A 72,089-nucleotide genomic window follows, 5' to 3' on the forward strand; every position below is an offset into this window, starting at 1 on the left:
TTATTGACGTCAGGATAGACGAAGGTTAAAATACGTGAATTCAGCAAGGCCACAACATCTGTTAAAAGCGTGTTGAGTTCAGTATAGCCCACGAGTCTTCTTCTTGGCGTATTTCGCAAGTAGTGCTCCACAGAACGTACTAGTATGTCTTCCTTTGAAGGCGCATTGCCACCTTGGTCGGAGCGCTTGTTGGGTGACGCGCTATTCTACATTGAAAACCGGAAGTGTCACCCCATGAAAACACATCTGAGTCTAACAGAATTGCGGAAATGGCCACCGACCGGTTTCCCACGAACCATCTTTTTTGGCGCAGCACAATTTACTGTAGCCATTCGCTTTGTGTTCACATGGCTGGTCCAGAGTGGCTTTTTTGTGTTGCGCCGACAAAAAAGCGCTGCAAAGCTGAATATGTTGTGAACAGAAGTCTGCGATCACCACGCGCGAGGGCCGGGGTAACAGGGTTTCATTAAAGCAGCCGCAGGGAGCAAACGTAACTGGTGAACGTGCAGTCACTTCGTTGCTTACATTATGGGGCAGAACGATAGAGCTGCGGAACCACAGCACGCAGTCTCCTTCCCGGGTTTTCTTAATCTTTAATTTAGGCTTCTTTAATCAGCTCAAGTATCGTGGATACTAGAGCGAGCTCTCCCGACTTCATGATCGCGTTGATATGCTTGTACCAACCACTGTCGAATTCTTAAGCTCGCAGCAAGCTACACGATGATGTGCACATAAAAACCTACCTCAGCACTATGTTTTCGCATTATGTCTCTTGCCAAAACTGGGAGAGCAAGCATGAGTGTGTGTGGTACAGCGCGAAGCAGGCACAAGAGAGGTAAGAAAAACGAGGACAAACAAGGGCAACGAACTAAGCCAAACCACCACCCTTCTAAGCAAACATGAGCGCAACAGGCACGTTGATCGTCCAACCGCCCTTCCATGGATGCAGATGTACGCTCCAGCTGATATGCTCAAGTAAAACTCTTAATTGGGCTGGTTGGTACATGCTTGAATTAGTAAAGGCAAGGCGCAGAAGGCCAGCACTCAAGAAGAACACAAACGACAGGACCGGCGCCAATCTGGCGACAGGCACCGGTCCTGTCGTTTGTGTTCTTCTTGAGTCCTGGTCTTCTGCGCCTTGACTTTACTAATTCCAGCTGACCTCGGGCTGTTCAGTTTTTTTTCTCCTTCAGCTTTTCGTTCTTACTTAATGTCCTCGTCCCTACAAAGTCCTTCAGCTGGCGGCGGTAGAATCGGCGAAGCTTGTACCTGCTCCCTCCGTCGCTTCCCGAGTCTGCAACAAGATAATGCGACCTCAAGAGCCGTCGGAGGGATTTGTATCGTTTTCTTTATGGACCAGTTCCTCAAGAGCAGGTCGTTCATGTTTTTATTGTCCTCAATATAGGCGCCACGAGGGCCTCCGCTGGTACACCTGCGCGGCGATCTGCTGTAGATCATGACAGTGCCGCATCCGTTACACAGTTGCCGTCAACTTCAAGTCGTCTAACGTGGAGTCGTTGGGCATCTGTGGCGGTAGCGGACTCTGGAGTGTAGTTGGAGGGAATAACTCTGCCGCTTGATGAAGGTGAGCTTTTCGGTCGAAGAAATCGGTGCAGTCGCATACTGCCGGGTAGGGGTTGTGAGGTCCTCGACGGAGTCGTAGCGTCGCGTGGCACTGTTCTAAGCTGGGGGATGGTGGGGAGGGAGGGCTGCACCTAGCGGTATTTTTCAAAGGTGACGTAGTCGTTCGTGTGCCAGTTGCTGTGGCAGCTCCTGTCCTTTTTGTCGTTGTAGAAGGTGATAGGAGGCCTCGACTCTGTAGTCGAAATGTTGTACTCATGGTTATGGTTCTGCGCACTGCTTCGCCGGTGGTGTTGCTTCTCCTCGCTGAGGTGGTGGTGGTGGGAGGGGCTAGAGTGGTAGCGATTTTATCGCTGGTGTTTTCGATGGTAGCGGGATAGGCTACGATTCTGCGGCATCGTGCGCGCAATGTAGCGCGAGTGGGCAGGTGTGCACATATCGTCGTCCAACGAGGTTTGCACCATTCGGCTGATCGCTGAAGTCTGTTACCCGCACGTTGCGTGGCGACTGATTTGGCCTAGACAATTGTAAAATAATGCCGTGAGTTGCGCAAATGGCAGCTCGGCTTGCTCTCTGTTCTAGCCGTGATCTGGGGTTCGGTGTCGGCGATCACCATTTGTTAGTTCAGGATTGGCGGTCACCTTAAGTTGTTGCACGCACGGCGTCGGTGGTATCGCGCTTGCACTGACGTTCACCTGCTTACAAGTTGTACAGACTGAATGCACTGCCTGCTGTCATGGCAAAGTGCTAGTGGCTGGCGGTAATGATCCAATGTCGGCGCAGGAATCAAGACTTAAACGAACCCAGCAGACGGCGTTACAGAGCTTCTCGGGATAACTAAGCGCCTCGGGGAATTCGGCTTCGTATTCGTCTTCGTAGGTGACGAGATCTTCGAATGTGGCGTTAAATTCAGTGAGGCTTATCCTTATCATCGAGTTTGGTTAAAACCACATGAAAGGCCGGTAGGCATCGGTTGGATTTGCGACAAGGCTTCGGTTGCCACGTCGATGGCTTGAGTAGCAGCGCTTCAAGTGGCGTTGCGCTGAGGGCGTGTCGGTCCGTGATCGATTTTGCGGGCAGCTGTCTACTTCCCGGGTTTCGGTACCATAATGTAAGGAACGAAGCGACTGCGCGTCCATCAGTTACGATTGTTCGGTGCGACCGCTTCATTCGAGCGCCGCGCTTCCCCTGACCCGGCACAAAAAAAGGGGATACATGTATAAAGATATAGGTTCTAGCTAAGGCTGTGCAAATTCACTCAGAAGCTTTACGATAGCTTGCGAACTTTTCTTAGTGCGTGTGCCCCCTTAGCACACAGGTAAACTTATCCATAGTGGTTGCACGCCACTGCGAATTAACCGTGCAGACGGTGAAAATCAGTACTCATTTCATATAACGTGCTACCAATAAGTGCAATCTATTTAGCTTGCTCACAGCAATGCTGCAATTTGGGACAGATAGCTAAACGCAACACCTGCATAAACCGCAAATGCCATTTACACGTGGCCAATAAAGCTACGAGGCAGCGCGTTTGCAAAGTGAAGTTTTTACTTATTTCGAGCTCCTAGCATTCAATATACAACTTACGGGTTCATTTTCCTTTTGAATGTAGATCCCATTAGGTGTATTCGTACCGGGCGTGTAGGCGAAAAAATATGATGTTGCTGCTTAGAAAATTTAGAAAATCTATATCCGCAAGCGCAAGTAAGAATACTTTCTTGGATATTAGTTGTGACGTATTAGGAGCAGATAGCCTTCTCCAAAGAGAACAAGTGATGCCCATACAGGGCTTTAAAATACTAACCATTGATACGTTTAGGTGCCTTTACCTGCTCGATAATCCGTGGCACGGAACGAATATTAGGACAGTGACGGTAAATAAGGACACCTTACACAGCAAAACGTTTCTCCTAAATTGTGCGAAGAAAAAATTTGGCAACCACTGATCATTGCTCTAGCAGTTGAGAAGGGATCTCGCTTGTAAATTACAAGGGGGATTCGTTCCTCGTTTTTTTGTGTATTTTGTAAATGTCCTAGCTACAAACTCAATATTCCCCGATTTGTATTTTACGAATTGTGGCATATTACTACACCAACGAAAGTGCTCTCCTAGAATAGTGCATGAATGAAAAAAAATCATTTTCATTACCTGAGCTTTATGTTAATTGTGCAATAAAAGCACCACCTAGTGTATAAGAAAAAGAAATAGATATCTGACATGCAAGATATTATTACATAAACAAAATGGCGATTTAGTATGGGTGCCATATATCGGGGTCCCATATATCGAGGTCTATCCTATTTATGCTCTATTCATTGTAGAATAAAATGAAACCAATTGGGGCTTGTGTTTTATTACATAACCTGTAGCTTTGCTCAGCAATTTTATTACCTAATACAGATATAAGTAAACAGAAATTATTGACTGAAACGTTTTGACATGCAACCAACCAACACCACATATTGAAAAAAAAATCTGTTCTGAATTTGCTAAAGTGGAACTCTTGGTATGTTCAGGTTTAAATCGTCGATTGTTGTGGATCATCAAATGTAGCAATAATGGCGCTTTTTATGGCAGGTAAATTCCTGAACGCGGTATATTTGTGATGTAGAGCTGTCTGGAGACATGTTTTCGGAGTACACCACTCCGCCGTACTCTCTTACGTCTAATGCTTCGAGATTACGCCGATAGTCTCCACAGGACAAGGGGTTATCGAGGTTCAAAAAAAAAGACCGTAAATATGAGCTTTTACGCGCCGAAACCGCGATTCGATTACGAGGCACGAGGTAGTGAGGGACTCCAGACTATTTGGACCAGCTGCTTTTTTTTTTAATAGGCATCTTATGCACGGTCAGCGGACGCTCTTACATTTCATCCCTGCGGCCAGTAGTTGATCCGGCACCGTTAGGTTTAGCGGCGCAACGCCAGAGCCACTACACTACCACTGTTGTTAGAGGTTCAGCCAGCATGGTGACGATGGGTGCTACGTAGGTTTGCCTAAACTTGATCATTTCGAAGAAAATGTTGTGGTATAAGTGCGCCAAAAATGGATTGATCACGCATGTCACAGCGACTGTTTTGCGATCACGAAAAACAATTATTCATCGGAAATTTCGAATGGTAGCACTGAATAAATAATGTCGCAGCAACATCTCAGGAGTAAAGGCAGAACGCTAGGCAAACGTCTGTATTGGACATGACTCCCATAATACCTGAAACGACTGCACCACCGGGTTTTTTTTTTCTCCTCGAGCAAATTTTATTGGAGGCACTATGGCGCTGACAACCTCTTCCGTTTACATCGGTCAGTCTTACTTTTTTCGCCCATTTCTCCTTCTTAGAGCGAAATGCGGAGCACGGCGTCTTTCGCTCGTACAGTGACAGATGGCGTTGGCGTTCCGCTTCAGAAAATTCTAGAGTTTGTCGCAGTCGTTGCCGACGTTTACTTATGATTTCCATTCGTTCTGGACGACAGGGTCAAGTGGTGCGCTGAGACATGGCATTACATTTCATCCCACCACGAAATGTCTCACCTGTTCGATATTTCAGCTCGAACAAATCATCGCGCCGAGTGGAGGCAACGAAGCGGGGTATGGACGCGAGCGAGCGGCCGTTCGCGGGTCGCGCTTAACTGTGCCCCCACTCGCGTTGGCCATGCAGGAACACGGGCATCTTCATAACGATGCCATTCTACACGCTACTACTTCTCCACACGATAACGCTACTGCTCTGCACGACTGCCAGTCGGCCCACTTTCGATGGGAGCTCGGTGCTAATAGCGTTGACTGCGCGTGCTACTCGATTCAACCTGCTTTCTCTATTTTTGGTGCTTTCGTAATTGTCACGGTTAGCTTATTCGCCTAGGCATTGTGTGGTCGTTTGACTGATTTACGGCTCACCGAAAGTATAAAAACCGAAAGTATACCAGCCAAAGGGGCGAGAGTATTAGGCTTGTGTTTCTCGACATTAGACTGTGTTTCGCCGATTAGATCTCTAGGAAGTACAATGCTAGGTAAAACAAAGCTTTTTTTTTTTACTTTTCATCGCGTTTCTGATCACGCCAGGATTGTGACAGTGAGTGTTTCCCTGTCATCCAGTGCGATCTGCTTCATCTCTGTGCACGCGCGACTCCATGTATCAAATTTATTTATTATGTATATTTTTGGTGTCATTTAGACGGCTGATTAAACTACGATTGCAATACTTCACGTTTGCTACCGACATTATTACTTCCGAACATTATTGCCCACATTATTATCTGAACGTGCAGTCTTCCTAGAGAAAACGAGCTCATTGAACGTTGTTTCTTGAATGCAATTACACTTATTACCCCGTAGCTTTTAATTCCGCTTCTGTAACCACGTCGCTACCCTATGACGTGCTCAAGGCAGGGCAATCAATCTGATAAAAACGCCGTCGGTTGCACGTTAGGTAAACAGATCAGGCTTGATTCTTTTGCCGGCTATCTTTTCATATTCCTAACTCGCTTGTAGTCGCTCCGCTGCTTTTATTGCAAGATTTATTTCAATCGAGAAGAAAAAAAGGGGGAGGGGAAATGTTGAAAAGTTGGACCCAAGTCAACTTTGCCACAAAGCAGTTCGCATGCAACAGCCACGTATTATGGCATCCATTTAGATTTGCAACTCTTTGAATCTATGAGAACAAGCCCAAAGCTAGTATCATTGTGCCATGGTGCCATTTCCATAGATAAAAACGACTGTTTTCAACAAATCACTTTCTTTCTTGTACGAGCCACCTTTGCAATTGCACACGAAAATATCTTGCGCTAATGATATCTTCAACGTAATATACATGAACAGCAAGGTTCTTAGTGGCGGATGTTTCTCTGTTTTATGAATAATTTAAGATACCACATGCCGTTAATGGCTAACCATTATAAAAGGCTATGCGTTCGCTAGCTGAAAAGCATTTAGACACTCCGCTGCTAAGTGGCTGTTACGGGTGGGTCTTGCAGAAATTCACCCAGATGGGCCACTTTTTCAATACAACAACAAAAAGAAAGTGGGGCGTAACAGAGGTCATACGTGCGTAGTTAGTTAGCCACGATTAATGTGACACGGGTAAGTTGCCTCGAACCATGACGGAAAATATACTGATGTTCACTTGCAACCCTTCATGGGACTCAAATTTCTTCTTTCTTGGTTCTTTGCCTATGGTGTATACATTAGGAGGCCAGCGCTTCATAGCGTTCTGCCGTTGTGTGACACAATCTCCGCTGGGCATAATAAAATAAAACATAGAGAGATGAGCAAAAAGCCCGCGGAGAGAAGTTCTCGTGCAAGTCAAATAGGCAGATTGCTATTCTTGCACTTTTAATTTATTCTACTTGGCTGTGAGTGTATGCTTTCGTTTCAGCCCGTGTCCCTTTACGTGCATGGTGCCACCCAATTTAAGTGATTAATCTGCAACATAAAACACCCTCCGTTTTTATGTGCCCTTTTATCTGTACTTGTTTATTTGCTTGAAATGGTGAATCGCTGTATATTTTTTTTTTCTGTGGAGAGTAACGTTCGCACTCACTGACGGAACGAGAATGAGACGAAACGGATGAAACAACAAAGATTTGCGACAAAACAGGCATGTCAGGGCTCACATGGATGAACACAGTAGGCGCCATAGAGCTTCAGATACGGAATGAGATACTAGTCGACCTTCACCCAGTTTTCCTTTAACATTATTCGCATGGTGCTTCATTGGTTGTCCATATTCAAGGCCGCTGTCTTGGACCTGTGATTCCATCTTGTGAGTTTCCCGGAGATCTTTCTTTCTTTAATAGATTCCACCAATAATCAACAGGTTAAAAGCCAAATGTAGCTGTTTTTTCAACCGTTCAAACAGAATAACTCATTGGAAAAGTTGTCGTTAGTATTTTGCAATTGCTAAATCAAACATGTCTCTTCCTTGACTGCTACAGCCCGGCCAGTGTATTGTTGCTGATGGTGGGATTGAAAGTCTTCAGAGTAGCACTACAGTGAAAGAATATTCAAGCTGCAATAGCAAATTACCCTTCTGCAATGTCAAAGAAATGCCACTCTTAGCGTCAATAGAGACACGTAAGCCTGAAAAGGTGGCAAAAGGGAAATGCGAGTGGCGAAGACGCCTTGAAGTCAACAACTAAATCCTTTGGCTTTACGCGCCGAAACCCTGATATAATAAGGAGGCAGGCCCTAGTGGGACACACCGTAATAATATGTGGCGTCTAATATATTATAATATATAACGTAATGGCGTCTATCCAATAGTATTGATCCCCTGGAGTTCTTTCACGCGTGCACAATGCGTGGTACGCGGTCGTGTTTTGTAATTCGGCCCTGTCCAAATTCGGCCGCGATGGCCCTGCTTTGATACGGCGCCCTCGGGATTAGCATTGCGTGTCACCACCACACTACGTGACCACGTAAAATCGCTCGAAGCTCCTGCACCAGTTCGCCATGACGTCATGGATTATGACCAGGTTCGCTAGGTAATGATGTTAAATTACCGTAAATTTAATGCCGTTAAAAACCACGAGAGCTTTTTTTTTATTTTGGACAGACTGAAAAAAAAAAGAAATCCTAGCCTCTCTTAGCTCGCGGAAGTCTGTTGAACTGCAGAAAAGGGTACACGCAAATACGTGTTTATAAATATTTTGGCACTATAAAGAATTTATATGCAACCTAGCACGCTTTTTTTTATTCGCTTGGTGATTCTTGGTAGCCTTCCGAATTATCGACTGCTGCCCAGCATAGCTGTGAACTTTTATGTTATTGCGGAGGCGAGACTGTGTGTACTGAGCATATTTGCGGTTCTTTAGTTTTTTTTAGATTGCGGACGGAGTGTGTTCGCCACGGGGTCAATTACCATATCCCGCAATGCTACAAACAAGGTCAAACACGTGCTCGCCTTTAGAGGTACGGAAAGCGGGAAAGCAATCGTAAATATACTGTCTTTTGTTACCCGCTTGGCACTTTGGTAAACAATTGAAGAAGTGAAGACCACAAATTATCACTTCAAATTTATCATTGAAACTCGACTGCCGTCACGTAAGTGTGTCGCTATGAATTTTTTTCTTGTATTTAGGAAGGTTTGGCGCCAGATAAGTTCTTATAAGTTGATAGGTTGAGTGCTTGTTTCTTTCAGAACGCTGCCTTTAATAAAAAAAAACAGTTAACTATAGGTCCAAGCAAATGCTCTCAAAATCCACGACACCCGTATAAACGAGTGCAGGTAGCGTTGCCATCCGGATTTGCTTTTCCGTCTTTTTTGCCTTTCGCAGCTTGCGATCCAACGTAAGACGAGCTTTTCGCCACGTGGGATTCGAAGCGTATTGCACTAATACTGTTCATTCAGTTGTTTTTTTAGTGTCCCTCTCAAAGTAGAATCACGTTTCTTATATCTAATCTAATGCATAAAGTTATTCGTTACCAGCAAGCCCTTCAAAATCTAGCGCTAGAAATGCGTCAGTTCAATTTGTGTAAGAGTGCAGCCCAGCACTTTGAAAATGGCAGCATAAAGGCTCGCTTCGAGATTTGGAACGAATAGAAACAAGGAACTTCAATGGAGGCTTTCATTGTTAGAAAGAGACGGAAAGCCAAGCCAAGCTGCTGCTTTGCAGTGAACAGCTGCTGGGAGAGCAGTTCCTAAAGGTTCAACGAGGGAAGAGAGCGTGGGTGGGGGTGTAAATGCTGCACAGAACTCTCAACATCTATCCCGCCTCAGCAGCACGTTACAACACAGGTGAAGGCAGTGCTAAGGAATGAAGACATGGATTGAAGACATGGAATGATTGCGTCCGTCTTTTAATGCTTTTTGGGCAGTTCTCGAACCATGGTAAGATTCTTCAATTCTTCTAAATCACTACGAATCATTAACCAGAGCTTCTTCTATATGCCACCATTTTAAAACAAGCAACAAGTGCTGCACGAGTTTGGTCGTTAAAAATGACATTAATCTTGTCACCGAAAGTATAGAGCTGGAGGTTACGCGGTATCACAAACAACTAAGTGGTGTACCAGTCAGTCAGGTGCGTTGTTTGAAGGCTTTGCAATGATTATATCGCCGAAAACTGCCATATTTCTATTTCCATTTGTGCGCTTCTGTTGGACGCACAGGGGCATCCCCTTTCCTGTCTTCTGGCATCTAGCGCTGGTAGACTGAGCTTCCGTCAGTATGATCACAGTGTCCGTGCGCGCTTCAGTAGTGTCTGGTACCACGAGGCCGCCATATGAGGTTTCGGTGACGTAAGCACCCTACTTTTCCACATCCGAAACCACGCCTCGCTTTTCTATTGGAATTATTCTATTCGCATTAGACGCATTTAATTATTTATTCCGCTCCCGGGAAATAGACGATCGCCTACGCAAATCATGGTTGACAGCAATCCACTAAATAAATAAGACAGAACTTTTCTGTCAGTACTGGTTTAACATGGACGAATGATTTTGTACGTAACTACCCAGACGTTCATGAACTGGCTAGGCAGCGCCTCTCAGAAGCTTCCACAGCCGTTTCTTTTTTTTTAGTTAATGTGAATGAGCAAATTTCCAGGAGTATCCCGCCTTTTATTTTTATAGCGAAAAAGGCTGAATCCTGTTTTTCGCCATAAGTGACGCGAGTAGGAGCTGCCGCTGTCAACTACAGACGTTGAAGGCGCAGCACATCGTCATCATCAAAAAACTTTACACAAACTGGATGAAAAATACATCGCCAAAATATTTGCACTCACAAAGCGACACGTTTCTAACTTTCGCGTACTTTATACGCCCGCACTCGATTTCGTTGGCTGAAATTAGGCTGTTTGTTTTCAGGAGCGTTTTCTATCCCCTCGCGAAAAAAAAGAAAAGAAAGCTACAAAAGACACTTTTCAACAAAACTCTGTTAATTGCTGATCAGCAAAAATGGACTACATTGTGTTCTCAAGATGACAAAGACATGACGTAGGAAAGTCGAGAACATAGTCAACTCAAGAAACCCTTTGGCTCTCGCCGTTAAAAGAATCAAGAATACTGGTACGGTGATCATCGCCTTTGATGGACACAAGGTTCCGAATTTCGTCAGATATGGCCCGGTCCTTGTAAGGTGTTCACTATACAAGAAACAAGTCGACGTATGCTACGCTTGCGGTCGGCTCGGTCACAGAGCTGATGTGTGCCCGTCTCCGCAAGAGAGAATATGCCGAGGCTGTGGTGCAGTGAATCCGACTGACAAACATCAGTGCCAACCCAGGTGTGAACTGTGTGGTGGCCCACACCCAACTGCGGACAAAGTGTGTAAGCAGCGCTATACAACTCCATACGTGGTCAGAAAACGGAGAAACGAAAGAGCACTAGCAACCAACTTCAACAAGGACAATAACGACACGCAGCCAAGCTCAAGGTCCCGCGGCAGGTCCAGGTCCCGCAGTCGCTCACGCTCCAGGGGAAGAAGCGTGTCCAGATCCCGACCCAGATCCAGATCCCAATCCAGGACGCGATCCGGATCAAGAGATCGGAGCCAACAGGCTGCATCGAAACCCGGGGAAGGAATCAACGGATCCACATGGGCCGACAAAGTCAAGGGAACGGCCATAGCGGACAAGACGCCTCCTCACCGGGACAACAATAAAACAAGACTTATCTGGGCCGACGACGCGCGTACCGATCCGGTAAGTGCCATGCTTTGTGACCCACCCCCAGAGCAAAGTAAGGATCGTGAAATAGAAAGACTTAAGAAAGAGAATGCAGAACTAAGGGAAATGAATCAGAACATGATTAGAGAGATGACGGCAATAAGGAAACTCTTAAGCGAGGCTAAACAAGCAGAAAACAAAGATAGCACTAATACACGCAAAGAAGCCCCAGTCCCGGCGCCTGCTGGTGAAGGCCCAATGTCAGCCAAGCGTAGGGCTGTTGAAAGTAAACTCAAGAACACTGAAACACAGATGGAGGAAGTCAAACAAGCGCTGGCGTCTTTTAAAGACAACATGCAGATGCTTATGGACAGTGTCTCACAGTTGACAATGAATGTAGGCCATATACAGACGGCACTGAATGACCCTAAGGAGGGACTGAAGGCTTTTGGCGAAAGAATTAAAACCCTGGAAATGATGACTATGTCAATGGACGTAAGGGAACAATGCGGGTCGTCATTCCTCAGAGCTACACTAACTCCCCAGGCGGGGGAGATGAATATGCAATATGGCTCACAATAAGAGGGAATTTCGAATATGGCAGTGGAATTGCGGGGGGTACAATAACAAACGTTCCATCATCCAGCAATACCTTAGGTCACTTCAGTCTAAACCGGATATTATCGCACTTCAAGAGACAGGATATGGATATGTCACACTCACTGGATACAGAGCCATAGAGTGTCAAACGTTCGGTAGGGGCCTGTACGTGCTTGTAAATAAGCAGCTTACACACATCCCACATGAATTAGGCGTCATAGACAAAAACCTAGAGTACCTCATGGTTGAGGTTGTAGTACCAACTTCACACAAAAATCAAAGGAACAATAGCTTATTCGTACTCAACATTTACAGTAATCCGAAACACCAGAAACAACACTTCAAGAGATTATTCGAAAAGGCTACTAATTTAGCTGGAAGTAGACCTCTGATTATATTAGGAGACTTCAATGCAGCCCACGAGCTATGGGGCTACGTTAGGACGAATGCCAAGGGCAGGAATCTGTGGAATCACGCGGATGAGCTAGACCTGGTCTTAGTCACGGATAAGACACATCCTACAAGGCTTGGCAATTCTGTCTGCAGAGACACCACACCTGACCTTACGTTCATTAAGAACACAGAGCATGTTTCATGGACTAATACAAACATGAATTTTGGCAGCGATCATTACGTAATAGAAGTCACACTGGAAGTTGAGAAAGGCCGAACTCGAGAATTCGAGGTCGTAGATTGGGACCTTTTTCGTAAATTAAGAGCCCAAAGCGGAAAAGAAACCACCAAACTCAATCTCAGAGACTGGTGTGAGGGCATCAGAAGGGACATCAAAATAGCGTCCAAAAGAATTGTTACAGATACTAATGTAGAGGCAATGGACTCGAAACTTGCCCACTTAATAGAAGCCAAGGAAGCCATAACCCGAAGGTGGCGGGCACAAAGGCTAAATCGTAGGCTCAGAAAAAGAATCGCAGAACTTAACAAACAAATCGAACAATACTGTAACACCCTCTGCCAGCAACAGTGGGACGAGTTTTGTGAGTCAATCGATGGGCAAATCAGGAACGGCAAGGCGTGGAAATTGATCAAGCATCTGCTGGATGAAAAAGGCACTAAAGCCAACCAAAGACACAGCCTTGCCCGAGCCATACACGTAGCCCTTAGGGATCAGCCCATCGAAACAGTTACCAAACAACTAATTGACAAATACCTACCAGTTAGAAATGAGCAGGACCAGCCACTTCCATCAGAATACAGGGGAGCCGCTCAACCGGAACTCGACCAACCCTTCACCATATCCGAAATCCGGAGGGTGTTAAGTGAACTAAATCGAAATTCAGCCCCCGGTCCTGATGGAGTAACAAACAGATCACTTAGAAATCTCGATGAGCCGTCCATTGAATCGCTGACAGACTTCATTAATGAAGCATGGATCTCAGGCGAAGTCCCAGAAGAATGGAAAACTTCACAGGTTATACTAATACCCAAACCGGGTAAACCTCCAAGCTTGGACAACTTAAGGCCAATATCACTTACATCATGCGTGGGGAAGGTCGCTGAACACGCAATCCTTAACAGGCTAAAAGACCACTTAGAAGACAATAATATATACACTCACAACATGCTGGGTTTTAGGTCTGCACTTTCCACGCAGGATGCCATGAAGCAAATTAAACACCACATACTCGACGGATATTCTAGAAATACTAAGGCCATATTGGGATTAGACTTGGAAAAAGCGTTCGACAGAATCAAGCATGAGTACATCCTCAGAACGATAGAAGACATTGGACTCGGGTTGAGGATGTTTAAATACATCAAATCCTTTCTCGAAGCACGCACGGCGAAGATAAAGGTCGGAGACACAAACTCGGAAGTGGTTCAGCTCGGAGATCGAGGAACCCCCCAAGGATCGGTGATCTCTCCCGTCCTTTTCAACCTGTGCATGATTGGTCTGTCCAGAAAGCTGGGCAAGATTAACGGCATTGACCATACCATATATGCTGATGATCTCACTGTATGGTGTGCTGGTGGCAGTGAAGGGCAGATACAGGACGCACTGACTGAAGCGATCAAGACGGTGGAAGAATACCTGAGGCCCACTGGACTCAGGTGCTCCCCCCATAAATCGGAGTTACTACTTTATAGACGTGAAAAGGGGGGCAGGCCTAAGGGCTGGAAACCTCTATCGGAAAGCAATATACACCTACATACAGAAAATGGTGCCAATATACCCAGAGTCAACGTGATCAGGGTACTAGGCTTTTTCATTGATGCAAACGGTGGAAACCATACCGAGGTGAAGAAAATCACCCTTAAAACGGATAACGCGTGCAGGATGATCAGGCGCCTGGCAGGAAGACACAAGGGCATGAAAGAAGATAACCTCATCAGGATAATCAACTCATTCGTACTCTGTCATATATCATACGCCGCTGCCATGTACAATTGGACGCAGTCTCAACTCAAAAAGCTTGACGCAGTGATCAAGAAGGTTGTTAAAAGCGCATTGGGGCTCCCAATTCGAACCAGCACTGCAAAACTGCTCAAATTAGGAATACACAACACGACCATGGAGATCGCGGAGGCTCAAGAAACATCACAAATAGCGAGACTATCTACAACCAGCACGGGAAGATCAATCCTGGACAAGATCATGATCAACCCCATTACGGATTCAGCACAGTACGTTAAAGTTAATCAAGAATTCGCAGACAACATAATTGTCGCACCTCTACCCAGGAATATGCACCCAAAACATAATATCAACAGGAGAGTCGCACGAGCCAGGGCGTTAATCGAGAAAATGGATAAAGGGGGCAGAGGAGCCTGCTTTGTCGATGCGGCTGCCTACAAAGATCTAAGTAGGTTCGCGGCGGTGGTAGTAGATCACCAGGGCAATTGCACAAACTGCGCCACGGTCTACACTAACAAACCTGAAGACGCTGAACAAGTTGCCATTGCATTGGCACTAACAGACGATAGATTCATCGAAATATATAGCGACTCGAAAACGGCTATTAGAGCTTTCAATAGGGGAAAGATTGCCCCGCAGGCTGCGAGAATAATTAACAAAAGGCAAACAAATGTTACACGTTACATTTATTGGTTCCCGGCGCACCTTGGTTCACTTGATGGCATTCCCGTCAATCCAAATGAATCGGCCAACAGCGTCGCCCGCGACCTTACAGACCGGGCCGCTTTTACATATGGTTTTGATTCTGCTGGATTGGAGAACTTACATAGAGATACGCTCATTACATACAATGAAATTACAAAACATTACTACATGGGAAGGAGGGAGTTTCCACCCCCTCACTATAGGCTAAACAGAGCACAAGCAGTTACACTTAGACAATTACAGACAGAGTCTTATTATTCACCTGCACAAATAAAGAAATGGTATAACATTGCAGACATGAATATTATATGCAAAGCATGCAAACAGGAGATATGCACGCTTGAACATCTGCTCTGGGAGTGTGGGTCGCTCGGCCCTGGCATTTCCCGGAATCGGTTTTTAGGAATGATCAGATCTCCTGATCATATCCCTCAAGTCCTGGCTGTCCAGTACGCCCGTGATAGGGCTAGGAGGCTTGACCTCCCGGTCCCAACATGGAACTAGCCAGGCAGGTGGCAACACCTTGTACAGGACCAGATTAAAGTTTTTCCTCCTCCTCCTCCTCCTCCTCCTCCTCCTCGGGAGCATTTACTGTGCTAGCGCAGCCGAAATTTAAAAATATTGTTTTAAGTTCGTAACGCCTCACTGATGCACGGGCACTGACGTTCTGGCGCGAATTTAAAAAAAGAACCTTTGCTCGCCATTTTCTTTAGTTAAAAAAAGATATCTTATAATTGTATACTAGTTGAGCTATTCCCTTTAGTGTCTCCCTAAGTGTGCTTTATTTTTCTCGTAAGAAAAAACTTCTTATTGAAGTGCTGAAAATCTATTCGCATAGCGGCAAAACAGAGCGTCGACCATGCGATATATAGGCATAATTTTCTGGTAATAAAAACGTAGTCATAGTTGTGCATGTCAACGACGACATGCACAACGAACACTTGCACCACCTGCCACAGGCATTTCTTTATGAACTTGCTGCAACTAAAAAGAAAAAGAAAGCGTACGAGCATTCTGCTTCCGAACGACCTCATGTTCGGAAGCAGAACGCCAAAGCCCCTAGCAGTGGCTCAGTGGCTTTGGCGTTCTGCTTCCGAACATGAGGTCGTGGTTTCAACTCCTAGCCACGACGACTGCATCCGTGTCAGTGCCTATCGTTCTGCAGCGTTCCTGTATTGTGGGTCTTTCAGCCCGTGAGCGTATTCTAGGTCCGAGATATTTCTAGCACAATGAGCCAGAAAATAAACACCTTAAAGATAGAACAGGAAAACAAAGACGTTGGAAAAAAAACGGATTTCCAGGTTCAAACAAGCCGGCCTTTCTACATAATTGATATCTCCGTGGCTTAACACCGTCAACACATTTATTATATTTGCACGAAATCACCGGCATCGAATTGGTTTCGATTCCTGCGGTCAAGTATAAATCATGAATGCTTCAGACAAGGGTGGGTGAAATGTTTATGGTAGGAACCTAGGCCTGGAAGCATTGTAACCGCATTTTTAAAGGTTGCTAGTCATTGACCTCGTAGTACTTTCGAGAATACACGAATAATGGCGCATTCCCAACGGCCATTAGCGAGTGTAGCGTGGCCGATGTGGCCGGTAATGGTTGATTTGGTCGCATAGCTACGTCGAAAGGCTTGCCAAAATTAGCCCAATCTTATGGATCAAGTGCTGGCTCAATAAAGTTTTGCTTTGCGAGTGAGCTCGCATGGTACCCACATCACTCTACGCTACAGATATGCGCAACGCCCTGTAACGTACCAGCGCAAGAGCTGGACTACTGAGGCAAAAAGTGCATGTGTGTGATGTGGGGGAAGCAAGTAACTTGGCATATATAGAGTGCTTTTTTTTTTAGTTGCAGCAAGTACATAAAAAATGCCTGTGGTAGGTAGTAAAATTCTAACCCGTGAGTTAAATTATAGGCGACCATAACGTCTACGATAGACCAATAAGTTCAGCTTAATAATTTATGTAATTATATTAACTACGATATTATTTATTTACGTCATGGTATGCATTTCAGTCCGGGGATGGTAGCTAGTGGCTTCGCAAGGCATACGTACTTGGAACGAATTCTGAGGATGGCACCGGTTTCAGAATCTCTGTCTTCAAACTTGCGATTAGAAATGCACTATTGTTCATTTACGGTGTTTTGTAACAAACGCCGTTTTTCGCATAGAAGCACAAAAGTAACTTATGTAGTTCAGACAGTTCCTTCCATGTTGATACGCCTTGCCAACTCGCCGGCTATAATTCTTGAATTGAAATCAGTGCCGCAAATTAATGAATTAAACGTTGATTGCTGTAAATATGTTAATTAGTCATGGACACATTTTGATTTCTCGTAGCAGTGAAGACCGCCTATTCGATTTCTTTAGCTCAAGTGTTGTAATTATGCTATCATGCCACAGGCATTTTTCAACATTGTGTTGCTTAAAAAAAAACACTTCATGTGTGCGCGTGTGTGTCTCTGTGCGTGTGTGTGCGTGCAAGATGATCTACTCCGGTTTACGGAAAGTGGCACTTCGTTCCTCGAGGAGGCAGGACGTGTGTACAATGAGCTCATGAACAAAGCTTGGCAAAGTGGTGGACACGTCTTAACTCATTGATCCGGAACTTCAAAGAGATGCGAAGAAATGCTAACCCAGTTCACTAGAATTTGCCGCTAAATCGCTGCTGATTTCTTTTAAATTATGTGGTTTTACGTGCCAAAACCACTTTCTGATTATGAGGCACGCCGTAGAGGAGGACTCCGGAAATTTTGACCACCTGGGGCTCTTTAAGTGCACCTAAATCTAAATTTAAATTTAAATTATAGGCGACCACAACGTCTACTAAAAACCAATATGTCCAGCTTAATACTTCATGTAATTAGACTAATTACGCATGTATTTATTACCGTCATGGTATGCATTTTAGTCCGCGGATGGGTAATGGTAGGAACCTAGGCCTGGAAGCATTGTAACCGCATTTTTAAAGGTTGCTAGTTATTGATCTCGTAGTACTTTTGAGCATGCACGAATAATGGCAAAATGAAAAGTACACGGGTGTTTCGCATTTCGCCTCCATCGAAAAAAAAAAAAAAACTACCACAATGCACGAAGTAACTTGTCTTTCGAGCAGTGTAAGAGCAGCAGAAAACACGTCGTCGCTAGATGAGACAAGCGTGTTCTGCTTATCGGGTAAGTCATATCATTTGCTTTTTCTTCTGCATTGCATGCGTATGTTTGCATATATGTCCGCCTAATATGTGAAACATCTGCTAGCAACGTAATGGAGACCACTTCCGGCTTGATTTTACTCTCACACTGCGAGAAGTACGTGGCTATTAAAGGTGCAATCAGATTTTAGCATTCTTTTAGAATTAGCCCCTGGTAACGTTATGCTTTGGTCAGCTATCATTTCCTTCGACGGCCTTAAAATTGAACAGAATTCTTCGGTTTTACGTGTGAAAATCACGGCATGATTATGAGGCACGCCGTAGTGAGGGGCTTCGGGATAAATTTGACCACCTGGAGATATTTAACTTGCCTAAAATGCCCAGAAAACGGACCTGTTTGCATTTAGCCATTGTGTTGATGTCGTAGCTTCAAAGAGCAAGGCTGAGAGCCGCCGCCATTCTGCATCTTTTGTGCATATTGGTCTTTTTTCCAAGGGTATTCTTTCACATGACATTGTATTTTAAAGACTGCATGCATATTACGCACCCCTATCTATGCTAGCTGTCTCTCCCCAACCCGAATGCGTCCCCAGCTAATAGGTGGTGTGGGATACCACATAGGAAATTGTCGCAAAGGCAACGGCCCAGCCATCCCTTTGCAAGATTTGGCTTGTACCCGCAATGAATGATAGAATTTTCATGGTGTGGGAGCAGTTTGCTGGAATAATCAATGCTAAGGAAATCCACATTTCAAGCAGGGGAATTTTCTTGATGTTGTGGATATTTTGTAGAAGAGTTGATTGTTGGGCTAGTTGGGTTTCCATAATTGGACTAGTAACTCAATTCAATGAAAACCACAGACACAAGAAAGGTGGACAAATCGCTTGTCTTAGTCCACCTTTCCTGTGTCTGTGGTTTTTATTACGCTGACTACCTCGTTCAATTTTGAAATAGCGGACTACGCAGATATTCCAAGAGCCAAAGTAAACAGTTTCATGCATTGCTAATAACGTCAATCATGCCTGCTTTTGTAAAACTGCCTCTTGGTCATCAACCGCATGTAGCTGACACTATTTAATTTTCCTTTATTGGATAAGCGCACCAGGTGAACTTGGTGACTAAGCCAGGCACTCACTCGGGAGTATAGTTTACCGCACAAATAGCTAGAATAAAAATGCGAAATAGCTGCAACAACTGACCGTGAAACCAGTTGAGCGAGTCTAATAGAAGAGTGCAAGTAAAGACGAATAAAAAAGATTAATTGAAATTGAAATTATGCGGTTTTACGTGCCAAAACCACTTTCTGATTATGAGGTAGGCTGTAGTGGATGACTCCGGAAATTTCAACCACCTGGGGTTCTTTAACGTTCACTTAAATCTAACTACACGGGTCTTTTGGCATTTCGCCCCCATCGAAATGCGGCCGCCATAGCCGGGATTTGATCCCGTGACCCAACACCATAGCAGCCCAACACCATAGCCACTGAGCAACCACGGCGGGTAAGAAGGCAAAATGGGGCTGCTAAAAGTGGAATTGATGTTGCAAGTGCAATAATGACCAGAATGAGAGGTACTTCAAGAACCATACCTGTCATAACTACTACAAGAAAATTTTCATTCAACATGCACATGAAAGACTATCGCTTTCAATTGGTGACGCAGCTGCAGTGGAGCTGATAAGCTCTAGGGCACGGGACCAATCCCGGCCGCCGCAGCCGCCTTTTAGATGGGGGCTAAATGTAATAACACTGGTGCACTGTGCATTGGGTGCAAGTTTTAAAGCGCACCGGGTAGTCAGAATTAGTCCGAAATCCCCAGTATGGCGTGCCTCATAGTCAGATAGTGATTTTGGGGCGACAAAACACACTTTTTGTCACGTGATGCCGACTTTCAAAACGCCGTTATCTTCTGCTATCAACTACAATCAGAACTTCCAAAAGAGGTCAACAGACTGAAATGATTCTGCAAACGAGAGGTTGCATGTGCAGTGAGAGATGCAACTACTGCGATTAAGTATTAATTCTCTTTCGTATGATTTCACGCAGTGACTTCGGTCTTCATGAATTGTCAGTAGAATAACACGTAAGAGCTTAGAAGTGTGCTCATTGGTAGCAGCTATGCCAGTGCACGGCGTGGATCATTGACTCATTGCTCCATGTGCGTGTAAAAGGAAACGAATATTGACACGTGTGCTCATTCATATTTATCAGGTGATCGAAGTTTCCCGTCTAACAAGTGTTTTCGTTATGGTCTATGCGCTGTCTGTGGTCACCGGACTTATTGTAATCTGATTGCATGTACAAGCGACGTGAATGGTATAGTACTTTCAGGAAGACACGGGCACCAGCAATTTCTATGGAACTTTCGGTGACTAATGTATGAAAGCCGACGCGCTGGACCCACTGACGACATTTCGTCGATCGCCGACCGTGTTTGCCGCTGTCGCTGTGCTTTGAATGTAACTTGCTTTTGTGGGCACAAGTTGGCCTAATAAAAGTTAGTTTCGTCATTCACAGAATTCGTTGTATTACTGACCGTCACTACTGCGGGACATATGGTGCAGGTGCTAGGGCGCTCATGTACCGAACGTCCCCGGAAAACCGTGAGCCAAGCGCGAGCCACGAAGACAATACCAAGGTCACCAAGGCCACCGATCCAGCCGCAGGCTGCAAGCGCTGGCCCCGGAGCACGGACCTCTGCCTCAGAAGACCATGAAGTGCACAGCCACGACAGCAGGTGCAATGACCGCCCCAATATCGCCAACACCGATCTTGCTGCAGCAGCCTAGGGAGCCACCGACGTTCTGCAGTACAACATCTGACGCTCTGGAAAGTTGGCTGGAGACGTATGAGAGGGTCACTAAATTTAGCAGCTGTACCAGCGAAGACAAGCTGCGCCATGCTTTTTGGGCGTTGGAAGACGCCGCCAGGACGTGGTTAGAGAATTGAGAAGCCACCTGAACGACGTGGAACCTGTTCCTAAGCGGTTTCCTATAGACATTCACAGGCGTCGTGCGCAAAGAGCGAGCACAAGATCTGCTAGAAAACAGAATACAGCTGCCCACTGAGACCGTCGCAATCTTCACGGAGATCATCTATGCAGGTAAAGGAAAACGGTAAGCCTCTCATGACTCCTTCTATAAAACGCTGAAAGGTTTGAGCTGCGTTGCGCAAACTGAAAGGCATGCCTAAATACTCAGAAAGGCCAAATGTATAGTTATAGCAATTTTTGGAATGTCGGCTGCCTCAACGGGCATCTGGTGATAAGCTTTCACGTGATTAATTTTCGATTATATTTTTGTGCCGGTTAATAAGGCAGTGTAATCCTGAATATTGGGTACCGGGTGTCGATCGGGAACAGTGACCGCATTCAGTTCGTGACAATCACTACCAATTATTGTTCTTTTTAGGCACCATGTAAAGTGCTGACAACCACGAGCTTGGTGATGCACGAATGATTTTAATGTCACCATATGCTCGAATTCACTGCGTGACACTCAAAGTTTATCCATACCAAGTCGATGGGGGCGGAAGTTAACGGGTGGGCCTGTGGTAACAATACAATGGGTTGCATTGTGTTTAGGGGTTTTATCCATCGGGGACTGTGTAGTAATCTCCGGAAACTCGTTGAGTAGAGCTGCATACGCTGAGGTAGGTATTTTTAATAAAGTAGGAGTGAGAACAGTAGCGTACGACAGAAAATTGCTGACTTACATGCCCGTTACGTTATCTGCCAGTCAACAGCGGCTCATGTTTCCAAACAGGTGAAAATAGCTAAAAAAATCAGCGCCTAAGTTGGCACAGCGAATGTTTGCTATCCCAAATAACCATGACAACATTCTCTTAAGACCGACATCGAGGGTAACAGATTTCTGTCCATAAGTTATGATGACGGAAGAGTTGATAGCTTGTAGGGGGCTTGATTTTGCGCGGAGACGCGGTCAGCTTTGGATGCAGAAATTATGGCGGACCTCTACACCAGTGTCTACCAATAAATGCAGTCCTGTGGTTCGTTGGGTTATATGGAACAGACGGCTTGACGCATAGCCATGATCGCCCGCCACTGTTGTTGGCGACCGGCCTGAGCGATTCCCATGTGCCATGAAGAGGGTGACACAAATCGACGAGCCGCGGCGCGACAACGTCGGTGGCAGCAGCACAGACAGACCCTGTAATGAAAAGCTACGCTCAGGTCGGTAAAACGTCCATTGCATAGAAGCCGGTATGAGAGGCTGATGAGTTAGATGGGGTCCGTTATTGAAGTTGCGAGTGTTGCGCTATTCCATCTGCGAATCGGCAATTTGAAATGCGAGCTCCTTTACTGTTTCCCGAAAAGAATCTACTTCAGGAAGTGGAGAGCTACGGACAGCTGCAAGTCGGGAATTTGAAATGCGAGCTCCTTTACTGTTTCCCGAAAAGAAACTACTTCAGGAAGTGGAAAGCTACGGACAGCATTTATGACTGCCGGAGCAACGTCTATCATATCGTCGGCTCGTTCAGCAAGTTCCGACAAGGGCTTATGCTTAGCTGAGACGGGAGTCATGCGTACATTGGCTGTAAGACGTTGTAGAAACAAATCGCGTAACATGACCGAGTCCATGGAGTCTAGTTGGTCACCAGTGAGGTGTTCCAGGTGACGAAGAAATTGAGTTGGACGTCGATGACCGAGCTCTTCGTTGTTCAGGAGCTGCTGAATACGCATGTGCACAGGTGGGACGAAACGGCGAAGAAGAGCCTTTTCAATTGTAGTATATGGCGATTCGTGATGTGACTGGGCGAAAATGTCGCGTATCTTGGCCATGGCGTGTAGCGGCAAAGCTTCAAGCAAGTTTCATATTTGCGACACTTCGACGTGACACGATGAGTGCGGAACTTGTTCTCAGCCTGTATTAACCATAACGTGGGATTGGTGAGCCATAGGTGTGGTAGCGTAATGGCAGCTGTAGGTCCTATAAGATCCGCAGAAGGCACCTGACCGGTTTCACAGGTAGTAGGAGCGGAGTTTAGGTCGTCTGGAGTATGTGTTTTATCCATCGAAGGTCGCGTTTGTAGTCCGGGTAAACAGTTACTGTGGAGCAGTAACTGTTGACAGTTAAGAGCGCACTTACGTTAACAGCACAGTAGCTTTATTTGTGCATTATTCCAATTGATCTACTCCATCTACTAACCCCTCTACCTCATCTTCTAAATCCTACCCTACTAATCGCTCATGTCTAAAACCAGTGACGCGCCAGAGGAAGTTCGCCACATATTCATATTACTGAGTCCTTCCACCCCAACTGTCCCACCAGTGCCGCTCGAGAAATATCCATTTTCGGAAGAAATTACAAAAAAATTACGCGTACATAAGCATTACTTGCGCAGTATTTTCCCAAGATACATTGAGCGCGAGAAGCTTTTGTGTTCATGAGGGCCGTTTGAATTACACGAAACGATGAAAAACCAGGTGCGAAATTAAAAAAAAATCTTGCAATATGCACGTTAACAATCCTAATTTTGAAATAATCGCCTCAACTGGGCGCAAAAATCGCACAGTCTCAGAATAGAACAAAGAAAAGAAATTACACAGCAGAACCATGTTACCCCAATATTATTATAACGAGGAACCAATGAAGTTTCTACGAATGCGTATCAACGTGAACAAGCACAGGGATATGTCGCACAACGAGCAAAAGGGAACTGCAGCGAAAACGTCTTGTCGGGAGAGGAAAAAGAAGAAACTTTATTAAAGAAGAAGAAACTTCATTAGGAGCATACTTTTTATCGGAGATACAACATGGGATTACACCAGTGTGCGTCAAAACAAGAATGTTGAGCAACCTTGTGCAGCTCAGACGTCCTAATACACGTCCTAAATATCACTATTTCGGTAAAACTGTCCTCGAAGAACTTTCTCTAAATATATACCATTGGTGCTGTAAATTGATCCATTGTCCACTTGAGTATAAACGAGTTATCTGTTTTATTCTGTTATGTCGTTCTAACGTTTTCTTACGTCAAAAAGTACTCTATTCGCTTGTTGCAACAGGTTATATCATAAAAGACAAGCGAAATACAGTATTTCTTGATATAATCTACTCGCACAGCAGAGTTAAGATCGCTGTGAATATTACGGATTGTAAAACAAACATAAGGAAAAGTATTACGAATGAAAAGCACCTAAAGGATTACCGGTTTCGCGCTTGTTATCATTAGTCCAAGAAGTGGGAATGCGTCCATCATTGGAATAAACGAGCGCCAGTAACGGGTGCAAATCTTGGCAAATAACACAACGTACGGAGTATCTGAAGTACTACATCACACCGTTGATTTCCGCGCGTAATGGTACAACTAACATATACCTTTATTTTTTTTTTGAAGCTGCTCACTTCTTGCGCGTAGTTATACTTACCTCAATGGAACAGTAAGTTCTCAACATAGTTTAATGTTACTACCCCCGGCACTGTATTTACCGAGGCCTCCAACGTCACATTTGAGAGCAGCCGCTCCATACGAGTTCCTCATAAACCCATACCCAGGGCCGCAGCTATGAAATGGTCAGTGCAGGGATTTTATTCGCCTCTTCCGGAGGCTCGTGAGGACACGCACGTCGTCAGCACGCTCGTAATTCTGTGCAGACACCGGTTGATTGGCACTAGAAACGTGTGATAACGGTTCCTCGCTTACTTTGTCTGCAGCCTCCATCGGCAAGCAAAAAAAGAAAAGAAAAGAAGAGCGTAGGTACTTCAAACCACCTTCCTCACATATAACGAAAAACTGCGTCCTATTCATACGCGTTCTGCGCATGCACACATCACCGTAAAGGTAATAACTACCGTTATATGTTATATTGCCCTACACCTTAAGATTGCGCACACCCTTAAGAGCGTATTCTTGTCACACTGTTAACACCCTTACCGTTAAGGCCTTGCAAAAATTTATGGAGGCCGACAACGGAGCTCTAACTAGACGTGCGATAAAAAAACGTAGTTGAAAACTGTGTAATCATACTGACAGCTTTGCGCGCTCAGAAATATCCTACAGGAGAGTTTGATATCTCTGCCTGTGAAATTCTCTTGCCGTATACTGATGATCTCCAAAGGCTGTCAGAATAATTACATAGCTTTCAACTACGTCTTTTTTCATCGCGCGTCTTCTTAGAGTTCCGTTCTCGGTCTCTATAAATTTTTGCAAGGCCCTAATGGTAAGGGTGTTACTATTGCGACAATCAAAGCCCCTTAATGGTTTGAACATTTTTACCGTGCACATGAAACAAAGCAGCAACTACTAAGGGACCTGAGCCGTGATCTAGCGTCATATTTTGGCTTTTTAACCCTTTCAATGCCACTCCCGAGATAACTCGGGCGACCACACATGCACACCCCCTGCCTCGCCCGAGTATACTCGTTTTGGCTTTTTAACTCACTCCCTGCCGCTCCCGATAATACTCGTCTAAAAGAAAAATATACAAGCATGTAGCGCCATCTATGGAGATCCCACATAAATAACATAAAACCAGTAGGATGATTTTTCAACAGGTGGCGCGCATGTTTCTACGTCCGCGTCGCTTCGTCTTCGTCTCGGCAGAGCAGCCATGGCGAGGCAGCGTTCCACGTGTGTGCGCTCTTTGACGGACGAAGAAATTCAAGAACTGCTTATGAATTCGGACTCCGACGACAGTGACAGCGAGGAAGCAGCCCATCTAAGTGCCTTGTCGAGTGATGAGAGTGATGAAGAGCCCCTACCACCGAGAAATCCGCGAAAGAAGAGGAAACTTGGCGAGCGGGATTTCTGCTGGAAGAAGAAAGAGTTCAAACCCCAGGAGCATGCTTTCGATCCAGCTCACTCAGGAATCTGCAATGACATCACAGCGGCGTCCAGTGAGCTCGAGATTTTTGAAAGTTTGTTCACGCCGGACATTGTGGAAGCAATTGTGGACCAAACGAACATTTTCCAGTGCCAAGTACGTGCCGCGCTGACACCGACGCCAGGATCACGTATACACCAGTGGAAAGATGTGACTCCACGTGAGTTTTATTTATTTCTTGCTGTCGTAATGCTCATGGCTCATGCAAGAAAAGGCAGCATTGCGCAGTATTGGTCCACGGATCCCCTCTTGAGTACACCTGCATTCTCGAAGCTGATGAGTCGCAACCGCTTCCTCCTCATTTTGAGGTTTCTTCATTTCTCCAATAATGAAGATCAGATTCATGGTGACAGGCTGCACAAGGTGCGCTCGGTTTTCTTGACGCTTCGGAAAAACTTTCAAGGTGCGCTATCTCCATACCAGGATGTCTGTATTGACGAAAGCCTGCTTCTTTTCAAAGGGCGATTAGCATTCAAGCAATATATCCCATCCAAGCGAAGCAGATTCGGCCTAAAATCATTCGTACTCTGTGATGTGAAGACAGGCATAGTGCTGGACATGGTGTTGTACACCGGATCCTCAACTGAGATCAACGATTCTGAGATGGGATATGGAGCCTCAGTTGTTATCACTTTACTGGACAAGTACCTGGGCAAAGGGCACGTCCTCTGGGTTGACAATTGGTACACCAGTCCCGCCCTCTTCACCTACCTTTTCGAAAAGAAGACCAATGCTTGCGGTACAGTCCGGAAGAACCGGAAGGGTATCCCACGCGATGAGAAAAGACTGGAAGAAGGGGAAACCAGCGAGATGTGCAATGATCAGCTTCTCTTCGTCCGCTGGAAAGACAAACGTGAAGTGCTCACGCTCACGACGAAGCATAAGAGTGGCATGGTAGAGTCCGGGAAGGTAGACAGGAAGACGGGCGAGAACAAAAGGATTCCCCTGTGTGTCTCCAAGTACAACATATGCATGGGTGCTGTAGACAAGGTAGACATGGTTGTGACCGTGACCGGCACAGTCACAAGGAAATGCATGAAGTGGTACAAGAAGTACTTCTTTCACCTCTTGGACATTACCATCCTCAACAGCAATTTACTGCAAATCACAGCTTCTGGTAAAAAAAGAAGCATGGCAGACTTTCGACTCGAACTTGTCCGCCAGCTCATCGAGAAATACCACGAAGGAAACTCAAAGCCAAAGGGAGGACGCCCGTCGAAGGGTGAAGATCCAACACGGCTGACAGCGCGCCACTTCCTGTCTCTAATACCACCAACTACCGCGAAGCAAAACCCAACACGAGTCTGCCGCGTCTGCGCTAACACACAGCATCGACCAAAGCAACGAAAAGAGTCTCGCTATCTGTGTTCTAGCTGCCAGGTGCCGCTTTGTGTGGTGCCTTGCTTTGAAGAATACCACACCAAAAAAGTATTCTAAACACCTGGACATCCTAATTAGCAGATAATTATTGCTAATTAGTTGAGTGCCAATTTCTTTAAGGAAAACTGATATCTGTGAGATAATCCAGAATAAAAATGTTTACATGACCTTCAGAGCATTGTAGTGTGTTACTAGCATAAGATTTTAAAGAAACTGATATGTAAAAAAAAACCTGGCAGGGAGTGTGTGGCAGTGAGGAAAAAACCCGGCAGTGAAAGGGTTAAAGCGTTCGCATTCTTAGGGTGTTTCGCGTACTTTCGCGGGGGCCCAGTATCTATCTAGCTATATTTCTACCTATGTATGTTTGTATCAAACCGTTTTCCCACCCGTGTCACTGGTCCATGGTCGAAAAGGTAGCGCATCGGGCTGCTATGCTGGAGGAACAGCATTCAAAAGCAACCGTCGATACACCTTGGGAGGTGTATCGATATGCGTATAACTTGCCACTCCTCAATGAACCCCATTCATGCCAACATGGCTTGCAGTAGATGCGGGACTGGGTAGGTTCAAACGTTCGAAGAAAACCTTTGACGTCGGCTTTGAGCACTACGTATGTGCCACTCGTTCGCTGCTGGTCTTTAGCGAATATCTTTGATGCCGATCTGCGTTACGGGGTATGTGTCAGTTGGTGTGTACCGCTCATCGATAAGCGTCCTTGAAGCCAGCTTGGATAATAAGATAGGGGCCACTGGGAATCTGCATCTGTACAATTAAGACAAAAAAATGCCTTATATTTCTTTTGCATTTTGAGGGGAAACCACCCTACGTCACAAAGATTCCTCAAGTACGGCGACGTGACACTTTAGCATGCTGCGTCACAAATTCACTCGGTATGCGTTGCCTTTCGATGAGCTGCTTTCACGCCAAAGCTTTAGACAGTTGCGCCATCAATTATCTGGGCTCTTCAATGAACTTCGCACCAATTTCGGTTAAGACGGGGCATGCGGCAAGCGAGGGAACAGTTCCTAGCATTCACAGCCACCTGTGTGCCACGCTTCTCGTATCGGGGGCCAAGTGCGGACTTCATGGCAGCGCCACTAAATGGTGCAGCGTGTCCAAAAATAAGCGTTAAAGCGGAGCCTTGTTGCCGCAATACCACATTTCTAAGCATTCGCACGCACTAGAGCACCAGGCAATCGGACGAACCTGTGAAGAGTGCCAAAGCAAACAGGCTGCTGTAGCTAAAAAGCGAAAAGCAAACTTTTGCTTCCATCGCCAATCTTCTGCAAAGGTTCCTGCGCACTTTATTCAGTTTTTCTTTTTCAGGTGAGCCGCATATTAATTGTAAAGCAATGATGAAAGGCTAAGGCGAATACTTAGAGCGTGCGCTCGCAATCCGTATTATCAAATAAACAAATGCGCTTGCGACAGAACTTCGGTGCCGCGTAGTTGTTTCCCCTTTCTGCGGTTGACTGTAATGATTACAATATTTTTTAGCTTGTTTTAAGAATATTTTGGCGGCATTCATCGAAACCGCAATGTCCCTGAATGTTGCCAACCCCAACAACAAGGCCAGGTGTTGGTGCTAAGGTATGCCAGATACATGGCGGTTCGCGCCCGATTAATCCGTCGCATGCTGTCTTGCTTTGCAACTCTGATGTTTGCGGGTGCGCTGGGTGGTGACATGCATTTTGCACGTTTATTGTATTCATACATTTATATTCGTATACATCCGTGTCTGGCTTTTATTGTCTGGCTTTTTTATTTGGCCTTTTAATTTTAGTTTTGTATTATTTGAACACAAAATCAGGATGTGTGATTTTTTTGTGCGTATGCTATTCCACGTTTATGCTCGACAGATTGCATGACATTTATTTTCACAAAAAAATAATTTGTACAAGTTTAGAGCATCGTTAGAGTCTGAAATGTTTATTTGTACTTAGCCGTGATGTACATTGCATTATTAATGTGACAGTATGTGAACAGAATGAAAATAGACATTGTTTCTATGATTTTATTCTCAGCAAACAAGTCTGTTCTTACTTGTAAAATGGTGCATATGTGTCTGATCGGCTGTCAAACTTGTCGCTTACGGGAGCTGAGACCTTTGTCAGGCTTTGTCTCAGCCTACCTTCGTTTGAATGAACGAGAAATAAAATTTAATTCAATTCAGAACAACGGCGGACCTAATACGCTCCGTTAAGAGGTATTTACAAGGGGCAGCCGTCGACATGGATTGGAGCACAAATTCATAAGCCGTGACTCTGACTCGGACTGCCCCCCCCCCCCCTCACTCGCACGCAGATACCGTACGGGAATTGAGGACAGTCATTGTTGACAGACGGTTTTAGCGGCCTACTGTCTCGACTGTGAGCTTACACGAGGCAGCGGGTACCGTGTAGTTAGCGAGAGAGCAAATAGATTCGCTTCAACGCTAAGCCTCGAAATGGCACCAGGTGTTCGTGCCACTGAGATACGATGACTGCGAAGCGAGTAAGAACGCCAAGCGCCCCTGAGGGCAGCTGCAATCTTTATGGGTGGTGTGTTGTTTCGTGCCGGTGCCGCAAAATGTCTCCCATTCCCCGACAATGGCTACGTCAGCTCCTAGGCCTCGAAAATTCTTTAGGTTGTCGTCATGTGAAGCCCATTTCCCGCTGCGAGACAAATAAAATGTACCCCCCCCCCTCCCCCTGTGAATACTGTGCTTGAAGTATCGGTTATCGTATATAAATTATTGACTTAGCCGTTTTTAGTAGTAGTAGTTTTAAAAACTAGTAGTTATTAATGCAGATTTTTTTCCCTCATTCCAACCCCTTATGTGAAACTGCATGTATGTGATGAATAAATGAACTGGAAGTTGAACTTGACTAATTGTTTCCTACAAGAACTAAGGAAAAAACGTAAAGGTACCACTTGAAGTGCACTTGGCTTCTGCTGCTCAGCACGACCTCGTGGTGTTGATTTCCATCTGCAGTGAATTATGAAAGTGAAGTGAAATACGCTTAAATTGTTTTGAGTCGACGATCTGGCTGAAATTATTATGCAGCGCCTTACTACGGCATCCGCCATAGCGAATTATTGACTTTGAGTGCATAAAGCCTATATTAACGACTTATAGTTTGCAAGCGAGCAGCATAGTTGAAATGATTAATGCTTTAGGCCGAGTGAAACTACTGCATCAAAATTTTTCTTGTGGCAAGTGAAAAATTTAGGGGTCACAAATGATAAAGAAAGGAAATAAAGAAAAACTGCATTAAGTTTGTACTTACACCCACCGATGACTTCCACGGCGGCTGTAGAAGTTACAAGGGCGGAGCTTCGGCAGATGTATGAGATCTACAAGTAGTTGGATAAGTTTAAGTGGCCTTCGGTTTCAGATTTTAAGCCAATGGCGTCAAATTGGCTTATAAAAGATTATTCTGGATAAAAACGTCACAGTGGTTTTGTTACTTTGCTATTCTAAACTAAAAGATTGCAGCGAATAATAAATATTAAGCTACAACATTATTTGCTTGTATATTTTGGTTGCCTTTGGATCGAGACAACTTGCAGCTATAGAAAGTTCCTCTTGTTGTGACGAGTTTTTTAAATTGCGAGGTTTCGCAATTGTGCTTACGGATCATTGATGCAGCGCAGACATCTTATGGACTTATCATCGCAAAACTTTTGCGGTCTAAACGAAAGCTGGAAAAGCGAAAGCATCTTCCTCTGTCGATCTGCTCTGAGCGTAACTCACAGCCCATGAAGAACAGCGCATTGTTCGTAAGCGACCCTCACCACGATGCCTCTGTTCCTCTGTTAGTGAGTTTGCATGAGCACCTTCTTTCTATAAGAAATTATGATGAGACACAAGCACTCATGATCGGGCATATATATTCAGGAAACCTTGTTGATAAGGAAAGTAAATCAACATTTTACACTCCATGCATTACATGAGCACTTTGATTCCGTACATTTAGCTGCCCTGCCAAAGAGAGTAGCCAATGCATAGTCCTAACCCGCTATTTTAGCATTTCAAAACATGCTGAGCTCTCTTAAAAAGTGATAAAAAGAAATGTGGCAGTATATATAGCAGCGCCAGCAAGAACAAAAAAGTTGCATGGATCGAATAATGCATTAGATAAGGCCCAACATAATGTCCATACGATACCGTCACTGTTGTTTGCCAGCTCTCCGTATTGTTTGACCATAAGTCGACTTCGATAAGAGTAAATAGAGGGCCGGCTTTCGTTAAGGAATAAGAAAAACGTTGAATTGGGGGAACAGTACATGAATGAGAAATCCTCTTTATTCTTTGGGTTTCTTCAAATAATGGCTTTATATTGCCGATTGAAGGGGGTTGTCGTATATTGAGTCAATATTTAGTGCTGTGGATGGATTGTAAGCATTTTCAGTGCGCTTAATAGACTTTGCTAATGCGAGAGCTAGGCATGAGATATAATGTGGTTGCTGATAAAGTGCTTATATCCAGATACTTCTGGCTACCGGCCTGTAGTGGCATTCTGTCCATGCACATTTACCTTTCGCCGAAACGTGCCTTTGCACATTACGGTGAAAGTTAGTAAATCAGAAAATGGTAAACTAATACGAGCACTCGATGACTACTGCACAGGAGAAAAAAAACCAGAAAAATGAAAAATAGGGACGTTATCCAGCTAAAATCTAGTTGAGTATTTTATGCCTCTCCTGTCATTTTTATTACTGCTATGCTCCCTAGCTGGCCTTTCCTGAGCCACGTTCCCTTTTAAAGATGTTCGTCCCACAAAAACCTGGTGCTCGACCGTTATTGTTTCCTTCAAGTCTTCCTTTTATTGAGAATTCTGCTATACGGACTTTCCGGACGAAGTGCTACACGCAGTTCCGAATCCGTAAGCGTTTTGTGCAGACTGCGTAGATCGTGAAGTTTGCTGTAATAAAGTGTATTAGCGTGTGTTTTCAGTATCCTGCAACGTCATCTGAAGCCCGGGTCGATACAGTATATTGTCTGTGAATCCTTGCAATGTAAGAATGGTTGAAGGACGTACTCCTGCCTAGTGATATATAGGTGAAAAAATATATATTGTAATAACAATGAAGATGATGCAAAAGGTGGGCATATCTGCCACTGTTTTTTTTTCTTTCTTGGTTTCGTCGCGAGTGGAAACAGCCGGAACCTAAGTTAGGAAAAAAACTTTTGTTACGCGTTACCGTACAATGCAGTGACGGAACATAAAAAAATCCGCTCGATGTTTTTTTTTGTTAATTCTTGGCCCACTTTTCCAAGAAAAGAGTGTACGCTTACAGACTACAAGGCAGCGGGCAGCTAATCAAACAAGATTTTTCTGCACTGTAGTGAGCCGGCCACATGGGAAGGAAGATCAGCACGCAGACCACGTGCCATGCTGGCTAGCAACGTGGGAGGTGCGTTGTCATTTCGCAAATTAAACGCGAGTACACTTCTGCCCTATACACTGCACCTACACTGCACGCGACCTTCTTGCAGGGCTTTCACCACGATATTGAAGCCTCATGTTATAATACATTCAGGCTAATGAATAGCTACGCGAAAGAAAAAAAATGAGGCCGGAAACAATAGCTTACAGTGTACGGTACGCTTAGCACACCAATGTAAGCGGCCCTTTAGCACACTACAACACAAATATTGTGTGTTTGTTTTGTGCGGACCTACGTACACGGGTGGTAGTGGTTTGTGTTTGCTTGCCTCAGTGTGTATTCTGCGGCAATGCTCTGTCAGTAGCGCGTAGTGAAACATGGCTGGTGCCCTGTTTCCACGGCCCTTGTCGCAACAACCGATACCGACCAGCCGGGACGTGCGCGCGTTATTAAAAAGAAGCTGTTTCCAACAGATGTAGACGATGCTTCCTGATGGCACTCACGGAAGCAGAATGGAAATTGTGATTTGCGCGTTGTAAAACAAGTGCGGAAGACGATAATTATCGACAATGATAATTAAAATTACGTCTACCATTGACACAAGAAAAAGCCATTTTATTAACTTACTGTTGTGTGGCTTAAAAGAAGGCACGCTTTAACTAATAAGGTAAAAGCACTTCAATATTACCTGTAGCTCTAAAGGTCGGCAGCCATATTACATTTTGTTTGAACAAGAAGGGCACCAACGAGCGTGGTCAGGACTAACCCAGAGTCACCCACTACCGCGTCATATGAAGGTCGAGTGCACTCCTTTGAGACACCAATGCACATCAATCCATCGCTTGTAGAGATTTTTGATGAGACGGCCATGGTCGATTCAACGGAACAGATATAGAACTTTTGCAAAAGGGACGTGTTGGGTTTTGCAGCAGCTTCACCTGGCCCAGGAATAATTGAAAGTACTATTGCGAGGCATATTTTACGTAGTTCTTTTCAGCCTCACTCATGACCTGATTTTAACAGTTCTCTAAGCTAATACAACTGTTGCCCTCTCATAGTGCCACTTATTGGAACGAGTTGGCCAATCGCACTGTACTGGGGCGTGCTACAAAGACAAAGACGCAGGTTAGCACACAAGGGCACGTATGGCCGCACTGCCATGTGTCTTTGTGTGCCCACCTTTGTCCTCGTCTTCCAAGCGTACCACGGCACAGACAACCTCCTAATTTTCGTATTAGTGGGAACGACGTGATTCGACACCGCTACGCCTGTTCATTCTTTTGGCTACCTAGAATCCAAAAATAATCCTAGTCTGGTAGAATAACAGTGGCTGCGTAAACTGCATATCAGCTCGAAATTCGTAGTGCAGGTGGAGTCTCGAGGGGGGGGGGGGGGGGGATTGAGGCATTGTGGGGCTCAATGAGGTGTATAGCCTCCAGAAACCAAGAAATGGGGCGTAGCAGCTACGAGGGACGCACACAAATATTAAGGGGAAGTCGGTTTTTCAGGACGATGTGTAGGAATAAAAGGCAGGTGCGGAAAATCGGTGGAAATTCCCTATACAATAAGAAACACCAGCAAGAGAGACGGCATCGGTGTAAACTTTTCTGTACAAACTGGAGGAATATTAACGACACGAAGGTTCGTTGTGGCGATTGTTACGACTGTCTAGATAACTCAGAAAAGGGCTGGGAAGGAGGGCGAGGGAACTCGAAGGAGTAATGATGGCGGGGAGATTGTGCTTGCCATAGAAAAAACTTGGTACAGAGCAGCCGAGAAACCTAGTACAAAAAGCAGCTAGAAAATCTGCGAAAAGATGCAACGGAGAGTATAGATCAGACCTTTATTTTTGTTTTTTATTGTTTCACGGATTATCTCCGTGTAGGGGGCAGAGGTAAAGACAAAATTCCTGACACAGCCTCTGCGCCCTTACTGTTCCGCGCCGCTAAAGCCAAACAACACAAAAACAGCATCTAAGAGAAAATATGATTTCAAGTAATTACGTTCCTCGTCTGGAATCTCCGGCTACCGGAAGTATTACTGCGCCTTCAGGCACAGTGCGCGGCGTAATGTCAGGCATGCGCTCGGCATGGCCCTACCCTAAAGAGGACACGTATACGGAAACAGGAGAATGTACAGCCTCCGTAATAGTTACCCGTAACATGCTTTAATCCCTCTTTTTCTACTGCTGGACGTGCTTGTGATTTGTGGATGGTTTGTCTTGAGTTGCCGGGCTCAATGGGCAATATTTCGAGAAAATTTAATGTTTGGTCATTAGAAGCAGCCTTTTTTTCAAGTTAAGCCAATACGAAAGTGTCTTCTGTGTTCTCATGAAGTTTGGCGATGGCTGCACGTAAACAGAAATTACAATGGAGGAAAGCCTTGCTGCAAGCGCCTGACTTCAGCAAATGGAAGTTTTCCTGCAGTTTCGAGCACATTTCCTTCCTTGTCTAGCCAATTCCACAGGCATAAATAGTGTCGTAAAAACACAATGTCCGAGTTTTCTGGCATCATTATGAAGTGCTTCTCGAGCTCTTTGCGAAGCGACTGCCTGTGAAGCACGAAATTGTCCTCCTTTATTTACCGACACTTGGTCCGTTTTTACCAGCCTTTGCTGGCTAATTTAGACAATAAAAGAATGTTGGTTGGCATGCCTGATTATTTTAGAACGCTAGTGTTAGGCCTAATTTTAATTTGCAAGGGCTATGGAAACACCACCTCGAAAGGTTCTGGCTAATTTACTATGACACGCATACGCACCATTCGCTGGTACTTAAGACACCGCGTGGGTGCTTATAGCTTGGCTGCACGTTTAACAGAATTTCAGTATTTTCGTAAAGGTTCTCAATGGTTTGGAAATGAAAGCGTAAATCATAGTGACCGAAATAGGACTGGAAGGACCACGCAAATTGAGGCTCATCTCGTTCTTGCTTTATATCTGTTTTGTACATATTTGTTTGAAAACCATGACAACCTACCCGCTTTCCCGGCTTTTCGTCGCTCAATATTACTCAACGGAGGAGTCTGGTCGATATTTTGCATCGTTGTTGTAGAAGTTCGCGACTGAGAGTCATCGGTGTTTTCCATGCGTAGCAAATAAGTGTATATGCCCGGAACAGTTTGTAGCCATCGAGATTCATCGGCTGCCGATGAACATGCATAGATGGGAAGTACGATTGTCGGCCTCGACTATTTTTCGCTGCGTCGAACAACGGAACATCCGTACTCCCGCTAAGTCTTCGGTCGTCTGAAAATGCTGTATTCGCGCATGAAATAAGTTAGAAACATTAAACAGCAACGCACCCCCATCGGTCAACGCAGCTACTTCGAGCTCACATCGTTTCTTGCATACTAGTGAAAATGATGGAATCCATCTATTCGAGGCTGCATTTTCTTTTTTGTTGAGAGGGCAGCGTATCGATATGCACATCTGCGCGTTTAATGAAAACAGCTGCTTCACAACAATCACTTAGAGACACACCTTTCACATGTGAACATCAGCACATTCACAGGTAATCTACATTTGCACGGCAAAAGCGTTTGTGACTGGACTGACATGAAAGAAAAATGAACATTTAAAATACAAGATGTTAACCCATACAAACTTTTGCAGTGAAAGGCGTTCTCGCTTAGAGTCTATGCAGCGACAAATTCCACACCTTCCTAGTAGCTATAGGATGCTGTCGGGGTGTGGAAGCATATTGGCGCCTATAAATTCGACTGCAGTAAAAGCAAGCGATTTTTAAAGGGTGTTGTATGGATTGTCCCCTACAATTTATAACTGCAGTAACCGACTTTAGGGTTGGGAAATGGAGAACCGAAGTGTCGCTTTGCAATATTGCCTAGTCCGCACAGGGCATCATCGAGTCAAATATTGGGCATCATATCCTCGCCCATTGCTAAGCTTTTTTGCGTCATAAGAGCACGCATCCTGTTTCATAAAACGCATTTTAAATTCCTTTAGAACAGGGAAAACACGACAATTTGGCGCATTCCTCACACTAAGAAAAAAAAAAGAGTATCCCTTACTCTTTTCGAAGAGTCTGGACTCGTCACGTATACGACTCACTTTGTGGGAGACACCCGAACTCTCTTTTGGCAGAGAGTCCCGAGACTATCTGTGCTCAATACAAGGTGTTCGCCCGACTCTGCACACAATAGTCATGCATACTCTGTTGTAATAGTCTCCTATACCCTCTCAAAAGGGTTACAAGACTAGTGCTGAGGGAGTCCGTTAACAATTCTAAAAGAGTCGAACGACTCAAGATAATGTGTCACGTGAACACTGCAAGAATGATTCAGGTAACAATTCTAGATGAGTCTGATGACTCCACCATGTGTGTCAAGTTACCCTTAGTGCGTGGTGCCGGCCTCTTGCAAATGCTAGCGGCATATGCGGCCTCTTGCAAGTCGTTTCACTCTTGGATGGCAGTGTCGAGCCGCTTTTCAAAATGTGTCAACAACTCTTGCTATAAGTACACACGACTACGGCTAGTTCTCAAGAAGACTACTATGAAAAGACAACATAGGATAACAAAGAATCCACAGTAAACTTGACAAAAAGCACATGGCAGGTTAGCAAGAAAAAGTTAATATTTCATCAATCTTTGTTACTGTCTTCTGGAAAATTCAAATGTATAAGTCAGCACAGAATCACTATGAAAGCAAGACAGTTCTCTTTACCATTAAACTGGAATCAATAGCCAACTAAGCAAAACAGTCTTAAATAAATATCCAATATGTAGCCTGCAGCTGCATATGCATGACACTGCAATGCCACTCAGAACCATAATGAGACCCCAAAATATTATGTAACTCATGTAGAAGGTCAATTCACCACCGCACAAGTCTCTTATAATATGTCAAGATATTCGTAAGTTCAACCTATTTCCCTGTTCTAAAAGACTTAACTTACGACTTAACATTCTAAGCAAGTAAGCTACACATAACAAATAAGAGAGGCTGCACTTATGTACAAAGGAGACCCATATAATGAAGTGCAAGAAAAACAATATTCCAACTTAGATTACATTATCTATGCATTATGCTATGATTGCTGAAAACAACTGGTTGGCAATTGATAATCCAGTCTAATAGTAAAAACAGCTGTCTTACCTTATGGTACTCTTGTTGGCACTTTTTCCCACACAATTTGTGCATGTTAGCATGATGAAAATTGATCTGAAAAACACCACATTAAAAAGTTGTGCATCAATTTTATTCTGTCATACAACATGCAACAGTGTATAAAAACCTCATAACTGACAAAATTACAAAAATAAATACAGCAACACTTGCACTGATTATTTATTTATGTTGAGAAGCACACTTTTTCAAGACTAAGTAAAATAGCTGACACAGACAATTTCACAGGTAGAAATAACCGCTAATACAAAACTTTCCATAATGTAAACACGTTGACAAAATAAGTAGCACAGGCAGCTGTATTTTGTTACGGCAGAGATAGCGCATGAATGATGAGTACAAGAGAGGAAGCAGAACACATAAACAAACTATACCCAGCTGCATGCACGCAGCTGTAACAATACACATAGTGCACAAATATCCAAAAGAAACAAAGAGGAAGATGTGAGGAAGGCTTCTTTTACTCATCACAAGTCATCCTGTAAGAGCACATTATGCACTGGCTGTAATCTATCCTCAGGACATACATGAATAAGTTACTTTAGGTGCCACATTTATAAATCACTCATACAATGTTCTTGTGATTTTCCTTATTCCAATCTTTAGCTTAGCAAGCATGACTGAGTTACGTAAAGCCTTCCTACGGCTTGGCACATATACACAAAGAAGTGTTTCTATAAACACTGGAGGTCACGGACGGATGACGGACACATACCTCTTTTAATTCTTTTGTCTTTGTCATTATGATTACTTACCACAGTAGTCTTTTGTAGAGTGAAACACATCCAAATAACACACTGTGGACAACCAAGTGTGAATACCTGTTCTCGATTTCTACCTTTCTCTGGTGTCCCGCTAAGGTAACAATGGCGCAAAGGATTGTCTTCCCAATGTATGCATTCCCATACAACAGGACCAGATGATAAACCACATTAATGGTGCGTGAAATAAAGCATCTGTGCTTGACTTCCCACTGCCGCTCCAATCTGGAGTGATCTTTTTTATTTGCTTTGTATACACTAGTACAGGTGCTACGTAGTCCCCTTGGAACCCAAAGCAATTCTCACACCACAGCAGGATGTCAATTTTTTTTTTAAATTCTAAGCAGAACTCTCGTTATGGGGGACAATTGCGAACTTATATTTTTGCTTTGTATCTTAATTATGTTGTTGACCTTTAAATTTAGCCACTTTACTACTTTTCTGCAGACAGGCCATTGCACCAATGCTAGGTTTTGAAAACACCAGAGCAGGGTAGAAAGCAAGAAGAGATATTTATAATTTGGGTGCCCTCTCTGCATTACATGGATATGTTTCAATGAACGATAAGACTACTTGGTAGATCAACATATAAAAGATAAGAGAATTAAGCTCAAAGCCTACCAAATTAGTAACTGGGAATTTCATATGCAAATTAAATTTCCTGATTCTCAGTGATGAAACAGTTTTGAGAATATGTGCGAAGGCAACCAAGTGACTCATTCTCACAAAGAAAACAAAATAAAAACAAGCAAGATTACAAGAACTTCGAACTTGCAACCTAAAGTAAGACACCTGACATGACTGATTTATGTATTTACTGAGCATAAAAACAGCTAGCGCATAATCTGCTTGAACAAGATGACAAACAATGAGTTACTGTTGCTTTCTCTCTGGGGCATTTGGCTCTTCTGAACACATGCACATTGTATGGCACAGCTGCGTGGATGTAGCTGGGCATAGTTATGAGTCAGCATCACTCTGTTATTATGGTCCTTCACTATTATCGTTATAATTTATATTTGGCAAGCAGCCTAACTATCGGGTTGATCAGCTGTATTTTAAACAAAACATACTGACAGATTTCCGTTTCTAGCTAACATAAGGAGGCGGGTACATCCTTTCAGATTTCAAGAAACAGCTGTGCAACAGAAAGTCTACGATGGCCAGTACCTTTATTATTAAGTGCCATGTACTAGATCTTTCTGCAATGAATACCTCTATTACCAAAAATTGTAGTCTGAAAAACTAATTGGAAAATATTTACAAAAGTGACAGATACTAAAACTGAATTACAATTGCAAATGTTTTCGTAAACAAGATCACAATAATTGAAGTTTTATTAATTTCAGCAAAATGGCTGACATACTATTATTGAGGCTAGTCAGTGCTGAAGGTATTGTTAGTTTGTAGGAGTCCTCAGACTGACAGCTCTGAAATATTTATCGCCATACTTGGTGGAGCATGCTTTGCTGTTGCAGATATTACTTAGCCACAAAACATTTTGTAAGCTTTATGGGACAATTCTGTGTGGAAGATAAACCTATCTGATCATGTCTTTTTGGGTTGTGTATCTCGGAACTGGTGCTAGTCTGAGTTCTTACAAACTAGACGTTATTGAGTACGGTAATTATAATGCCTGCCACTGCTATAAATTTCTGTCAGCGAAAATTGCCGCATTGTCATGAAGCAGTTATGTTCAATTTTTAGCGGCAGTCACTGCTGAAACACTCAGTACAAAGCACAAAACAAAGATATGGAGTCAAAATGTAAATGTCGAACAAAGTTATAGTCAATTCTTCATTTCACAGAACTGTCTTTTTTTCTGTTAGTTTGCCAATACCAATTGCACATACACAAACATTTGAGTATTGCACTTCTGGTAAATGCAGGAAATTTCAGTGTTTAACAGAAGCCCTTGGGAAGACAGCCCAGAGTCGCTTCAACAAAAAGACTTGCGTTCAATTTGCGTTTCTATGTTGTAGGTCACTATAGCAAGGGGCATGTTTTGCTGATTGAATATTACTCGAAACAGTCTTATTATTCGTGCTAGAGGCTTGAAAAGAGAGCAAATTGTAGAGTTCTTCATGCAGATGTCATATATGTCATTAGTATTTCTTTAGCTGCTTCTTGAGTTATGTCCTACATAATGGGAAAATACACTGATCTTTGCGGGCACTTTCTTGTGTAAATTTTCACAAAAAGCAGTGTGCTGTAGCTACCTCAGCTCTTTGTAGACTGCAAAGTGCCGATATCTGTTCAAAGAGCATGTAAAGTTACTAGAAGTATGCAAAATTAGTAGGAAGGCAGAGAGGCCTGCCTACTAATCTTGCATACTTCTCATGCTATTGTGAAAAAAGAACTATTCAATATACTTCAAAAACATTTTCTCACAATAGCATGAGAATAACCTTATGCCCTTATAGTTGTCCTATACTTCGAAATTTGGCATACGTACTATTCAAGATATGCAGAATGCTGATATCTAATTGAAATTGCAATCTGTAAAATTATTTAATGTGGCCTAATATATTTTTGCATAGTTCCAGTAATTGTACAAGCTGTTTGGATAGGTATCACCACTTTGCAGTATACGAGTAGCTAAATAAGATACAGCATGAAGCTATTTCTGAAAATTTTTATACACAGGAAAGTGCCCACAAAAATATTTTGCCACTGTGTAGGACATAACTGAAAAACAGCAGCTACACAAAAATAAATGACAATTCAAATCTAATAAGACACTTTGTGAATGACAGTATATTCAAATCTCTAGTACAAATATATAAAAGAGTTGTTTCGAAGAGATAATAAGGGGGTGTCAGTGTATTCTACCAAAGTGTTAGAAAATGCCTTCAGGCATACCATGGGGAGCTTTATAAATAGCACACGCACGCATCTGCCTAAAAAGCCCCATGCCCTGCTTGAATTCATTAGTCATTTTTGCCTTCTGTTGTATGTCACCATTTGCATCCCTTAACATAGAGTACACGAAACCAAAAACAGCCTATTACCGTATTTACTCGCATAATGATTGCACTCGCGTAATAGTCGCACTCCTAAATTTTCTCGTCAAAATTCAATTTTTTTTATTTCCCATGTAATGATTTCACCCCGAACTTGCCGCAGCGGTGTGTCATGTGCCAAGTCTAGCTAATAATGATCGCGCTTACCATCTGTCGACTGCTATGCAAACGACTCTTCAAGACAAACCAAGCAGACTGCATGCAAAAAACTTTCTTAAGCAGATGCCCCATTTCATTCCTTTCATAACTTTCTGCACTTCTACGACAAAAAAAAAGCTACAACCAAACTTTCCTTTATTATGTGTAGGCTTTATAATGGTTGTGGTCAACAAAAACAACAAAAAAAGGCGTCTTTCGATTCTTCTCATCTGCACTTGTGGGCACGCAACAAATCGCGAGCGGCAATGATAGCAGCCACGTTTACACTGATACGTTAGAAGTGTACCCTATTCATTCGCCGACGTTTGTAACGCAGCTAAGATATTCGCCCACCCTTAGCGGAAACGTGCCACATTAGGATAGTGGTGAAGACAAATGCCGCAGTTTCCGCAGAATGCCCACCATGTGTTCCTATGTCACTGGCAGAGCTAAGCGCGCCCATCTCTGTCCCCTCAAAGAGGGCATGGCTATGTTATTGCCGCAAACTTGCCGATGTTATTCGTTACTAATATGGAAGAAACTGTTCGAATGCAGTGTAATGTACTCACGAGAAGAAAAACGCATTCAGCGCGTTCGGCTTGCTATGCCGGCCACCATTTTTTTTCGTGTCCTGCACTACATACAGCAGCAGCCGCCTATTTGTTGACCTGTTGTCATCCCGTAGTAAATGCCAGATAATATATTTGTTTTCTTTTTTGCGGGAAATTTAACCAGCGTAATGATCGCACCCCTGAATTTGAGTCAATTTTTTTACAAAAAAGTGCGATCATTATGCGAGTAAATAGGGTAACACACTGAATTTTTAGCCTGTAAAGGGGTTGTATACAAATGGGGGCAGCCAACTCTAGTGTGACAACAAACAAATGTTTGTTCTCACAATATTGAAACCAGTCATAAAATATATCCTCACAAATTTGGAAATGAATAACCAAAGAACCTTGCTGATTGTCTTATTGGTGTCCTAAACAAGATCTTTTGATGTTTATAATTCCTAGTTTAATTCACTTTCTCTAGTAAATGGGCTCTGACCTAGACTACTCAGTGTAGAGACTAACCCAGACCTGGAAGCCAATATTTAAATCTGAAATAAAGGCATTCATCCCACGAACACGTCACTGCTATGTCATCAGAAGCGTGCATCCATGGACATATAGTCAGTAAAATAATTTTTACATGATCTGTACTGTTACTCTTGTACTAATAAATTAGGAAATGCACTTGCTATTTAAAGCACTGCTGTAAACCTTTGTGTTTGAGAAATGCAATACTCAAAAGTGTAACACAACCAATGTGTGCATGAAACCTACGATGCCTTCGACATTTGTCAGTGTGGCAAATAGGCACTGAGAAATGCCAAGGGCATCATAGCTTTCTTGTTTGAAACCTTGTATGCGAGTACATTACTGGTATCTTTGCAGTGAAAGGAAGTCGCATTATTATCAGTCTTATGAGGGGAACTCATGTTTCTCTAGTTTAATATGTTCTTTTTTGTGCTCCTATATTCTTGACTTTTCCAAGAATAATGGGTGTTTGAAATAAGTACTCTATATTGCTCTTAAATTTTTCCTGCACAAGAGCCCACGTTAGGTTACATTTCTTGAACACTTTGCAGTGCTGTAGATTATCAAAATAAAGAAAAAAATGCTGTAAGTTTGCATTTTAGCCTTCTGTGTAACAAGTATGAACCTATCAATTACATACACAGGTACGAAACAACTACGAAAAACTGGGCATAAAGACATACATTATAATACCAGTAATCGATGGTGAGAATTCTAATAGAAAGGAACCATTAAAAACTAGGCACTAAAGACATATTAATTATAATAACACAAGTATTTGCTAAGAATTTGAAGAGACAAATAGAATGTCTCTTCAAATCACTCCACCCCAACATTCATCCATGGTTCTATGAGTGACTACAGTTGGTGATGCTGTTTCGATAAGTTGCAGCTGAGGTGCAGCTGTGAAATAGGTGGAACATGTAGAGGGGTCACCAAAGGTTGCATGCTGGTTGCACAGCAGGTTGCCTTGATCTCCAGATTCACTCGACACTCATGCGTTGAGCCTGGTTATACGCCGTTTGCAAAAAGGCCTGGCCCGAGTGTGTAGTACGCCTTTGGTAAAATTTCGAGGCAACCTGAAAAACATAGATCGACATCTATAAGCACCACAATATTCTTCACCATAGGGCAAACCTGAAGTTTACCATCGGCACATAGCAGATAATGAAAACAGACACAAGCCACCAGACTTCAGGTATAAAAATGTGCAAAAGTGTAAATGAGTGTGAAGAGCTGCTTATAGGATGGAATGTTTCATTTTGTCTTTTGTAGATCAATAATAGTATCTTAACATAAAGTCAAGTTTACTTCGCCCTCCCTAAAAAAACTTAAAATTATGGGGTTTTACTTGCTAAAACCACTTTCTGATCATGAGGCACGCCGTAGTGGAGGACTCCGGAAAGTTCGACCACCTGGGGTTCTTTAATGTGCACCTAAATCTAAGTACACGGGTGTTTTCGCATTTCAACCCTATCGAAATGCGGCCGCCGTGGCCGGGGTTCGATCACGCGACCTCGTGCTCAGCAGCCCAACACCATAGCCACTGAGCAATCACGGAGGGCATGGCCCTCCCTATTTGTGTAAGTAGGCTATTCCATGCGAGCTGTACCAACCTGGCACACGACCACTTGAAATTTTTTTTGAAAAACTGGAGGCCCTTCAATATAGCGCAAATGTTAATTTCAAGAAATACTTAACTTAAAAGGGTTTTTACTGGCGCAAGCACTAAGTGAGATTTTGTGTAATGCACCAATCTATGCATCATAAAAGGCATAGCAGAAAAATTGGTTCCTTCATTAAGGGGGCCAAATTTTTCAGGACAATAAAGAGAGGCCTTACACCAAAAATTGAACTGCTTATTAGCCACTGCTCAGTTTATTATGGGTCATTAAAAATGGACAAAATGGCCTATTAACTTTATTTTCATGAATCTGGCTTACAGCAAAAGCTGCAAATTTATGTAATCCACGTATTTAGGAGTTGTGCTGCATGCAAAAACTGGTTTCAGGAACATAAATTATGCAGCAGTGCACAGAGATGAGGATGAACTAGCAAAAAAAGTCAGTTTTGGTGTGTTTATCGGCATACTTACTATTGAGGCAGTCCTAGTAAATTTATGCCCACTACCATGTATGAGTGTACACTGTATTGTTTTTAGGTTGCTAAAGCTTTATCAGAGCAGTTTTTTGTTAAGCAAGAAAAAAAATTGTACAAGTGGTCTCCTACTGGTTTCAAAATATGCAGCGCATTTCGTGTAATCCACATAGCCTTTTGGCGGCTAAGGCAAACTGCGTGGACTTGAGCATCCCTGCACAGATAGCAGGGAGTCTAAACTGCTTTGAAGTTAACTCTTTCATTGCTGAGTGGCTACAAGCCACTTCACTCAAAAAGTTGCCACTTAATCACATGTATTTACCTTAATCTTTCTGTTGGCTTCCAGCCTGCTTGGCATCATCACGAAGGCTGCGAACTCCCTAGTGGACGTAGTCAGGACACGGTGGTGGCAGGACGCAGTGGCAGGAGCCGCCAAAGGCTTCGAACTCTCTAGTGGACGTAGTCAGGACACAGTGGTGGTAGGATGCAGGGGCGGGAGCCACCAGAGTGTACCTGCAGCAAATTTGCACAAATGCTCTTAAGTCTTACCATGTCACAATTTACGAGAAAAATTCAGCTGTCTGTGTAACATGGATACCAATACAAATAAATGTAAACAGTTAGGTCCTACAACACAACTGGAACATCGACAAAGAACAAATGGTACTTATGCTTATGAAAATCCAAGCAATGAAAAACAAAGAATGTGCATCCGATTTGTGCATGGAAGCTCAGTGGAAACCCGAGCTCATACCATCAAATGATCTGCTACTCAACTGCAAGCCTCTTAAAATGTCATTGTATATTTTTTACACGCACTATGTTTAGCTGCATTAAAACAAGTTCAGCATCTCTAAACATAAGTAATCACGAAGCAATTCAATTAATGAATGCCAGCGGTCGATAATGCAACAAAGTGCATGCTCTGATGAAGCTGGCCAACGTGGGTAGTGACAAATAACAATGCTGTTCTCTACATCTTGTTTTTCTGGCTTTCGCTGAAGCATTAAAATACACAAGAAATTTCACATTCCTGACATTTAACCCTGCTAATCTTTATTCCATAATGCATAATACTTAAGCAAGAGCAATAATGCTGTCTTTTAATCATAAATAGTGATAGAACAAGAAATTTTACTGGAGCTAATGTTTTGACAAGAAAACTTATCTCCTTCTCTTTGTCGAAACATTGGCACCAGCGATGCTCCTTGTTCTACGGCTCTTCATCATTTCAAGTCTCTGTCTTCCTGTGCACCTCTGTACTTTCAATGTTGTATCAATGAAATTGTAATAACGGAGAATTAGTATATGTAGCTGATGAAGAACTTGGGCTTGTTGGTAGACAATCACAGAGTAACTGCGCAACATAGAGATACGGACAAAGGAGGCTTATGTTTGCCGTCTCCTCCAGCCATGTTTCTCCTTTGGACAATTACTCTATCTCGATGTAAAAGTATTACCCTTTGCACAATAATGCTGAAATGAATAAAGGCCAGGAAAGTGGACACAAAAATTACAACAAATAGCATCATATGCTAATGAGATATGCGAAAGTGCCTGCTACGATCTGTCTCACCCATAACGTGCTGGATAAGATGGCGTCTACTGGATGTTGGCATTTCTTGAATACCTAAAATAAAGTACATTTCAAAATTACAAAAATTCACAGAACAGCAGTAGCAGAGGAGATAACGCATTGTTTAGTAAAAGAAAGTGAACTAATCTCTGATGCAGTGCAGACGAAATTTCCTTTATTAAATTAGTAGAATAATACACCACACTTCATTTCATTCAATGCTGTGAGCGTTTCTTGGTGCAAGAAAGAAAGGTATTTCTGCATGAAAACAGTAAAATAATCATAGCCTTGTACTTTTACAAAATACGCGACAGTGACTAAGCCAACTACAGCAGTATATACTTAAAACTGTTATATGCACATTACAATAGCGAAGACAGGATAAACTTGGGTTTATATGCAGATCACCAGGAGGTACCACTTTGCAATCAATTCATTTCTGCTTGCCAAATATCTGCACTAACATAAGACTACAAATAAAAAGACCCTCTTTTTCATAAAACACCGGACTCAAAATAGAAAATCCAGTAGGAATACCACAACTTCTATGCATAACACAGCCAGGTTTTGTATGCCTAGTAGGATTTACTATATAAAGGTTGCAGCAAATTCATGCTTTTAAATATTTACCACCACGAAAATAAAGATTACATAAAAAATAATAACATTATACATCGGCTTAGATTGTCAGCTAACGTGTTTTGTGTTTTCTACTTACAGCCAAATGCACATAATTTTTTTTTCTGTTTCAGCGCTTTTAAAGCGCTGTGTCTGTTCGCTTGTGCATGCAGCCGCTTTGCCGCTCTTAAGATATCTGTGCTTCCACATTGCCTGACACTGCCATACAGCGTTGTAGCGCTTTTATTATTCGCGGTAATATACCTAAAGCGCTAGTAAATCTTCAGAATACACAAGCTGTCTTTTCGACTACCTGTCTTCGCCAGCGAAAGTCACACTGGTGCTAGTATTGTATCTACACTTCAAGTTACGCAGTACTTGATATTATACGGATTTTTCGATGCGACAGGCCACTCGTCACCGGAGTCGTTAAGGACGGTGTTTCTCCTGGCAGTACAGCTTTGCAATAATTTCAGATGCTCTCCTGAGGCTTCCGTCTGCCAGTAGTATTTTCGCATACATACGCGCACGCATGCCCAAGAAACGTCTGTGAACTGCCAAGAGAAACGTGGCGCAAAATGTAGCCATACCGGAAGGGCCGAGTCCGCGCCGTTTGTAAACTCGGAACAAAAGCTGATATGCTTACCTGAGACGTTAAGAGAAATATGGCACAGGTCACAGGTCCCCGCTGGTAGTGGTTCGTATGCATCTGGTCGTCTCTGTCCGTTGCGATCTCCCATATCACAATGAAAGATGCAGTGCAAACCGAAAGACGAAATCGGCGATACGCTGCTGCTGGCGGCGGTCCCCTCGTCGCAATCACACAGCACGGACAGAAGCTCCCACCGTAACTTGCCACAACGCTTGGTTGCAGTCGCCCCAAACGCAGCGATTTCAGAACCACTCAACGACAACGCACTCGCGCGTGATACAGCGCAACTTAAAAATGGCGTCATGCTATTGACGGCTTCGGCTTTGGATCATTTTGTATCTGCACAACTGGGCAAAACAGTTGCGCTACTTTCGGTTTCGTTTCCTTGCGTTGAAATAAAAACTGTTTTGCTCACTGATAATTTTACGTCACTTAAGTAATGTTCACGAATGAAACAGCCATGAATTTAACACGCGGGTTGAAATGCCCGCTACGTTCACTTGGCAGAAGCAAAATTCGCCCGTCCGAGCGTGGTTACGTTTGAAATATCTATCGGGGGGCTGTCGGAGCATGCTCGAAGTGTGAAGACGCGGCGTAATTGTCCTTAATTTGCTTAGCTATAACGGTGCGGCTGCCCTTCATTTCTGTCGAGTGCAGTTTGCTCTGATGTGAGGTAGAACTACAAAGCCGCCCATGTTACTGAATGATCTAGTGCACCTGAAGCTGCCAGAACTCCGGTATTTCCTCCACAAGTTCTTGCGACTGTGTGCCGTTGTCACCAAATGCGAGCGTAGTCATTTGGCGGAGATTTAGCAACACATTTTCTAGAACTATCGTTCACCGCTCTCTCACGACATGGAGAAGCAGCGTGGTTGGTCCTTAGTGCAAATTTCTATTTATTGCGAATTTTGCGATAGCAATTATATGGACACAACCGTCGAAATATATCTGTCGGTGTTACCGTGAGCTTTCGTATAAAGTCAATTGCGATAAGATCCTATCCCGCGCCGTTGGCTGTGCGCGTTAAAGGAAGTGTTTGAGGCTGAGCCGGGCTCGATGGGCGCCCCAAGTATCTATAGGAGGTCACGTGATAAAACGCGCGCAAGCCGGGAGAGGGATGCGCTAGTTTAGCGCGCTTCTCCTCCTCTAGCCGTTGCTCTAGCCCGGTCTTGCACCACCCTCGCTCTGTTTTGGTGATAATTTCCGATGGACGCAAAGCTGGGGGGAGGGGGGGGGGCGCTCAGATAACGCAATTTTGCGGAGACGCTTTGACGGAAGAGGCAGCAGTAGCGTTCGGTCCGCTCTGTTCGCGCCCTTCGTCACGCCAACGCTGTGACAGCGAGTGTTCGCCGTCATTGAGTGAGATCTGTTGTTTGCACGTACGCGCGTGAGCCAGTGCTTCCTAATTTAAGGAGTAAGCGAATGTTTACTGCAGTTTATTCAGCCGATGAAACAACGAACCTTGGTTCGAGCAATAGTTCGTGCAGTGGTTCATGCAGCATTGGGGCGAAACTGCTGTATTTTTGTTTTTATATTTCTAGGGGGTTCCAAAGCAGTGTTGCGTACGCTAATATTTGTTTCTGGCCGCGAAACGCAACGCACTGCGGTAGCCCAGTGGCTTTGGTGTTGCGCTGCTGAGCTCGAGGTGACGGGTCCAACCACAACCGCGGCAGTCACATTCGAACGGGGGCAGAATGCGAAAACGCGCGTAACCATGCATTCCGTACACGTTAAATAACCCGAGCTGCTGAAAATAAATCTGCAGCTTTCCATTACCGTGCGCCTCATAACAAGATATTGATTTTGGAACTTAAATCTTCAAAATTTAGTTTAAGTCGCGGAATTACATTTACAATCGACACTGTTGACTGCACCTACTGAACTTATCTCTTTGCTGTGCTCTCTTTAGTAGCCAATACTTTTTTTTAGATTTACTTATGGTCAGAATCCAGTGTGACAAATCCAAGTTTTCCTTATCATGGGAATCCAGCTATCGCTTAAGCGTGTGAGGTATCAACAAACATGGTCAAGGAAAATAAATATATAGAGTTCGAAGTAATTACAGAACATGACAAGGATAAAAGAATGATACACGGCATTACAACCAGGACAGGAACCCGAGGGCCTGCCTAAAACAGAAGAGTTTATCTGGTATTTCTTCTCCTGCATTAAAATCTTTCTCTCGCCAGACTCATCTCGAATATCAGAGGAATGGCGATCTTCCATGACTCTTAGCGTGCTATTGAGAGTCAAACGACCCATGCGGGAATGTTGACTCTTCTTTCTGACTCTACTCGCGCAAAAGTGGGTCTTCGGAAGAAAAAAGAGGGTCAAGTTGCCGTGACTCACTTTTTACTCTCTTTTTTCTTAGAGTGCTCGAGATTTGTTTTACCGCAGAGACAAACATTTAAAAGACGACTCAACCTGTAAATTGCAAAAGCTGTTGTGAAAATTGGGCAAACTTGTTAGCCTATAGAGTCAGTCGACTGATCCTAATGCAAGGTTTGAAGCTGACCACTTGAGCACTTCTTAAGCGGTTTCAAACATTGAAAACGCTGATGTGGCTAACTTCTCCAGCTTGGCGAATTCTGGCCGATGTCACCAAGAAGCCTGAGGTAAATCTGGTCAAGAGCGTCACTCCCGGAGCTGACTTTCATGAGTGAGGTTCAAGCCTCACCACCAGGCGAGCATAAAGCGGGCATCATTTAACGTCACGATCTCACCGACTTCATAATCACTCCAACCATCAGCACTGAAGTCACCTATGGACGTCTACTCGCTCGGGGCATTGAAAGAGAAAATAAGCAGAACCCTCCTCCCGATGACTGTCCACGGTGATGCGTTTAGCATTGAATCAATACAGTGACCCTACGTATTGCCACCACAGAAACTAGCTTATGTGCGAGGTGTGTACGGCAGCGGGATTTCCCTTCCGCGCTACCTGCGCGGAACACATGGAGCCACCTAGCGTCGCCGCCACGATACCTACACTTGGCCTCCGGCATGCATAACGAGTAGATGCGTGCAAACGCTCAGAAACGTGCCATGCGACAAGCGGGCTCCTCTCTCGCGCTTCTTTGTACACACGCTGCACGATTTAATGGCGCTGCACCATTTACTGACGTGCTGGTGTTGGAGTTGTTGAGGAGTGGTGGGTGTCATTTTTGGCTGAACGTGCGTTCTGCTATAATGTGTAGGAGGTTTCCTGGCTCCCCAGGTACAGAGCACTCGTAGTCGGGAAGTGAGCGCGACTCTGCCTAAATCTGTCTGTATGCTGTCTATTGCTCCCACGTTGCCTTGAGATGTGGGTCGAGAAAGAAGCTCTGTCTCTCGTTTTCTTAGCACCCCACTATCTCGTTGTATGTGACCAGTGACTGATTCAACGCGTACTCTCCCTCCTTCTCCGAGGGTGTGGCCTGCTGCCGGTAGTGGTGATGGTGACCACGGTAGCCGAGCGAAATGTGGCCACCGCGGCCGTGATCTAACCTGCGATCTCGAGCTCGGCAACGCAACGCCATAGGCACTGGGCTACAGCTGTGGGTCACGTCATTATAGTGGTGCGCTTCGCAAGATCATGGCTGGGTTGACGTAACAACCCAATTTAAATGAAAAATGTGATTAGCATTCCTACAATACTTCATGAACTTTGCGGTATCTGTGGTTGTAACGGTCCAAGTTGAGTCACTGGGTATCTACTACCAGGCAGGCGCCACTGCTTATGAATATTTGCCAGTAGCTATGTGTCGTTGGGCATGTACCACTGGGTATGCATAATTGGATATGAGCCTAGCTATGTGTCGCTTGTCATAACAGTCATTACACATAAAAAATATAATCTATTATACGCCCACCATACAGGCGGTTGCTTATAGCATCGACGTCGCCAATATTTCCAAAGGACTAATGCGAGGTCAATTTTTTTTCGGATTTTATCAACCGTTCGAGCTGCGTCCAACACTACGTTATCGCCAATGTTGGTTGGTCGTGATCGGTTCATGATTTATGAGACAAGAATACAAGCGAGCTAAAGGAATCGCTATACTATACCGGCACACCTTCAGTTTCCTGCGCCAAATTAGCGACAATTCCTTAAGTTTCAGCAATTAGTACCTTCAGATCATTGTGCATGCGTAACCGGTTATGAACTACTTGAATGATTGGCCTTGATTCTTGTATTTGGATAGTTGGCTGGCTCTTTTGGTTAACAAATTATTTAGCCTAATTTTACCAATTACTCCGGTTCTTACTGCCTCGAGTTATAATAAAGTGTATGCATGCTCGGTAAAATTAATCACAAAGGAATAGCTTATGCATTGCCTTTTCGATGAATCTTTAAACTTTCGAGCTAATTTTTTGAAGCACCTTGCGTATATAAAGCGCAGCACAGTCGCTATACATGCACGTCTAAAAAAGAAAACTGATGTTATCATATTGGTAAAGCGCACATGATGTCAAAAAATAAAAAGAAAGTCTGTTCTCTATCAACCACAATAATGTGATAATTTGATACGCAAGTTTCAGTTCACGATTGCCGGGTAGAAATGCTTGTTTAATAGATTCGCACATAGGAGCAATGAATCGCGAGTGATTGAATAGGCTTTCTGTGGCGGGTACAGGTGACGAAATGGCCTTCTGAAACTTACTTAACCCAGCGATCACTATATATATATTTATACATATACATATATATATATATATATATATATATATATATATATATACAAGGAGGGGGGTGTTACAGCTTTCCTCGAAATAAAGATTGTTGCATGTTCGCGCCTGTGTGTGCCACGTCTCACCTTCGTCCTCGTCTTTTTAACGCGCTATAAGCCTCACGATGTCTTACCAACAAGCCCAAATCACTGCTTTACAGCTTTCCTAAGTTGGTCGGAGCCAGCCAGTCAACATCGTAGCCAGCAGCCCAGCTAGGAACGCAGCCACTCGTTCGCCGGAAAGCTCTCACTTAGATTTTGCGCACTGGATGGCGAAGTTGGACGGGCGTCCGGCCCAAATTAAAGTGGAAAGAGAAAGTCACAGAGTCACTGGAATAGATAGTTGCGACCGCGGAGACCACAGAACGAGAAAACGCTGTTCGCCTGAAAGTAAGGAATTAAAGCTGCTCGAAGCGTGGCACGCATGATGAGTGTCGCCTGCACGATGGAATCGGGGCAACGCCGGGCAAAGGAATCGAAACTGCACTCTTTGACAAAAGGTGCACCCTTTGGGGTGTATATTTTCCAAACAAAAATATTCATCGTGTCCCATGCTTGCGTTTCCTTTTTTGAATACGCTCCACCCTCTACTTGCCTGTCGAGAATCTTCTGTCATGCTAATAAAGCGCATTCCGTTCGCGACTTGGAAGTACCGGGCTCACAGCGTTAACAAAAGGAATTGCGGACATTACAGATGACGATTATTGTCATGTGGCAAGATACGACCCAAAGGGGGCAATTTTGTTTAACAGTATACACTCTTAAACAAATGTACACCCTTTGGGATGTATATTTGCCACACAACAATAATCGTCATCGGTCTTGCCCGCGTTTCCTTTCTTAAAAATGCTGCGCTCGTTACTTTCCTGTCGAGAATGCTCCGTGGTGCTGATAACGTGCATGCCGTTTGTGACTTGGAAGTACCGGGCTCGCAGCGTTAAGGAAAGGAAATGCGGACAAGACATCATCATCATCATCATCATCAGCCTGGTTACGCCCACTGCAGGGCAAAGGCCTCTCCCATACTTCTCCAACAACCCCGGTCATGTACTAATTGTGGCCATGCCGTCCCTGCAAACTTCTTAATCTCATCCGCCCACCTAACTTTCTGCCGCCCCCTGCTACGCTTCCCTTCCCTTGGAATCCAGTCCGTAACCCTTAATGACCATCGGTTATCTTCCCTCCTCATTACATGTCGTGCCCATGCCCATTTCTTTTTCTTGATTTCAACTAAGATGTCATTAACTCGCGTTTGTTCCCTCACCCAATCTGCTCTTTTCTTATCCCTTAACGTTACACCTATCATTCTTCTTTCCATAGCTCGTTGTGTCGTCCTTAATTTGAGTAGTACCCTTTTCTTAAGCCTCCAGGTTTCTGCCCCGTAAGTGAGTACTGGCAAGACACAGCTATTATATACTTTTCTCTTGAGGGATAATGGCAACCTGCTGTTCATGATTTGGGAATGCCTGCCCAACGCACCCCAGCCCATTCTTATTCTTCTGATTATTTCCGTCTCATGATCCGGATCCGCCGTCAATACCTGTCCTAAGTAGATGTATTCCCTTACGACTTCCAGTGTCTCGCTGCCTATCGTAAATTGCTGTTCTCTCTCGAGACTGTTAAGCATTACTTTAGTTTTCTGCAGATTAATTTTTAGACCCACTCTTCTTCTTTGCCTCTCCAGGTCTGTGAGCATGCATTGCAATTGGTCCCCTGAGTTACTAAACAAGGCAATATCATCAGCGAATCGCAAGTTACTAAGGTATTCTCCATCAACTTTTATCCCCAATTCTTCCCAATCCAGGTCTCTGAATATCTCCTGTAAACACGCTGTGAATAGCATTGGAGATATCGTATCTCCCTGCCTGACGCCTTTCTTTATTGGGATTTTGTTGCTTGCTTTATGGAGGACTACGGTGGCTGTGGAGCCGCTATAGATATCTTCCAATATTTTTACATATGGCTCGTCTACACCCTGATTCCGTAATGCCTCCATGACTGCTGAGGTTTCGACTGAATCAAACGCTTTCTCGTAATCAATGAAAGCTATATATAAGGGTTGGTTATATTCTGCACATTTCTCTATGACTCGGACAAGACAGATGCTTATTATTGTTGTGTGGCAAGATACGGCCCAAAGGGGTGCAATTTTGTTTACACTCTAAAAGAAGTTTACACCCTTTGGGGTGTATATCGCCACACAACGATAATCGTCATCTACCTTGTTTGCGTTTACTTTCTCGAAAACGCCGCGCCCGCTACTATCCTATTGGCAATGCTATGTCATGCTGATAACGCGCATGCCGTTCGTCACTGTGAAGTACCGGGCTCGCAGCGTTAAGAAAGGAAATGCGGACAAGACAGATGACGTTTATTGTTTGTTGGCAAGATAGAACTCAAAGAGTGTAAACTTTTCTTACACTCTTAGAAATCTTTAGACCCTTTGGGGATGGACGTGGAAAAAAACAGGATACGAAGACAAAAAAGAAGCGGCATTGACAAACGAATAGAAAATTGGTGAAATAACATTTATTGCACAATGGTGTTGCAGCTTCCCTCAAATGTAATCACTAAAGCAAGGGTGAGGATATCATTTGCTTGCATGATTAGTACACCTTGCCCTCCTAGTGAAACGATGCGAAGCAGTTTCGCTCCCTGTTGAAACAAAGTGCGGCATTGCACTTTTTGCATGATATATTTGTGAGGTGGTTGCAAGAGGGCAGCCTGCAGCGCACTCGCTTGTCAAGCCAATGTGGCATGTGGTCCATTTTGTCGAGGCGAACATCAGCAGTAGGCAGTGGCGCCAGCATCGTCCTCTTCATTGCTTGAATGAGTGACTCGATTTCAGTACTGGGTCTCCCTGCGCGCTTCCTTTCATGTAACTTCCCTGCCCTGCAGAGTCATTCTGCGACAGAAGACTTGAACTCAAGCAGGGGAGTCTTGGCACTTTTTTGCCTTCGCCAGAGTAGCCAGGCATTCACCACAGTGAGATCCATCAGGTGAAAAAATATACGGTGATACCATTTCTTTGATCGAATCTTGATTCGGTAATAGCCTAGCATCGAGTCAAGGAGGTCTACACCACCCATATGTGAGTTATAGATTAACGCAACATTCGGGCAGGAAACCATTTTGTGCGCTTATTCTTTTGCGAAGTACCGTTTTACTTCTCCCGCTGGTTCACTACCGGCGAACGTGGAAAGCAATGAGGGTTTTATTGTCGTGCCACGCTACTGCAGAGAGCTTGGTCCCCAACACCTCGCACAACCTTTCTTCATATGTTCCTCTCTCTTTCTTTTTCGTTTCTTTCGGGAGCGTGCAGCCAGGTAGACGGTTTCGCCGCACAGTGCCAAGGCAGTGAATCCCTTCGTTCTCTAAAAATACTTGCAGAGGAATAGTAGTAAACAAGTTGTCAAAAAACAACTGGTGACTATTTTGCTGATAATAGTGCGAGACAACCTGAACACAACATTGCTGCTTGCGCCTAGGTCAGGCTCACCTGGCAGCTGCTTGTTTTCCGTGACACCACTGAAGACCTCAAAATCGTAGCAGAAACCCGACACCCCACTCAGAGCAAAAGCTTTGTATCCCCAGTGGTGTGGTTTCTTCGGATTGTATTGCTTCAAAGAGCTTCGTCCCTTGAACGGAACGATTTGCTCGTCGATGCACAGTTTCTCTTCTCGCGGAATTATCTTCAGCTGCTCAAGCAATTTGTTCAAGAGGGGTCTGACCTTGTGCAGCTTGTCGTGGCCAATTTCTGCAGGGGCAACAAAAGTCTCATTATTATTGAAGTGAAGAAACCGTTTTAGTTCTTCCCAGCGGTCGAGGCACATCACGTCTGTAACCTTGTGATGTCCGGTGCTGGAGCTCCAGTAGTCTCGGGTGCTTGGCAGCTGAATGATGGACATCTAAAGAGCCATTCCGACGAACCTTTCGAGTTCCTCTACGCTCACCGTGAGAGGCTTTTCAGGACGACACTGAATTGAGTAGTGCAACGATTCTTCGCGAATCATCTTGAACACTTCAACGGGACAGAGGAATTTGAAAAACTGGAAGGGAGTGTCAAGGTCCTCCATAGTAGATGGCATCACGGTGCTCCCAGTGAACTCAATTTCCTTTGGGTCTCTTTCAAGGCATGTGTTCGTCCACTTTGGTGTACATTTCGCAGGTCCTTCCTTGCCTCTAGAAGTCGATGTTGCAGGAGGTGCTCTATCTTGACTATGATCCTCGCTTTCAGACGACTCCTCTGCTAGCGCAGATGGAGCCCGGCACGGTAGCAGTTCCTGCCCATCGCCGTCCGAGAGCTCGCTATCGCTGCTTCTGTCACCATCACCGGGAATGGGCCGAACTCCCCGTCTTGTTCCACCGTAAAAAGTGCCGACATCCGTTGCCTAGGACAAAAAAGGATACTTCACTTTCCAGCAACAAGAAAGCACACAAAGATGCTCCATTACATTGCAAATGTAAGTTTTCTGTGATGACGACACCGACGTGTTTCCGAAGAAAAAAATTACCCCTAACTGCATAGTGTATCATATGGGATACGGGTCTATATGTAGTCCTCGCGGTGTATTGCAAAGGTGTCGGGCGTTCAAATTGTCACAAGAGGAAGACAAGAAGCCATATAACGCGCTAATATTTTTTATGAAAGGATAGTAAATGTCAAAAGCACAAAAAAAATTCATTCACTTACCTGGGGCGCGATCGGAGATATTTTGTTCGCTGCGCGTTCTGTTCAGTTGCTGCAACGTCACAAAGTTGCAGTATGCAAAATTTGTGACAGCGGGGCGGAGAGAGCAGCCAATCAGGAAGCGGTGACCTCCCCGGAAGTTTACTTCCGTCGTTTGTCGTCTGCTTGCAAGCAGTATACTACAAAACCAAATGTTTCTCGTCTTCCAAATGAATTAAATCTTTATCTAAAAACATCTATTTTTCTTCTCAAGCCCAAACACGTTTTCAAATAGTAGTACGTGTGACTACTGCAGTTTATAACTACAAGGTTCTTTGCGTCGTCCCTAGGTGGTGTCGCGCACAGCGAGAAGGAAAAAGAAAAAAGAAAACGACGGGAAGAGTGGCGCACTTTTCAAGAGGCAGCGACAACATCCCAGTGGCTCGCTGGCACCGATGATGTTGTCGATTTCTCTGTGCAACCAACGAAATATTTGTTTCGAGAAAGAAAAACGACGCCGGAATTCACTTTCTGTCATTTCTTCAAACGCGTTTCGCAAACGTGCCATTCTGCAGCCGCAAAGGCCGCCTGTTGGATCCAAGCCAATCCACCAGACGCGCCATGCGAAGCCGTATGATCGCTCCAAACTTCTCAACTCCCGTCGCGTTCGGACGAAATGCTCGGTGGGCGGATGATTGACAGGAGCGTGTCGTCATTTTGACGTCACCAAAAACGGGGCGGCGCTCCGCGGCTGGCGACGTCGGCGCGGAGTAGGCCAATCGCGCGCGCCGGTAACCGAACGAACGCGCCGAACAACCATCTCCGATCGCACCCCTGTTCGAAGCCTTGAGAACGCGAGACTGCGTCCACGTGTCGTGGCATACAAATAGGATTCAAAATAGCTTCGCAAGATGGAGCCACTGTGGGTGTAGTTGCCAGATAGGATATAAAATCAAGCAAAATGTGGCAGAACGTTTTTTGTTTCACTCGCTCTCCGTGAGAAAAAGAAGTTTGGTGCGTATCATATATGATACGCTATGCGATAAGGGGGAGGAGGAGTAAAGTTATGGGGGAGGAGTAAAGTTTACCAAGGAATTTTCTCAGCGACGCGTAATTCAGTTTCTTGACATTTCCTTGATCTTCGAGCTAAATCATGTTTGTTGGTAGTACTCCCCAAGATCTTCGAAGCCGTTGCTAAACTTTCAATCCAAGCATTCCAAAGTAGTAAAAAACGGAATTGCCATGTCGCGCCTTAAGTCTTCCCTCACCAGATCCTGCATGCACAAAATGAGCGCCAGTTTTAATGCACAGGTCCGACGCCTATTAGAAGCAGGCTATCCTAGTGTAGCGGTGGCCACTGTGGCTGAGCGCCTAAAGAAGTCGGTTTCGAGAGGGACGGACGTGATTACAAAAAGCAGTAATACCAAAAAAAGAGCAGTGGCTATTCCGTATATTCATTCAGTGTCGCACAGGCTTAAAAAAGTTGCAAGTAGATATGATGTTAATGTTGCTTTCACTGCTCCTAATAAGCTAGGTAAGATATGCGCTGCCGTACATAATAAAAAGGAGCGGGTAAAAGGCAAAAAACGAAAAAGATATTTGTCCACTAAAGCACAATAAGAACAACAGTTTTACTGACTGTCGTATGGGTGTGGTTTATAAAATTCCCGTTAGCTGTGGCCAGTTCTACGTAGGGCAAACGGGACGGAGTATCATTCAGAGGCTAATGGAACATAAAAGGTTGTTAACAGGTGGATCGCCTTCTAATCGCTCGCTACATTGCCGAGATTGTAACTGCAAGCCAGAGTTGGGGGAATGCGCGATATCGTACAGGCATAAGAATGAAGATACGCGTCTTATGGTAGAGGCATGGCATATCTATAATGGTGGAAGTGCGTGCGTGAGTAAGCCAACTTTACACGAGGAAGAGATTAAGTGCCTTGACAGTTATCTCTCACGTAGACCGGCACCTGTACCCGACTGACGCGTGGTTTTACCATTCCTGAGCATGCGCAGATGAGTTTTATGTCTTCTTTCTTTTCTCGCCTGAGTGCTCCCTTCAGTTGATAGTCGGCGTTCGTGTTGTCCACTTCTCTGCTCTTGTGTCCTGTCTGCACGCCTCACTTATTTTTTGCACTTCATTCCAGTTGATCTGCTCTATCATTTAAAGCCAAAAATATGAAAAATATATTGCAGCTGTTTCACGATTTGTGTGAGAGTGCACATATGTAATAAATCTTATTCCGCACAATTAAAATCGGCCCCTAATAAAGGACACGCAGGTTAACGTTCTAGTTGTCTCACATACAAATTATTTCATTAATTCCAAAGTGTAAAACGTATCGCATTTTGAGAGAACGCTTGCCATGTAGAATAAGGGATGCAAGTAAAGCCGAAAAGAAACAGAGATATACTTCTGTAGATGATCCCCACAATTATTTAAATCTAAAGAGAACGGAAGACACAAAAAGGGGACCAGTATTCCGGTAATTCGTGATCACAGAAACAATTGGTTTCGAAACAGAATCCATGCCTAAAGGCGCTACAGCTGAAAGACGGGCAGTGAATGACCTAATTTCCACTCAAAGGCTGTCGTTGTTCCTTTCGACTTCAGCCTCAAAAGCTCTGACTGGCATCTTATTTTCAAATCAAATTGGGGCGCTTGAAGCCAAATTGTCAGCCTTATATGTAAATACGCAATGATTAACTGCGCGCTATGGCATCCAGTCTAATTCTTCCATGGGGATAAATTATAGAAAACACTCCATTGGCTATATAAATTTTATTGTGACACCTCCGGTAGGCGTATCAATTGCGGACAGCCAAAAGCCTAAACCATGTCCGTCCTGAACAATGCATTTCTGAGCAATAGCTAGGGCTGTTATCCGCGGCATCTGCATATGGGTTCGTTCCCGCAGAAAAATATATAAAACATTGCAGAGCAGTGTAATAAAAAAAAACAGGCTAAACGCATAAAGTGTAACGTGGTACAACAAGCACGGAAGTGGTTAGAAATTCAAGAGTCCCTATTTTTTCTGTTGTCTTTTTTTTGGTGGGGGAAGGAGGGCGAAGTACAAGTGCCCCTTAAGACGAGACTAAGCCATCATGTATAGAATAGCTGCTTCGTTAGAACTGGAAAAGATGTCATAGAGGCGACCTCAGTTGTTGAGGCGCGGGCATGACTTTCAGCCGCACATGTAGTTTTGTTACAACGCGAGCGCGAGTTCAAAGGTTTGATTCAAGCACGGCTGTGGATTTTCTCAGAATAAAAATAATTGCTGCTCCAAACTTTCTTGCCTGAATAAAGCAGACAGCGATAAAATTCTTCCAACGTTTTGTTGACTTTCCTTAGCTAACTGCTTTTGTTTCTTGACCAATCTTTTCCTCGAGTATACATCCCGCATTGGCAATCCCTTGGAAACGAAATACTGCCGCCGGCATGTATCCGTCTTTGCATAGAGATGGCATAGTCCTGAATGCAAAAGGTAGCAAGGTAATTAATGTCGAGGGACAGGTTCGTTGGAAAAGGCAGCATCATTCGCTTTTGCAATGTTTCCGTCCAGCGACTGACTAGAGACGTTCCTTCTTTGCGAAGCCCGTCGTGCTCGTTCCTTCGTGCCTTATTAACGCGATGGCGTTAAGGAGCCCGTGTAGCAGAAAACCCGGCGTCAGCGCCAGCGTCCGGTGTCGGACGTCGCTTCGGTAAAAATATTTGTTGAACCGCACATACCCAGGCCCTCCATGTGATGCAAGGATTTTACTGAACTAATTGAATTTCTCAAGCTAAAATACGAAGAAAAATCATAATTTATGACTTCTTGACAACCTGCAGACTTGATAGCTCTCGGATTGTAATTCGATCATACGAGAAAACATGTTTTTGTTATGCGGAAACTCAAAGGAACCCCTCTACCAGCGTTTCTACTAATCGCAGACCAGCCATGGCGTCCCCCATTTGCGTGAGCTTGCGTGCATGTGGATGTCTTAGGGCCCACAGAGCGGTGCTCTCGGTTCCTAATACATCTAGCTGGCGCTAGCCTCCGTTGCATCGCGGCCCACGCAAGAGGCCGCGTTTCTACCACACAATCCCGCCGGTAAACCTTATGGTTACATACGCCCTAGTTGCCCGGAAGCTTGAGAAGCAGACCCCCTGCGGTTGCTTAGTGGCTGTGGTGGTCGGCCTCTAAGCACGAGGTCGTGGGTTCAAATACCGACCACGGCGGCCGCATTTGGATAGAATCGTAATGAGAAAACACCGATGTACTTAGATTTAGGTGCATGTTAATGAACTGCATTTAGTCCAAATTTCCAGAGTCCCCCACTACGCTGTGCCTTATAATTAGATATTGGTTTTGGCACGTAAAACACCATAATTTTTTTTTGCGTGACAAGCAGTCAGGGATCTCTGAATGCGATCGTGTTCCACTCTTAAAGGTGAAGCTTAAGCGTCCTCCAAATTTTTTTATGATTTTCTCCTGGGACTCTCTCATTGGCCGCGAAACACGTCTGAGTGCTATAGAAATTTTACTCAGTAAAAGAATACACAGTATCATTGTTAGCGGCGCTAGATAATTTTCTTACAGTGTGGTCGTTCCAACACTGGAGGAGCCCCCCTTGCGCGTCGCGATGTATCGGTGCCGACGCTTCTTTGTTGCCATCCCCTTAGCTAAGTGCGTCTAATGAAATACGTCCTTGCTTCTTCCTTGCACTTCGTTTGGTTCTAAAAAAATACATGCCCGAGAATTACTCGTGCGTCACAAGAACTCTCAATTATTAGGTTTATGTGAATTTTTGTCTAGTTAATGAATGTATGAATGAGGTATGTTGAGAAAAAACATCTGTGGCATAAAAATTTGTCTGTGACTCCAATTTATACCATCGCCAGCCACGTTGCCGCCGGGATTTGGCATAATATTTTCTTCAAGTGCTCCTCAAACCGTCACAGCACTTAAGCACGTCTACCAGGTTTGTCGCTAAAGTTCATGCAGTGTGTCATCAAAAAAAGAGGAGAGGGTTTTAGAGTCGGTGCTCTCGCCGCTTGGAAGAACCCGGTTGAACTCTTGTACGCGCCGGACTTCTGTAACACGAGGCAGAATATTATGCCGGCATATTTTTTGCAACTAATCGCTGTATTCATAAATGCACCTTGAAGTTTAAGTTTTATTTGATCTCAGGGGTACGTGTTTGTCAAAATGAAAATCGACGAACGGACACCTCAAACGATAAATAGCAAATTTATTGCAATTTAGCTTATGTTGCAAGAGGACGACGGCAAGGATGCCTTCAACAAAGAAAATGTGTTAAGGGTGGGTCCAGAATTTTGGGGAAGGCCATGGAGACCCCAAAGACGACGCAAGATAAGGTCGCCCTCCCATTCGTGCGTAGAACATAACATTGATCGTCGGTGTTCTTTTATGCTCAATGACCACAGAATGACTTGTAGAATGATATCAGAATCACTTAAATTGGCAAAGTCATCTTTTCGAAAAATATTTGGAAACAAAGATTTCCGCCAAGATAGTGAGGAGACTGTTGAATCTTGTGGGAAATTTGTTGCGGCAAGAATGTTTCATTCATTGGAACACCTCAGAAGCCAGCAATAAATTATTGTGAATGGTCCTCGCTCGCAACAAATCTTAGATTTGCGAGTACCACAACCAGCTGATATCACAAAACGAGAATTCAAAAAAGAAGGATTAGGCAATACAGAAAATGGCGTGGACGGGCAAAGCAATGCTCAAAGTTTTCTTCTGTGTTTTCACTGCCATGGTATTGTGCACCACGAATTTATACCTCAAAGCCAAGCTGTCATGTCAGTTTTCTGCTTGGAGGTTCTGAAGTGCCTCAAGAGCTTTTGCGCGCCATGTAAGAGCTAACTTGTAGAAGGGGAGCGTTGGATTCGTAACCACGATAGTGCCTCTGCACACTCTGCATTGATAGTGCTTGAATCTTTCCACGCAATTTATACACTGTGCTGGAGCACCCTCCCTACCCGCATGATTTAGCCTCATGCGATTTTTTTTTCTCCAAGGGGAAACTAGTGCTCTGTAGGCGGGTCTTTCGGGGTTATTACCAATATTCAAAAGCAAACGACACCACATCGGAAGCGCTTAAGAGAAGAAGACTTGCAAGGCTGCGTTGGGGAATGGAATAAGTGGAACCAGTGCATTTTGTCTAATTGGAAGTATCTTGAATTGGACAACATTAGTGTAATTGAAAATTTCCGGAATAGCTTTTTTTTAAGGTACACGTATTGGTATTTGCGACAGACGTTGTAGCTCTGTTGTCTTTACTAATGTGCAAGGAATTCAATGCACTGTGAACCAAGGCGCGGAACCGTAATGTGATTTACTTTGGAAGGCCACAGTGCCCGGTGTGTTGAAAACAATTCTAATTTAGTTTAGTTTTACCTGTAGGCTGCCTTGCACTAGGGTACACATCGCCCGCTGAGGTTGAGGGACCAGTGAGGGAATAATAGCTTTAAATGTGACTGCAATATAGGGCTGTCAGGCCAGAGTTGTCCTCACAAACGATGTCCTCTTTTGTGCAGCCTGAAACGTAGATCTAACGGCGTGCCCACCGAAGTTGCCGTATTTCAAGAGGGCCGACACTCGCAAGCTGTTACGAGCAGAAAGCAGCGCTAAATGACTGGACGAAGAGAACGACACAGACCACATTGCTAACCAGGACTAACAAGTGCTGTCACCTGTTTCCTTTACTTCATGCGGTATTTTAGCGCTGTTTTGTGCTAGCAGTCATGAACCATCAAGCCCAAATGCGTACGCTTCACAAGCTGTTGCGTGTTTTTTGCGTAACTGTTTGAATCAACGAGCATATTTCATTACGGGCTTTCCTGCAATACTGTAGCTCGTTGTTGAATGTCAATTACTTCATGACAATTGTGCTCGGCCCCCAGAAATTTGCTACCAAGGATGTGTTTCTCTAAGCTAACTTCTATAAGTTCGCATTTGGATCAACTTGCAGCTACCACGTGGTATAACTTCAAGTACATGCACAACGTAGAGCAAGCTTGCGAGCCACATTAAAAATTTGTAGGGTTCCCTAAAAATAAAAACTTTTTTGTCACGTACATATTCGTTCCGCAAATATAACGGGGCTTGCGCGCTCTGTTTCTCTTACCATCCTTGGCAAAGAAAGCATTCTCGCGTCCGACGTGACACTAAGCAGCACAATAAGTTGCTTTCAACGTGAGTAGTTGGAAAACAACCACAGGTAAGCCAACCGCGTACATCGTCAAGACGGAACACAAACCTGAACAGAATTGTTCCGGTTCTTTTGCTGCAGTAAGGTGCACAATCACATGCAGAGGACCCACAATTTTTGTTGGATATGAGAGAGTTTTGGCTACGCAAAAACTAACACTGTATTACGAGTGTCGCAACAGAGCAGATGTTATTTGAAGCTATTTCAGCCTTGCATGTAGCATGGGAATCCGTTTTCAAGATCTGGGACGCTTTGAGCCTTTGACCATTTCTTACATGATCTAGAAGAGCGTCCGCTCTGCCTTTCGAACCGTTCGCCGAACCGGCTCTGAAGAACGCCTCCAATAAGTTAGGGTTAGGGTTGAGCTCTACAATGGCGGAAAAATAATGGTTTCATTCAGTTCCGGTTGAGGTGAAACTAATGGATTGAGTTCATGTTCGGTTGGACACCCTGGTTATTGCATTCTCCGGAACGTAGGGGGCTGGGCAACAAACAGGCCCCTCTGGGGTGCGTTTAGGCAAGGCTCGGCGGGTAACCAACCATAAGACGCACGCCTGACCAATTGTAGACCAAAGACATATTGAGAAGGCAGACGGCGTACGGAACGCTCGGGAGTTCAATAAACGTGAACAACGTGACCAAACCTTCCAGCCATGATAAAAAATACACCCAAACGTGAAAGGCTTCGCTGAATACTTGCAGTTAACAACGAACTCGGGCAATATCACGCGACGCGTAGAACATTGCCCACCATGAGGGAATATATAAGCGCTACGAAATACAAAAAAGAAGAAAAAAACATTGTGTGGAAATAAAAAAGAGAATACACGTGGCAATACACGCTCCAAACACGAAAACCAATGTGGTACAAAAAGAAAAAAAAACGAGATGAATCATTAGGCTGAAGATTAAACGCCACTAAAGAATGAGTTCTGCCAAGAGTTCTGAACCAAACGTAGGCTTACCTGTGGCGTGCTCATCGAAATTCTTATCCAGACTGCTGCTACCTCGCTGCCAAAGAGCATGGTGGGCTCACACTGTCTCTAGGTTGGATGCCGAACAATACAACCGGGGGCCTCAGCTTGCTGAACCAATTCTGCAGTTGCCTGTCGATGCACAGCCACACCAGCTGGACTTCCAAACGACTCTGCTGATCGCCGCAGTTAGACCACCAATAAAGACTTTAACGTGTCTGTGGTTGCGGTATATGCAAGTGCACTGACAGGTTGGCGAACACGTGAACTTGAGTGGCTTTATTTGTGGCGCCAACGAGGGAAGCAGAACTCAGCCACAGAAACAATGAGCTAATATTTCAGGAATCAAGTGCACTACAGTGTGTCGCTTGTGTTAATTTTCAGCAATGGCGTAACCATGAGCTCACTGCCTATCTCAATTCCCCCTATTTTTGGCAATAACACTCATGGAACACAGGGACTTCACTACGAGGCATTGTGGTTAGATGAAGTGTCACAAGATGCCGCTACCAGAGGCCGGTAATCTGGTAATCCGGTATTACGCAAAGGCCCTTGCCTCTACCCGAATACCAGACTGGCTAAAACTCTCCTTTCTCTACCTTGTTGCGCGCAGGTTATCACGTGAGGGACCGGTCTGTCAAGTGGGAGAAACTGAGAAAGAAGCTTGCTCTCCCCTGTCAGGTAGGACGAGGGTTCCAGCGGGTGTGAAGGTTGTACTGAGATGGAACAGCGTTCGCCCAATTTCTGACACATCACAGTGAGTGATACGCATAGCATGGCCCCTATGACATGCTTCCAGTTTATTAATTGCTGGCGGTGCATCCATTCAGCAAAAGCATGGCCTTCGAGGCTGGCGCCTGCACTCAGAGAAAACAGGCATGGGGCGTGGATTTTGACGCTTCCCCCAAACTGTCTCGTTTCCTTACTGAGATAGCTGCAGCTTCTACACTCCAACTGCAGTGCGAAGAAACGCACGCATCACTCCCTTCATTTTATGAGAAACACCACCGCATCCTAAGTTCAAATGCCAGCAGATTTGCTCGGCGTCATAATATCACTATGTATGTGACACCAGGTACACCATTTTTATAACAAACTTAGTATTAAAGTAAAATCACTTATAAGTCTTTTCTAACCTTCATATCCGCAGAGCGTCATTCCTTTTGTGCAAGAAGCATATAAAAGAACTTTCGAAAAGTCCGAAAATATGCGCCCGTTCTTGTTCAAGATTGATTGGTTCATCTGGACGCATGGTACTGACTGAAATATGAATGATTGATTGCGCGAACCTCCACGTGCTTTGGCTTTCCTTTTCTCTTTCCCATATGTTCACTGTTTTTCAGTGCAGGACAAACCTAACCGAACCCAATCTGATTAACCTGCAAGCCTAGTTCGCTTCGCTTATGTGTCTGTTTCTTGAAGCAAAGTGACTCTTTTCCCGCACCTCGGTGTTGCTCCAAGGGCTGCTGTATGCGCCCCCGTGTTGGTGATTGTTGCAGCGGTTGTAAGAAATGAACACAAAGAATTGCTACAGCGACAGGGCAATTCTAACCCGCTCCTTGCAGCAGCACTGTCAAAAAAAAATGACAAGGTCATCAGCGTTATGCCACTACATCCCCATATACGATTTTGTAAATAAGTTTTTTTCGAGAGGGATAAAGAGTAAAGTTGCTTCATTGCTTCACCAATTCTACAGTAGGATGAAATTACAGCGCTGTCAGCAAAGAAAAAAAAGAAACAAACAAAAGGGACACAGGCAATTACATTTCCATGACGCATTTGCCATACTTTTTTTTTCGCCACTGGCAAACAAGAAAGCGGAATGGTAGCAATAAAACCTCACTTTGAATTGTGAATGAAGAAAGCTGTATTGGATGCTTACCCTTGACAGACAACGTCGTCCAGTGGCGCACGTGGTCGCCGCTCTCTACCATAGGTTTGTGCACTACATGGAAACATGACGAAGGCAGAGGCTACGATCGCGATTGCAACTGTCGCCATGCTGCAAAGACAAGCTTTAGTCGAGAAACTCTGGCACTGGGAATAGACTTGCAAGACACGCTGAAGTTTCACTCAGTCATGTGAGCCTGGCTTGTTGGTACGTCATCACAAAGACGTTCAGTGTACCGCAAGTACTGCAAGCAGGTTACTGTCTCTGCACTGGTCGCACTACACTAAAAGCCTTGCTGATGAAATGTCGCCTCGCTTGTCTGTATAATTACGCACTTGAAGAGGGGGCGTACGGTTTAGTAACAAGCCTTGAATGAGGTATTTTAAAATGATCATTTTCTCTCATTTTGCGTTTTTTGCTGCTCGTGTGTTCAAGTTTTTTTTTCTGATGAAACGAGCAGATATATGTAACTGGTTGTACTTATATGTTCGAGGTTTTTTATCTGTGTTCAAAATTGCCTTAAGAATATATTCGCGCTTCCTAGAAAAAGAAACGAAAACATTTGCTGCTTAGCTGGTAGCGTGGGCGAGTTGGCGATTATTGATCTTCTGCGTGCAGCGCTCTGTGTATGTGCCATTTCTTTGTACCTCACCAATGTGTACATTGTACGTAGAATAGCACTATCTGCAGAAAAGCATTGTATTCCTGGACGTCTGTCTGGTCTACTTCTGAATCAACTGTTTTAGAGTATTTCACAATATGCCGTACTCCAAATTGTGGTGTATTACACAGGATATATTCTTCATTGATATTACATGACGAAACTAAATAATAACAGTTCCTATCTTCACAGGCTGACGCCCTTGAAGATCTTCAGAGCGAGAATATTTGCAATCCCGACAGGACGTAGAAATTCCGATGCTTGTTGCATTTATCTCTGACACAATTACTGTATTCATTGACAGCTGATCGCTGGTAGCGTAAATATTATGTGTAATTCGCGTTGTCAATATGCACAGTCTTGTACCCTCTGCCGGACACTACTTATACCAGATGTGGCAGGCACTGAGCAACGTTGCTATCATAATGGTCGCGTTAACTCAAATATCTCGAGTGCGCTCTAGTCGGTGAAGTGCGCTCCAAGTAAACTTAATGACCGAAAGCAACATCCGGCGTGGGATCAGGGAGCGCAGCCCACGCACTCAAGCCTAGGAGATGGCACACCTGAGCTCCTTCCTGCTATGGCTTCCGACAAGGTGATGTGTTTTCGCCATTCTTGCGCTTTCACCTTTTCAAGGTGCAGTTAGCGCACTGCACGCGCTTTTTTATTTCGCATTCGCACTTTGCTTCACGCGAAAGACGATTGCATGATTTCTGCTTGTCAGATGCACTGGTTTGTAAACAAATAGTCGCACAATTCGTTGACCACACAATTCATAATGCCTCGGAGCATAAGGGTCTCCGATCCTCCTGCAACCTGCAATCAGTTACGACAGGCGACAAACCGCGTGAGAGAAACAATTTATGTGACTCGCATATCTGATAGCAGTGCCAACAGCTTGCATCACAAACGTGAAGCGATGTCGCTGCCTCTGTCGCCACATGTCGAGTTGGTCGATCTCGTCAGCATCGATCAAGAACTGCAGCATATGTTCACAGAGCTTGCGGATTGCGATATCGGATACGGAAGCGACATAGCACTTGTCGTTACGCATTCACAGTTCCGACCACAGCCACCTAAAATCGCCGTTAATGTACGCTCGAAAGCCATTACACCCAAGCGCACTCGAGTGCGTGGCATTGGAATTCGGTGCGCGGTGACTTCACGCCCCCGATGACTGTATGCATCGCTGTGTACCGTTACCGGCACTGTGGCAAAGACGAACCGTTCAAGAGCGCTGTGACGCTGTAATCCCGGGAAATCCTGAACAAGTAATGGAATTGAGCGTTAAGTTTCCTGTTGCTCCGAAAACTAGACAAAATTGAACTTTACTCGTTCGTCAGAGCCACAGCCTACAGTGCAAGGGGGGCAGTTAGTGATCGTGTTGTTTTTAATGCGTTCAAGCCCTGCCGGTTAAATTAACAGGCATTCGGCATCACTGCCAGTCAAGTGTTGTTTCATCACTCCGCGAGGACAGCTTCAAGCTACTTCAGACGGACGAAGTGGGAGGGTTCGTTCTGTAGGCTTCCCATGTTTACCACAAATATGCTGACAGTGCTATCCTTGACAACATGGGGCTGGAAGAGGGCTTGCACCCTGCCAAAGCCGAGAAGAAAGCCCTAAAGATGTGCGAAATTCTGGACTTTTGAAGCAGTCAGCTTCACTCAAGCACTCTAAGGAGATATGCCTGTCCGCGTTCTTTGCACTGAAAGCGCACAAATCACCCTTTTCTGGGTGATTTTCTCGGAAGTAGGTACTTGACAGCGCTGCTTGGGAGTGTACCTGCAGAAAGGCGTTCTTGCTGGACGTCAGTGATCCATTCAATGATGGTGGACCGTATGAGGTGCACGTTTTTGGATGATTCTTGCACCCTGGGACTGTACGCTATTTTCAGCGGACAACGAATATCATTATTATTCTGTGCCTTAGGCGGCCCTTGACGAAATTTTGGAATAAGGGATTAAAGAGTACGGCGCAGTAATTTTCCAGAGTGCCATCGGCACGAATTTTACCATGTTTTCTGACCTTTTAACAAAACTTGTTCCTGAGCTAGTTGGCTCATGACCTAAAAACAAACGTTACGGTGTATACAAAGGTTGCTCTTCTATCGTAGCTACTGTCTTTAAACCGAACGAGCAGTTCCGCGCGCATAAACATGCCACTGCAAGGGGCCATGCAAAGCCCCAATTTTAAGCGTCCTTCTTTTTGCGCACTGCGACAGATGCCTACAGGAATGCCTAAGCATGACTGCGTGAAAGACGGTATTCCATCACAGTGATGACTTCTTGGTCTTGTTCAACGCTAAACTTGACGAGGCCAGTAGCCAGGTCACCCAGGTTATTCAGTTTCCGCACAACCTTGCCTGGAAATTCCTTCACCAGGGAGCAGCCTGGAGGGAGTAAACACCTTTTTCTTGGTCTCGCCCTACACTTCAGTGACCGGAAGACCTGCTGGACATATGTCCCACGCTCAAGAAAAAACTTCCTCTCTCGTCTCGCCGGTCGAAGGTCATAAAACATACTACAGAACAAACCGCCATGAGGTCGTTCCTGTCTTCATCAAATCGCACGGAGCATCACCAATCACGCTCGAAACGGTACGAACGCCGGTATTCCTGAGCAATTACAGTCAAGGTTGGCAGGACCGACTCCTATGCTGGCCCGTTTATGTCAAATTGCAGTTGTTCGCGATTATATATTTAGTTGCCGCTGTATTCTACGTGTTCTTGACATGACTAGGTATAACTTAACGCCACTTTTATGCCGAGTCAATTACCACAATTTTCATCTGAGTCACTTAACCAACCTTCTTTTCTACAAGTTATTACAATATATCCATATCCCCAATAGACCAAATTCATCTGAAGACAGGTAAGAAGGCCGTGTCATTCATCGAAAGTTGTTGGATTGGCCGGCCTCGATGCTTCTTGCTAGCACAGATGAAGCCAACGCTTTCCCGTACTTTACCTCTGAAAAAGGGTTGCGGTAGCTGAACTCCGCTCAATAGTAGAATAACCTATTTTCGGTATAGTAAATGCTAGGATAACAAGAAAACGAAACCTAGTTGTTTCTAGCTAAAATATTGCCTTTGACTGTGCACCTATATCATGATGTGTCATAAAATTTTACATTCGTGCTTTCTTCTCAAACCAATGACAGGAAAAAAAAGACAACGTACAGCATGTGCGTGGAATAATACATTTGAAACATGCGTGTAGTGCGTAGTGTGTCTGCAATACCACGAGACTGCGCACGTTAAACGACTGCGAGACTGTACACGATCAAATGAGACAGTGAGCATCTTTGGGTCTTCAGCGGAAAAAAAAATCCCTCGGGGATGAGGACCACATCTCATTCCGTAGAAGATACATGGCCGCTGCTCTAAGCCAAGCAGCATTTCATTGGGCAAACGTGTAACGTTCGTTTAATCACTTGTTCTCAGTGATGATGACAAGACAGGAAATAAATGTAACGCGTTGAAGACTCATCCTCATGCAGAAGGGAAAATATTTTCCTCCATTTTTGTTTCTGAGAAGCAATGCACGGCAGTGGCCTTCTCTGAAAAATGAGTGCTAGCGTATTTTACGCAAAAATACGAGTAGAATCCACAGAATGCTTCTATAAAGTGAAGGATAAAAACGTATATGCGAAATACTACATGTTAGAATAAAACCGACGTACCCGCAAACCTTGGTAGCCAAAAGTGTGTATCATTGCCTCTCTGATGGGATATTTCTGATCAAGAAATACTGTCTCATTGTAAACACTTGACCAACTAAATGTTTGAAAAGAGGTGTCCTTTCAGAACAAAGGACCGTCTATCATCACCCCGGAGGTGCGGCAGTTTTGTACAAATGCGAAAAATATTTATCGTTGTGCTGCCGATTCTCGACTTCCACTGGGGGCACTATAATGTGAAGCCCATTCCAAGCTTTTCTATTCCATTTCTGCAGTCATCCCTCCACGACTGGTCAAACATTTTCCGGGCCGCCCCCGACTTCGCTTGTCTATCACGCAAAGTCCAGAAAACCGTGATAGCTCCTGGCCTGAAATCCCTTGTGCACGCTGATTTTGCATGATTTGACCGAACAAAAAAAATAATGTTTCGTAGTCTACGCTTTCTTTTACCATATGGCCTCCGCCCTTGCTCAAAAGGGTTTAGGCCTGTCTATGGCGCAACGTCACAAAAACGCAAAATCTCACCGCGTCCAAATTACGTGTGCGCATTAAAGATGCATC

The 72,089-nt window shown here is 44.4% G+C and overlaps 1 protein-coding gene and 1 long non-coding RNA gene across 2 annotated transcripts; one reads left to right on the plus strand and one right to left on the minus strand.

Moving 5' to 3' along the window:
* The first annotated feature begins 25,605 nt into the window (after positions 1 to 25,605).
* Positions 25,606 to 27,315, plus strand: LOC135913393 (piggyBac transposable element-derived protein 4-like). Its single transcript, XM_065445985.1, has one exon. It carries the CDS (start codon positions 25,606 to 25,608, stop codon positions 27,313 to 27,315), a length of 1,710 nt encoding a protein of 569 aa, XP_065302057.1.
* A 10,518-nt stretch (positions 27,316 to 37,833) lies between these two features.
* LOC135913407 (uncharacterized) lies at positions 37,834 to 47,944 on the minus strand. Its single transcript, XR_010567997.2, has 4 exons — positions 47,718 to 47,944; positions 46,454 to 46,507; positions 45,200 to 45,390; positions 37,834 to 43,859 (listed from the first exon to the last, which is right to left on the minus strand). It is a non-coding gene; the product is annotated as an uncharacterized lncRNA (long non-coding RNA).
* Positions 47,945 to 72,089: the final 24,145 nt, after the last annotated feature.

Source organism: Dermacentor albipictus, chromosome 4, assembly GCF_038994185.2.
Source record: "Dermacentor albipictus isolate Rhodes 1998 colony chromosome 4, USDA_Dalb.pri_finalv2, whole genome shotgun sequence".
Taxonomy (NCBI): Eukaryota; Metazoa; Arthropoda; class Arachnida; order Ixodida; family Ixodidae; genus Dermacentor; species Dermacentor albipictus.

Coding starts and splice junctions, on each gene's coding strand:
- LOC135913393 (XM_065445985.1), top strand. CDS start 25,606: ATGGCGAGGCAGCGTTCCACGTGTGTGCGCTCTTTGACGGACGAAGAA.